The 72,089-nt window shown below is 34.2% G+C and overlaps 1 protein-coding gene across 3 annotated transcripts; it reads right to left on the bottom strand.

Annotated features, from left to right (window-relative positions):
- Positions 1–17,454: 17,454 nt before the first annotated feature.
- LOC133198953 (uncharacterized) lies at positions 17,455–41,619 on the bottom strand. 3 transcript variants are annotated; one of them, XM_061334852.1, is made up of 25 exons: positions 41,569–41,619; positions 40,688–40,800; positions 39,252–39,302; positions 38,650–38,724; positions 38,157–38,253; positions 35,366–35,495; positions 34,457–34,529; positions 34,077–34,271; positions 33,569–33,701; positions 33,184–33,306; positions 32,722–32,816; positions 31,273–31,397; positions 30,461–30,618; positions 27,108–27,224; positions 26,643–26,740; positions 26,131–26,275; positions 25,698–25,894; positions 24,099–24,168; positions 23,831–23,953; positions 22,537–22,653; positions 22,143–22,271; positions 20,619–20,698; positions 19,521–19,650; positions 19,148–19,329; positions 17,455–17,977 (listed from the first exon to the last, which is right to left on the bottom strand). In XM_061334852.1, the coding sequence occupies exons 2-25, from the start codon at positions 40,712–40,714 to the stop codon at positions 17,891–17,893; spliced, it is 2,757 nt and encodes a 918-aa protein (XP_061190836.1). In that variant the 5' UTR covers positions 40,715–40,800; positions 41,569–41,619; the 3' UTR covers positions 17,455–17,890. The 3 variants fall into 3 exon arrangements, 2 of the variants coding, with proteins under 2 accessions (XP_061190836.1, XP_061190837.1); XM_061334853.1 differs by lacking the exons at positions 38,650–38,724; positions 39,252–39,302; XR_009722685.1 differs by lacking the exons at positions 17,455–17,977; positions 20,619–20,698 and having other exon boundaries at positions 19,244–19,329.
- Positions 41,620–72,089: the final 30,470 nt, after the last annotated feature.

Genomic DNA, 72,089 nt, shown 5'->3' with positions numbered 1-72,089 from the left:
TTTTTAGCATTTCACAGTTCTCAGTGTGTAATATCTGGATCACAAGGGTGACTTTTATGTCACGCCAATGGAGAGAAGTTGACCTTTGGCCGGAGAGAGATCCTGTCAAGTTTTTTTCGCCGACAGACTTCAACAGGCAGTTTCCCACCACGAGGGTGACCACTGATAGAACGGAGTGTCCTGTGATGAAGCCTACACCAAGCATAGCACAGCAGAAAACCTTCTCCACCTACAAAAACAGGAACACAGTTTAAATTTTAGCTGGAGCAACACCTGGTGGTCTTATTTCTTACCTGTCCCCTGCATATGGAGGTTCCACATCTGACCGTCAGATAGTGGAAAGATCTAAACTTAAACAACATCATAGGGCAAGGGGGACAGCATCGTGGCTCACAAAGGGTTTAATGTCCAGGACCTTTTTGCACTCTATTATGTCACTGTTAACCCTTTGTGTGAACCCAATATAATGGATCTGACGTCACAAACCCTTGCATGCGGGAACCCAATATATATTTGGTTTTGGTAATTAAAGTTGCACGTTATTACACTGAATTTCAGATTGAGTCCTCGATATTAATAAACGACTTTTTTCAGCAATAGGTCACTGTAATATATTGCTACTTACTGTTTATTAATTATGGTATATATAATATACAAGTGAACAACACATTTTAGGTTTAACTGATAACTTGAATTCTCAAAGGTTTGACACAGTTTACCAACCTCATCAGAATTAACGCATTGACGAAGGCATGGTCCTTTGGTGGGGAAATCTTCATTTCTGCGTTATACAGCCCGGACAAACCAGACAAGTATGGCCTGAAAACTTGCATCCTTTGCGATGCAGAGAAAGGGTATTGTCTAGAAATGAAGCTTTACACGGGTAAACCGACTTCACCATCCAGCGAGAAAGGTGACACCTATTATTTGGTGATGGACTTGCTCTGCAGCCATTTTGCATGTGGACATGTACTATACTGCGATAACTACTATGCCAGTCCAAACGTATTCATGGACCTTTGGTGTCTTGGTGTAGGTGCTACTGGCACAGTTCGCCAAAATCGTCGTGGGATACCAGAAGCTATAAAAGAGGTTTACAATTATTTGCAATATGCTTTTAACTGCACAATATCAAGTCTAAAAATTATATCTTTAAGAATGCAGTATTTAAAAGATTGAGATATAAATCTTGATTAATTCATGCATCAGTGTCATTTTCTTGTCCAAAAAAGGTATATTTATACACAAAATTGCTTAAATATCATTGGTTATTACATGTACATTGTATTTAGGAAGAGCTCTTACACACTCCCTAGATAAAGAATTATACTTGAATCTATCCAAATTATAAGAAGCATTCTTTTAAATCAATTCTCAGACCAGGGAATATGTCCTTATGATGTTGACCTAGGATTGATTGTTGTGTTCGTTACCTTGCATCCCTTGCCTGTTTATTTCACTCGACATATAAGTAACTTTGTGGCAGTGATAAACCTTCAAATTATGACCTTTACGCATCACTCAGCACCACTGAACAGTGATAAATCTTAGTTATGCCAAGTCATGATGTGACACGAGGTCTTCATTTTTTTTAGGTCTCATCTGAAAGACCCACGAGTTTCTTTTTTCAAAGTGAATGATATGAGATTCTCAAGAATAACACCAAATATCAATATCAAAGGCTAGGCCAAACCCTCAGACTCAGTAAAAAAATTGGCATCATGAATTCACACATAGGTACATGTACATTGTACTAACAACAGAAGCTGTAGAGGACTTTCATGCCTTTAGAGTTCAATATAAAACCATGAAAAAAAAAAAAAAAAGCAAGAGGCCCAAGGGCCTTAACGGTCACCTGAGTATAATACAATAATTTAGAGGATCCATAGAGTATAAAATGAACTGAAAGGTGAAGCTTTGTTGCCCAAAAGCACGAAAAATGTGTGATCAGGATCAACAATATTATTAGTCTAGTATTCATTAACAGTTCATGAATTAGGTTCTAATTTTTCCCCATTTATCACTCTCACCAGACAGTATGTAAACAAATATCAGTGCTTCTGTACTCTTTTAATTCCTTGTTGAAATCTCTTACATTGGCCTCTCTTGGTCTTTGATGAACATTTAATAAGACAAGTTATTTTTGTCTCATTTTTATCTATCTATTATTTACAAGTCTACCTGATCATTAAAACTATGAAAGTACTTTTTTATTATACAGTAAAAATTCTTGCATAATTCTCTTATTCTATTAACCTTTCAAGTACATTATTTACAGTGATTAATTATTACAAGTAAATGGCAAAGGGGAATGACTCCTCTCAGTAGAATACAAATTAATAGAGCCCTGGCCTGGACCAGAACACTTGACCAAATGGTCCTGATGTTCAAAAATCTGGTAAAAATACCCTTCCTTATTAAAAATTTTACTCTTTTTGCCTCTGATATACCCAGGTGCAGAGAAGATTTTTAAAGCATTAATGCATTTTCACTCTATAATAAATAGAGCCCCGCCCAAACATCAGAACCTCTGATCCAGGGATCATGAAATTCACAATTTTGGAAGAGGCATCCTTGCTTATCATAACTATGCATTTGTTTAAATAATACCCAGGAGTAGAGAAGAAAATTTTCAAAGAAATAATACACTTTCACTATATGATCTATATAGCCCCGCCTTAGCACCAGAACCCCTGACCCTGGGACTATGAATTTCACAATTTTGGTAGAGTCACTCTTGCTTATCATAACTATGTATTTAATTTGTTTAAATAATACCCAGGAGTAAAGAAGAAGATTTAAAAAAAAAATAATACACTTTTACTATATGATCTATATAGCACCGCCCTAGCACCATAACCTCTGACCCTGGGGCCATGAATTTCACAATTTTGGTAGAGTCACCCTTGCTTGTCATAACTATGTATTCAATTTGTTTCAATAATACTCAGGAGTAGAGATTGATTGATTGATTGTATATTGTTTTACGTCCCATTCGAGAATTTTTCACTCATATAGAGACGTCACCATATACCGGTGAAAGGATTCAAATTTTGACCTTTACTCGGCACTCAGGGCCATTGAGCAGTGAGGGATCTTTATCGTGCCAACGCCTGCCGTGACACGGGGCCTCGGTTTTAAAGGTCTCATCCGAAGGACCCGCAACTTTCACTTCAAAGTGCCGAGCGCATGGCGAAGGAACAGTTGCTACCTATTTTTATCGACTTAGGTCTGTCGCAGCCGAGATTCGAACTCACGACCTCCCGATCACGGAGCGAGCGCTCTACCAACTGAGCTACCGTGAAAGGGTCCAGGAGTAGAGAAGATTTTCAAAGAAATAATGCACTTTCACTATATGATCTATAGAGCCCCGCCCTAGCACCAGAACCCCTGACCCTGGGGCCATGAATTTCACAATTTTGGTGGAGGGCTCAATGCTTATTACAATCATGCCAACAGTTTGACTGCTTTATGTCCAGGAGTAAAGAAGATTGCATTAATTTTGATGTTTAAGGCCCCAACCCTCAGGCCCCAGGGGGGCAGGGGCCACGAATTTCACAACTTTTGTTCCATAGATGCTATATGCAAAAATTGGTTGAAATTGGTTTGTTGATTCCAGAGAAGAAGCTGAAAATGTTCAAAAGTTTACGAACGACGGACGACGACGGACGAAAAGAGATAGCAATAGGTCACCTGAGTGACTCAGGTGACCTAAAAATCACTATAATAAACCAGAAGTGTCTGACGAGTCTGTAGCTCTACTTGTTGAACTTATAAAGGAAGATAAAAGTAGCACTTGGACTTGAAACTGCAACAGCAATAAATAGAATAATGATCCTTGGTTTAGTCTCTTTTTGTGGAAAGATTTATTGCAATCAGACTAAAACTGTAGGATGAGTAGTCTTTAAAAAGAATTTTACAGAAAATTTGATTAAGTAACCATGGCTACATCATACAACAAAATCAACTAACAAAACTGACAATTATGTGTCTCAGTGTAGTCTACTTTTATGCCGTTATACTAAAATCAGACCAAAACTGTAGGAGGAGTAGCATTTTGAAAGTATTTCAAGAAAATTTCTATTTCTATTAACCATGGCAACACTGTTCATTGAAATCAAAAACCGATATATAGAGAATTATGTATCTTAGTATATTCTACCTGTGTGCCAAGTTAAATTGAAATCGGATCAAAACTGTAGGAGGAGTAGCATTTTGAAAGTATTTCAAGAAAATTTCTATTTTTATTAACCATGGTAAAACCGTTCATTGAAATCAAAAACCAATAAATAGAATTATGTATCTTAAAGTACTCTACTTCTGTGCCAAAGTATATTGAAATCCGACCAAAACTGTGGGAGGAGTAGCGTTTTGAAAAATTGTGTAAAGACGGAAGGACGACGGACACCTTACTATCGAATAAGCTCGTCTGGTCTCTGATCAGTAGAGCTAAAAATTAGTGACTTAGGTGTCACATAGAAATTCTTAGATAAATTTCAGGCCCAGTTTGAAAGTAGATGTGAGGTGACAGTTGTGTCGAATGGCCCTCTGATTGTGACAACATACTTGGATGCAAAGCATTGTGCATTATAAGTACTGTAAGCCAATCAACACCAGTGGCGACAGGAAGAATTATTATAGAAAATGTCTTTAAAAATCTTCTTGAGAACAGCAGAGCCATTATTAGTCATATAATCAGAGAACATTCTGCCAAGAAAAGGCTAACTTTTAAAAAAAATTGATTTGTTTTGATAAATTTTAAATCTAGAAAGGTTCCCTATATTATTTAAAGAATTTCTATTTAGACTAAATCATCCCATTGTGGGACTTGGAGACCGGTCCTTCGGATGAGACCGTATATAAACCGAGGTCCCGTGTCGCAGTAGTCGCTGGCACGAAAAAGATCCCTCACTGCTCAATGGCCGTAAGTGCCGAGTATAGGACAAAATTTGCAGCTCTCCACCGGCAAGTGGTGGCGTCTCCATATGAGGGAAAAATTCTCAAGAGGGACGTTAAACAACATACAAACAAACAATTTACACTATATCAATTTAAGAAACATTCCAGAAGAATAAAACGTGTATTGGTACTTCTTACATAATTTGCCCTTTTATTTAAATATTGATCACTAGCATGCTTTAAAGGGAAACTGGTATTCTGATAAAATATGTTTCAGAAATAACAGAGGACATCTTAATTCCATCACTGAACGTAGAAAAAAGGTCCACTATTTATAGCGAGAAGTGGCCTGCCTTCTTCAAATTCAAGAGTGCTGGAGGGGACTACTTCATTGTCCTCCATTAATATTCCTACAATTGTCCTCCATTAATATTCCTACAAGAAATCCCACATTAATACCTAGACACAAGAGAGGGTTAAGATCCACACTAACAGAATTGTAGATTCTGGATAGTTTTCCAGATGTGTGAAGGATCAGAGAGCAAGGATGAAGTGGCCGACAGTAATCTGACGGAATTTACATCAAGCAGGCTAGTTAAAGTCTATATCGAAAAAAGTGTTTGAAGGTTATGCGAAGATTAACAAGTAAATATCATATATCCTACTGATATTACTTTTTATTTTTCAGAAGTAACATCGATCCTCTCAAGAAAAAAATTTACATGTGGAAGGTATTACAATATTGTACATTTAGATTTGCAGTATTTCTGTAAAAGCATTAACATAAATTAAACAACGACTCGCAATCAAACTCATCATTTTTGTTTTCAGATTCTAGTTTTAATAGAGTTATTTCTGTATACATGCATTACATTGTTCCAATTCTATTGTAATGGTTTTTGGAAACTGAAAACGCAAAGAAGACCCAGATGTAAGGTTAGAATGGAATAACCTGTCCTCCCTTAAGCTTAAAGTAGACTAGTCCAAAGGGTATAATTAAGACTGCATTGAGAGATTTAGGGTCTTTTGGGGAATGCAGAGCTGCAGTTAAGTGGAAGAAGGTGAAATTTGGGTAAGAGAAAGGGTAAAATAAAAGAAATAGGTTTGCACCAGTGACAAGAATCTCGGGGAATTGAGGCGAGATACTGGGGGCTGTAGATCTGAGTAAGAACGAAACTCCTAGTATCCGCTATCAATAGGAACGTGGGGCAAGGTACACGGTGCTAAGTCGAACAGTTACCACGTCATAAGAATTCATCCCACATTATATATTCTTTGATTAAATATAATAGAAAAACCCAGATAGGTTTAAAGAAAAATTATTTTACTGTACATAGTCAAATTATTAGATCATAAACTCAGCTAGAGTAAGAGAAAAATTCATCCCCCGAGAACCCTACGCAGGGGTACACGTTACACTATTCTCGGATCCATAACTTATAAAACAGAAAACTTAGGAATGTTTTGAAATGAATGTTTCTTTTATGCTTTTTTAGAAGATTAAAAAAAAAAACTAAGTCACATGCAGAAACCTGATCCCCTTTTGTGGCTCTACGCTACCCCCAGGCTAGTTGAACAGGCTAGAATATACACTACCTAATTAAATAAACCTTAGCTTTTTTTCTGCTCCAGTGAAATAAATGGAACTTATTTATTTCAATGTAAAAATATGATCCCTTTTTGCCCCATCCTAACCTCCTTGTGTAATTTTGTGAACAGTTTGGCTACATTATGCCTAGTGCCTTTCACAGAAGTTTAGGATATTCTTGGAATAATACTGTAGAATAATCGTATTATGTTAATTTCGTTTTATCAGTTTGAAAGTACATATGGTCTGCAGTTTAATGTTTTGTTGCGTAACATGTAAAAAAAATTAATGAATAAAAACTAACAGTAACTAAGTCTTATATCAAAATTGTAGAGATCAGCTATATATAAAATCAAAATAATATCTACACACAGAATGGCCGCCGCGACCTATCGCTTCGTGATAGGGAGGTCGTGAGTTCGAATCTCGACCGCAACTGACCTAACTCGATAAAAAAATGGGTAGCAACTGTTCCTTCGCCATGTGCTCAGCACTTTGAAGTAAAAGTTGCCAGTCCTTCGGATGAGACCTTAAAACCCGATGTCTCGTGTCACGGCGGGAGTTGGCACGATAAAGATCCCTCAGTGCTCTTTATGAGTGAAAAATTTTAGAATGGGACGTAATAGAACATACAATCAATCAAACGGTCTTCTTTTTCTTCTTAATTCTTATCTCTTTATCTTCAAGTGTTCATGTCGCCCGCGTGGCGCAGTGGTTAGAGCGTCTGCACTAGAGTCCCAGAGCAAGTAGTTGATCCTCAAGTCGCGGGTTCGAATCCCACTGCGGGATGTGGAGACCAGTCCTTCGGATGAGACCGTATAAACCGATGTCCCGTGTCGCAGTAGGTGCTGGCACGAAAAAGATCCCTCACTGCTCAATGGCCCTGAGTGCCAAGTATAGGTCAAAAATTTGTAGCGCTCCACCAGCAAGTGGTGGCTCTCTCCAAATGAGGGAAAAATTCTCGAGAGGGATTTAACAACAAACAAACAATAAAACGTTCGTAAGAAATTCAAATATTCCGAAGGACCCGCAACTTTCACTTCAAATTGCCGAGCGCATGGCGAAGGAACAGTTGCTACCAATTTTTTATCGACTTAGGTCAGTCGCGGCCGAGATTCGAATTCACGACCTCCCGGTCACAGAGCGAGCGCTCTACCGACTGAGCTACCGTGAACGGTAAGACTGATTGAACATGGTAAGAATGTAGTAACAATCTTCCTTTACATATGCATGGATTTATTATTTTTTAATGAATTTCGAAATCAGTTTTCGATCATAAAAATAATTATTTACGATGTTATTAATAAAGAAAAGACATGTTAGATGACAACACTTATACAAATTGAAACACAAGTTTAGCTTTGTTTCTTCAGTGAATTGCTCCGTGATCGGAGGGTCGTGTGTTCGAATCACGGCCGCGACTTACTTAAGTCGATAGAAAATAGGTAGCAACTGTTTCTTCGCCAGGAGCTCGGCACTTTGAAGTGAAAATTGCGGGTCTTTTGGATGAAACTTTAAAAACCGAGGCCCCGTGTCACCGTAGGCTTGATAAAGAACCCCCACTGATTAATGGCCCTGAGTGCCGAGTAAAGGTCTAAATTTGAAAACCTTCATCAGTATATGGTGACGTCTCTATATGCGTGAAAAATTCTCGAATGGCAGGTATAACAACGTACAATTAATCTCTCATCAAATGCCCGAAAATTGGGCCAAAAAAACTAAACATCCGATATGGATACAGGCGAATCGTCATTTTAACGCTAAAATCTACGGAGAATAAAATAGTCAAAAATACATATTTTTATGATTTTTTTTTTATAAAATGGAAAAAGTATTAACCCACGACAAAACATAAAAGGTCATAAAAAAGAGGACGACCAAGAAAATGGAGAAATTAGACAAGTTTTCATTAAACACAGCCAGAAAAGGGCTGAAGTTGTGTATCGGAGTAAAAACATGATCGTAAATAAAATGAATATAAATTTAACATACATCAAGATTATTGTGATTCACCATCAATATTCCTCATGTCATGTAAAGTGTCTGAAATATTTACAATTTCTTTTTAATATGTTTGCCCTTGTCCCACATCGTCCATGTTTCTTTCATATTATATCCTTTTCTTCTCATTATAAACCGTCACGGTAGCTCAGTCGGTAGAGCGCTCGCTCCGAGATCGGAGGGTCGTGTGTTCGTATCACGGCCGAGACTGACCTAAATCGATGAAAAATAGGTAGCAACTGTTCCTTCGCCAAGTGCTCGGCACTTTGAAGTGTAAGTTGCGGGTCTTTCGGATGAGAAGTTAAAAACCGAGGCCCGTGTTGAAACTCGTCAACAACAATAAAGTCTAAACTACGTTGCGTATGTCCTTAAGTGACCTTGCACAAAGTCCATGATTATAACTTATCATTGATAATGATGGTTTTAATAATTATAAACACAATGGCATAGTCACTCAACCACTTGGGCTTGGAGTGTACAAGTGATTTGGTACCAGCAAAATCCCTTTGTTTGAAGAGTGAAAAATGTTCTAAATATAAATTTCATATATTAGAGTAGTGATTTTTACTATAAGATTTGCTCATGGAATAATCTTTACGAGAAAATGATTCATGCTGCTGATTATTCATAAATGATTCATTTATTCTTCGTAAATGATTCATTCATTCATTTTATTCTGGGGGAGCATACAGTTTAAATTGGTTTTGTATATACCAAAGTCAGTTGGTGAAAACATCACCCTCGAAGCTTGTATGACATCACTGTTGTTCCACCTGATGCCAGCACGAAACAAGTTCACCATTAAGGTATCACTCAACGACTTCCAACAGAAACCTATATAATTGTGAACTTATTCATGCGTATCAAAAAAAAATATTTTTAATATTTACAATTTGTATAGTTTGATACACAAAGCTTAACTATGTACTTGTGATTCGGATCCCGTGTATCCTGGTACCATTTAAATAATCGGTGGCTGACGGTTTGAAATGTCTTTTGCAGCATTCCCAAACGTATGTATGCAGTAACTCATCCACTATATTTGCCAAATTAGTTAATATGTTAAGTACGGGGAATTTATATAAATTAAATTTTACTATTAAGAATGCATACATTCGCATCATGCCTAAAATCGCCCTGTGCATAATTCATTCTTTTTTAAACTAACCGGTACCAAAACGCAGAATTTCGATGAACTTCATAGCCTTATGATGATCATTAGCATCAGGGCATAATTTTATTGCTTTGGGGGATCGATAGCCAAGAAGTTTGACAAGATTCATATCAATTACTTCTTATATGGTCCCCGTCACAGCTGTTTTACATATATAAAAGAGAGAAACAAATGGTCATATAGAGTAAAAAAAATCATCATTGTTAGAAAAAATTAACTAAAACAAATTAATTTATTTTAAAAATAATAAACACATACATTTTTTGGGTGTTGAAATATAACCATCACCTTTTGACATGTTTATTTCAAAATGACCAAGTCCGGGCTGGATGAGGAGATCTTGTAATTCTGGGTTAATTGTCATTAATGGTCCTGATGGATAGAAGATACGGCCATCTATCGCAGCCTACAACTGAACACTTTCTGCTGTGTGGAATGTTGACTTCATCTTTGATTTTCTCTAGAACAGACTTAATTGCATTCAAAGAACATGGGTTAACAGACATAGGATTACCCTGTTTTTTTTTATTGTGTTTTATCATTAGAATGTTGTAAGAAAGAATACATGTAGTATAACTGTATAATGTTAACATCCCATGCGTCTTTACGTGCAGGGCGCTGTTAATCAAAAATTACCTGTAAACGTTTTTAAATAATATTTTCACTCAATTATCTAAAGAAAAACTTTGACTCATTAATACAACGAAAAATAGATGGAGATAATTCAATAATATAGATGTTCAACAACCAATGTTGTGGAGAGAGCAAGATTAGTCTGTAAACGAGTAAATGAGTAAATGGAGTCGAGAAGAAATGCAGGACTGTTGTAAAGTAGCTTATAATTGCCTTGGCGTCGTATCTTACTCTCCTATTTCTGGCCAATACTTGATTATTATGAAAGCATGTAATTAAATCGTCATTTTTTTCTAATAAAGATGGGAGATGCTCCTAGCTGTCAAAGTCCAGTTTTGTAATGTTGTATAACTTCCAGCTGGATGGGCACTGGAGTAAATATCACACACAACTCTACTTGTGGAAACATAATATGTCAATAAATCTATTCAAAATGAAAATGGCAAAATAATCTTCTTCAGTGCAAACCTCTTAAGTATTATCGCACTCTGTGTTAGGGGGTGAGTGTGCATGTACAGTGCACATTAAGATTAAAGTTAAGATTTAAAAAAAAAAAACGCAGATATGATTACTAGTGGCTGACACTGGACAGCTGACTCTTAAATCTGTCCAGGTTTTGGCCTCCACTGCTCCTCCTGGTAATGAGTTCCACAGCCGGATGGCTTGGGGGAGGGGGGGGGGAGGTCTTGTACATTTCTGTTCTGGTGTGTGGTACCAGGAATCGCAGAGTATGGCCTCTGGTTCTCAACGATGCTGGATGAAGGTAGCTCTCTGCAGGGATGTCCACAAGATGGTAGACTTTCCCCTATAGCGTGATGACTTTGGGCCCTTTCCTGACGGATTTGGAGTGACATCCATTGGAGTGTAACAGTGGTCTGTTAACTTACATATTTCCATGATTATCACGAAATACTAGGTCATGAACGAAACAAATATAACAAAAACAATAAATAGATTTAAATGGAGATTTATTATATGGTAAACATAATCTGTCTAGGGTATCTTTATAACAAACAACTCAATTGAAACTCACAAAAACGGAAGATACATAGTGGATATTTACCTGAAATCTTATAGTCCTCCTGCAACTTCCTGTCTTTGAAAAACTGCAAACTATAATAATCTATTAAGAAATGAGACACACTCCTGAAATATTTATACGTCCGTACTGGAGAAACTAAAAAGAACAAGTGACTATGATTGCGGAACGGGAACACCCACATCCCAGACGGTACCACCGGTTTTCAATGACAACCGCGCACTCCATCCAAGAGAGATAACTCTGTAATAATATATACGTCTCCACTACAGGAGCATGGATGTAAGGCTGTTCGTGCGTTGGTAATCTCCAATGACGAATCTGGCTGTCCTACGCTGTACCGCCTTAATCTTCTTGATGCTCCCCTTGGCTGGGCTCCACACGCTGGAGGCATATTCGATGGCAGGTCGTACCAATAACATTGTACAAATGTTCTATAGTAAAAATAACTTAGTTTTTCTGCAGATGACATGGACCTTTAATTTTTGTTACACAATGAACAAATAAACGAGTTATAACCGAGTTTCTATTGAGCAATATCAGAGTTTTTCAGAAAGTCTACATCTTTGTACTGATTACAAATATTGACTGAACAGTTTTTTTTTCTTTCACATTCGGTCTGGTGCCAATGGCTTCCACAAATTTTTGAACATGTTCATCTGACATATTATTGGTTTTTATAATATCCACAATCTGTTTTACCAGTTGATTTAGAGCTTGGTACACTCTGATCTAGTATGTTTGACACATAGTCAGCACACGCAGTAAACAAAAACACAACTTTTCTCAAGATGGCCTTTTTTCCATAATATAGTTTATAATTGATGTTTTTGTTATCTTATTCGAGATTCTGTGCATGTTAAAGGTACTACCATTGCTGAATTGCACACGGTCTTTGCAGCTGCAACTTGGCATGATTTACATAACAAAAAAAAAATATAAAAAGAGGGATGGTTATGATTGGTTCCTAGTATGAATGTGTTTATTTTTTTTAAAAAGTCTGTAAATATATTTAATAATAAAATGCATTTTTTACTGAAAAAAAAAAATGATCAGCCCCTCACTGCACATAAAATGCGTCAAATTTTACCATGATGACGTCATGTTGACAAGTGCATTGCGATCAGTGACTTATTTATACCCTTCGATGTGGAATTTACGTAGGAGCATTTTTTAAAAATACAGTCACGTGCCAAATTAAAAGTCACAAAATGGCTGAAGTGATGTAGAGCTGAGATAATGGGCTTTATTCATTGCCATATATCTCTAAATCTAAAAACCCTAATTTTTAGTACTTAGTAATGCATCCGTTGACTGCCAGAACAGTTCGGACTCGCTCTGGTAAGGATTGATACAAAGATTTTATTTATGTTGAAGTTAGGTCTAGATTTCTAAAACATTGTCAATTAGGTCCTGTCTAGTTTTTATTTGGGAAATCCGTTTTTGAAGTTTTATTTCACAGTTCTCCAAACATTTTCGATAATGTTAATATCTGGAGATTGTGGGGGCAAATTCATGGTATTGATACCATTTTCAGTTTTCCACCTACAAGTCTCTCTAGATGTATGGACTGGTGCATTATCTTCCTGAAAGATGTATAGCCTGTTCTGTTCATATTTGGCAATAACTGGCCATCACGAATTTCAGTGTACTTCCTAGAGTTAATAATCCCTTCTGCAGTTTTAAATGTGCCAACAGCATCATAGGTGAAGCACCCTCAAAACATAACACTTAGCTGTGGAGTCTGTTTCTCACTGTAAATTCCAAGAGAGCGTGGTTTCCATTTTTTCTCCAAACAAAAAAAAATTCTGCTTTTTTCAAAGCAATGAGTTTCATCAGAGAATATAACTCAAGCCCAATCACGATTTACAGTCCAGTGTAAATGGGATCTGCAAAAGATTCTGCGCTTCAGTCTATTCTGTTTGGAAATGGTGTTGCTCTTCTTCACTACTCTCATGTGATACCCATTTTCAGGTAATCTCCTTTGAACTGTACGTTTGGATAGCTTCTGTGGTGTATTTTCATTATACAGATTAGAAATATCTGATAAAGTCTTTCTCCGCTTAACATTTACAATATTTAAAAGTTTTCTGTCTGATCTTTTACTACCCTGCATTTTTCTGCCACATTTTGACTTTCTTGCACCTCCTTTTGATAAACTGATACTTTCCTGGTTTTCATGACGCACTGTAAATCTATTAATTCCCAATATTTCCCCAATTTTTTTTTTTTAATTTTTGTTACACAATGAACAAATAAACGAGTTATAACCGAGTTTCTATTGAGCAATATCAGAGTTTTTCAGAAAGTCTACATCTTTGTACTGATTACAAATATTGACTGAACAGTTTTTTTTCTTTCACATTCGGTCTGGTGCCAATGGCTTCCACAAATTTTTGAACATGTTCATCTGACATATTATTGGTTTTTATAATATCCACAATCTGTTTTACCAGTTGATTTAGAGCTTGGTACACTCTGATCTAGTATGTTTGACACATAGTCAGCACACGCAGTAAACAAAAACACAACTTTTCTCAAGATGGCATTTTTTCCATAATATAGTTTATAATTGATGTTTTTGTTATCTTATTCGAGATTCTGTGCACATTAAAGGTACTACCATTGCTGAATTGCACACGGTCTTTGCAGCTGCAACTTGGCATGATTTACATAACAAAAAAAAAAATATAAAAAGAGGGATGGTTATGATTGGTTCCTAGTATGAATGTGTTTATTTTTTTTAAAAAGTCTGTAAATATATTTAATAATAAAATGCATTTTTTACTGAAAAAAAAAAATGATCAGCCCCTCACTGCACATAAAATGCGTCAAATTTTACCATGATGACGTCATGTTGACAAGTGCATTGCGATCAGTGACTTATTTATACCCTTCGATGTGGAATTTACGTAGGAGCATTTTTTAAAAATACAGTCACGTGCCAAATTAAAAGTCACAAAATGGCTGAAGTGATGTAGAGCTGAGATAATGGGCTTTATTCATTGCCATATATCTCTAAATCTAAAAACCCTAATTTTTAGTACTTAGTAATGCATCCGTTGACTGCCAGAACAGTTCGGACTCACTCTGGTAAGGATTGATACAAAGATTTTATTTATGTTGAAGTTAGGTCTAGATTTCTAAAACATTGTCAATTAGGTCCTGTCTAGTTTTTATTTGGGAAATCCGTTTTTGAAGTTTTATTTTCACAGTTCTCCAAACATTTTCGATAATGTTAATATCTGGAGATTGTGGGGGCAAATTCATGGTATTGAAACCATTTTCAGTTTTCCACCTACAAGTCTCTCTAGATGTATGGACTGGTGCATTATCTTCCTGAAAGATGTATAGCCTGTTCTGTTCATATTTGGCAATAAATGGCCATCACGAATTTCAGTGTACTTCCTAGAGTTAATAATCCCTTCTTCAGTTTTTAATGTGCCAACAGCATCATAGGTGAAGCACCCTCAAAACATAACACTTAGCTGTGGAGTCTGTTTCTCACTGTAAATTCCAAGAGAGCGTGGTTTCCATTTTTTCTCCAAACAAAAAAAAATCTGCTTTTTTCAAAACAATTTGAGTTTCATCAGAGAATATAACTCGGGCCCAATCACGATTTACAGTCCAGTATAAATGAGATCCGCAAAAGATTCTGCGCTTCAGTCTATTCTGTTTGGAAATGGTGTTGCTCTTCTTCACTACTCTCATGTGATACCTATTTTCAGGTAATCTCCTTTGAACTGTACGTTTGGATAGCTTCTGTGGTGTAATTTCATTATACAGATTAGAAATATCTGATAAAGTCTTTCTCCGCTTAACATTTACAATATTTAAAAGTTTTCTGTCTGATCTTTCACTACCCTGCCTTTTTCTGCCACATTTTGACTTTCTTGCACCTCCTTTTGATAAACTGATACTTTCCTGGTTTTCAATCTTTTTCAAAAATGACACACTGTAAATCTATCAATTCCCAATATTTCCCCAATTTTTCCACCACTGTCACCGTCACTTTTGAGTTTTAGGATCAACTTTTTTTGCTCATCTGTCAAATCCTTTCCCCTGGCACCCATTGCTTGTATTCTTCAGACGACAACTTTATTTGTAAACAAAGACTTACCTCCCTTTGATCAGACAGTAGGCAACAACTGAATTCATGTTTTGTTAAAAAAAGTTCTGGGTCAAAACATCTTACCATTAGTAAAAAATGGTAATGAAAATGTTTGACTGTGATACTTGACATGTGTGTCAGCCATGTTGTGACTTTTAAATTGGCACATGAGTGTAGGCAGGTTATTGCAAACAAGTTGATGAAACAAGAATATCAGCAGTCTCGTTTAAAGTCGTCATTTTGCAACTTTTATGCTCTACATATACAACCTATCATTAAGTCTAATGCTGACTGACGTTTTTATACTAATTATACCGTTCACGGTAGCCCAATCAGTAGAGCGCTCGCTCCGTGATCGGGAGGTCGTGAGTCGAATCTCGGCCGGGACTGTCCTAAGTCCATAAAAAATGGGTAGCAACTGTTCCCTTCGCCATGCGCTCGGCACTTTGAGGTGAAAGTTGTAGGTCCTTCGGATGAGACCTTAAAAACCGAGGCCCCGTGTCAAGACAGGCGTTGGCACGATAAAGATCCCTCACTGCTCAATGGCCCTGAGTGCCGAGTAAAGGTCAAAATTCGAAGTCCTTCCCGGTATATGGTGACGTCTCTACATGAGTGAAAAATTCTCAAATGGGACGTTAAACAACATTCAATCAATCAATTTTCTTCTCAAGAACAGAAAATCATGTTGAGACGTTTTGATATGGAAGCATCATCAGGTAGTGTACAAATGATGACCCCTGGGGGGGTTTAAAGGTGGGGGCTCAATAACCTTTAGAAAAAAAATTCTGATGAAGAACAGAAAAGCTATTTTTAGTCATACTGATATGGAAACATCCTCAAGATAGTGTAGATTCAAGTTTGTTCAAATGATGACCCCTGGGATAGGAAGGAGCCACTATGGGGAATCAAATTTTTACAAAGGAATATATGGGAAATTAAAAAAAAAATGTTCTCAAGTGCAACAAAAGTGATTTTTAATATTGACATGGAAGCATCATCAGGTACTTTAAAATTCAAGTCCCCCCTTCCCCCCCCCCCCGGTAATCTTTTCAATATTGAACTGATTTGTGCTTTTGCCTAGCCAATGTGGTCAGCGATGTAGCCCATGGGCCTCTTGTTTTCAAAACAAATTTATTTTTAAAGTTGATGTTTTGCAACTAATCTAATATTGCATCGGTTGACATTAAACCCGTTTTCGATCAACTAAAGAAATATAAACATGTAGTAGACCAACATACTATGCTATTTGTTTAAAGCAATATGAGCTGCATTTTTAAGAATTTTATTTTGTTGTTAAAATGTGCTGTTATGATAAATCTGTATGTAATTTAAACCTTTATGATCAATTAGACTAAAATAAAGTATTAATTTTTTTTCAGAAGAAAAGGATTCTGTACAATGGAATGTATAGTATTTTATAAGAAATCAATATTGTACAGGATGACAATAATGTTACTTTGCTTCAATCAAAGCTTATAAATAGTTCTTCCATCGCAAATAAGTCGCCCGCGTGGCGCAGTGGTTAGAGCGTCTGCTCTAGAGTCGCGATGTAAGGAGTTGATCCTTTCGTCGCGGGTTCGAATCCCACTGTGGGATGTGGAGACCGGTCCTTCGGATGAGACCGTATAAACCGATGCCCCGTGTCGCAGTAGGTGCTGGCACGAAAAAGACCCCTCGCTGCTCAATGGCCGTAAGTGCCGAGTATATAACAAAATTTGCAGCTCTCCACCGGCAAGTGGTGGCGTCTCCATATGAGTGAAAAATTCTCGAGAGGGATGTTAAACAACATACAATCAATCAATCCATCGCAGATATGAACAACAGAAGTTTATAATTGTTCTTTATTTCTGTCATTGAAATTGTAACTTACAATTTTGTCACAAAAATTTCCAACATCAAAGATGCAGCTCATATTGCTTTAATAAGTGAACTTCGTTTGATTTTTTGTTGTAAGATACCTTGTCCGCAATAATAAAAATAGCTATACAAATTAAACAAAGGTTGTCATTGAAGAAGATTTATTTCATTGTATTATATTTTTACCAGCCTATTGGACGAGCCCATCACTGTACATTTTTTTAAATAGATGTTATGAATGCATATAAATGCTTCAGATAAATGTGATAATTATGAAAACAATGTTTTTTGCAAACATTTTATTGTCTAATACATTTGGTCTAAATGAATTTTGTAAAAGCATGTACATTATTATTTATAAAGAAACTGAAAATAAAGCTTAACGAAGCAAGTTCTACATTAAACTCACAAAGGATTATTTTTTTTGCTAGCTACACATATTTTTAATAAGTTCTCTTTAAGGGACACATCCTTGAATTCTCAATCATAGACTCTGTCCGTCCGTAAAAAAAAAGAAACAACTAAAAATGTGGACACTTTTTCAATTCAGATTCTCTGAAGTTAAGAAATCCAGGTCAGCTGTACAGCCTATGGGCATGGATAGGGCCACAGCCTTACGTTGTCTATGGCGAGGTCTCCGCGGTAACCCGATCCTGTCATCCCTTGAATTATCAACTGTTAAAGGAAATCAATTTAAAATAATAAATAAAAATAATGTTTTAACCTTAAGATAGCATTTCCCCTCTATTTGAAATTATTGCAAATGATTTAAACTTTCCCAACAGGCTGATGATTTAGTAATTAAGGTCTTCCGTCTTTACGGAAGACCTTATAGTGATTCTACTGTTTCTTATTAAGGTCTTCCGTCTTTACGGAAGACCTTATAGTGATTCTACTGTTTCTTATTCTTATTTTTCATTTTTATTTTTTTGACCTTTTCAAATCGCGATATCTCAAAAACTACTCAGTAATTTTCAGCCAAATTTTCAGGAATTATGTGTTATCTCATGCCATTTTGAAAAATTGAAAAAGTTGGGAAAAATTTACTTCCGGTCAGGAATTATTGCGATTTTTCATTTTTTCCACTAAAAATCTAGTCCGTGAATGTTCTCGGAAACTGTTAAAGGTAGGAGCCTGAAACTTTCAGGTATGGTAGAATGGTAAAGTGCCGAGCGCATGGTAAAGGAACTTTTTTTTGTATGAAGGTGTTACAGGGAATACACAACATAAACATGTTGTTTAGTGAGGAATGAACTTCAACGAAGACAGAGAAGAGACGGAAGACCTTCTTGTTGCCATGGCAACAAGGTTTCTAGTTATATATTCTTTTTATGAGTTTATTTTTGTCCCAGTATAGTTTTTCTTTATTATCAATGAGAACTAGGTGAGATATACACAACAAATTTGCTTATAGATAATATTGATATAGTGACAATCTCAAAGGGCCATGCTTTGCATAGGGGTGTCACTGGGTAAGATAGAACTTGCAAATGAATGTGTTTTAAATTTTATACAGATGTTTTTTCACCATTACCTTTGATCTATATATTTGGTTCCTCAAGCTAATGGTTTTGAATACAAAAAGAAATAGAGCAAAATTAATCCGAATAGTGAAGGATAAATTTTCGCTTACGTAGGTACGAGCATTGAGGTTTACATTCGTTTTACATAGGGGTATCAATGGGTAAGAGAGAACTTGCAAATGAATGTGTTTTAAATTTTATACAGATGTTTTTTCACCATTACTTTAGATCTATATATTTGGTTCCTCAAGCTAATGGTTTTGAATACAAAAACAATGAGAGCAAACTTAATCCGAATGGTGAAGGATGAATTTCCCCTTACGTAGGTACGAGCGTTGAGGTTTACATTCGTTTCCAGGTACAGCCATTCTCCCGCTAGCTGCTGCCCGATTTTTCTGGCCTTAACATTGTACTTCCAGTTCAAGGTGTCATACTCATATACAGCTAGTTCTCCTATGTCCTTACCAATCAAGGAATAGTGCATTTGTAGGCAATATATTTCATCTACAATAAATTTGTATTTCGTGGTGAACACAAGAATATGCTGTAACTTTTTTAATAATGGACCACATAAATTACATGTATTGTTTTTTAAACAATTGTAATTTTTTTTTCTAGAAACAGAACTTGATATATCTGATACAAGTGTAACTGCATTATAAAGAAAATATTGGTTAGTGTGTCTAATAGCAAACCTTTTTTATGGTTTGGGATGAAAAACAATCTTGAATCGACCTTTGGTTTTGCATCAGTTGCTTCCAAATAAAGATAAAACCGACCCTCTGCTGCCTTCATCGGACCCGTACTTGGGCTTGGAGTGGGACCCTGGAAATGTACATAAAAATCGTAAATTTAATACTGTGAAATATTTAATCAGGTTAAAGAAGTTTCTACGCTTGCTTTTCGTAGGCCGATGGAGTAACTTAGGATCAGGGCATTCTATATACAATATACTTGTAAAAAAAATTTTAGCTCACCTGGGCTGAAAGCTCAAGTGAGCTTTTCTGATCAAATTTTGTCCGTTGTCCGTCTGTCTGTCTGTCCGTCAGTCTGTAAACTTTTCACATTTTCGATTTCTTCTCCAGAACTACTGGGTCAATTTCAACCAATCTTGCTACAAAGCATCCTTGGGTAAAAGGGATTCAAGTTTTTTTTTTTCAAATGAAGGGTGACGTCCCCTTTCAAGGGGAGATAAGTAAGAATTAGTGAAAATTTGGTGGTATCTTTTAAAAATCTTCTTCTCAAGAACCACTAGGCTGAAAAAAAGTTGAAACTTATAATTATGTGAAACCTTTATTACATAGTGTAGATTCAAGTTTGTTCAAATCAATGACCCCCCGAGGAAGGGTGGGCCACAATGGGGGATCAAAATTTTACAAAAGAACATATATAGGAAATATCTTTAAAAATCTTGTTCTCAAGAACAGCAAAGCCATGATTAGTCATATTGATATAGAAGCACTCTCTCCTATGAATATGTAGGAGAAGAAATCTGCTAACAAAGAACAGCAGGGCCATATTGACTCAGGTGAGCGTTGTGGCCCATTGGCCTCTTGTTTAACTATTACTCTTCGATATGAAAAAATCAAAAAATTACCTTACTGTTTTTTACTAAAATATTACAGCCATATTATCAAAACTTCAGCTGAAATATTTCCAATGCTCCGACAATAAAGGATCTTGCTTTGAACTAACGCAATCTATAAAAAGCTCACAGTACTAATGGATACAAGAGAACTACAAACGGTAACAAAAGAAGATATAGAAGATTATCATAACTGTACGTAAAATACCTCGTGTCGTTCCCACTGCAGGGGCCCGTACTCCTGTGTCAGGAAACAATGTTTTTCAGTCTCGAAAGTACAGGAATACCCTTCAAGTTGCAGAAAGAACGAGGTTATAGAAGACTAATAAATTTCAATTAAAGTTTTATCCTATTATATAGGGATGTAGGTATGTCTGCCTCCATTCCTTTCATATAAAGAGAATATGAATAAATGTTTATGTATTGACTAATTTGTTTGAACGAGTCCTTGATTTATATCGTAGAAAGCTAACACTCTAAAAATCAGCCCGATTGTTTGCTTTTGGCAAGAGCCCGGAAGGCGCGAGCCAATACTAAACGGGGGCTGGTCCCATTACGAGATTTTGTTCACATTATATTTCTAAAACCAAAAGAAATTTAAACTGATTAAAACAAAATGTGCGACGAGAAATTTTATTTTTCAATATAACAACTGAAATATATATTTCTCAGTTACACAGAAGTAGAAAATCTGTCATGTTTGAGGTTGCCCCTTGACATACCAAATTGCTTTGTAAAACGTTAACAAATTTTCACAAAATACTAATTATGATTTATAATTTATTGTTTAGTTAGAAAAGATTGTGCTAATTAAATTTGTAAAATTGTTTGATGTACCTCGAGCGGTTTTAGTTACAAATTCATGATAGTGGTACATGATAACATGATAATTTTTCGTTTTTATCCAGTATATAATGTTCACAATTCCATTGCTCAAAAACGTCAATAATTGTAAAAAAAAATTATTATATTTTAGAAAAGAGAACTGTCGATCAAGGTTTTCCTTTCAAATTTACTAGATAATACTTGCATTAATTATCGATAAAAACAAACTTACTGAATAAAAGGCCTATTGGTTAACCTTAACCAAGTTCATCAGAGATTTTCTTCAAGATAAATAACTGCCCAATTCACTTAAAAAATCCAAGGTTGCTCAATGGTAGCTTCGCAGTGTCACGACGTTACCAAACTTACTTCTTGTAATAGGTTTACTTTATCTTTAATGATTAAAGTGTTCTATGGTTCTTTTGTAAATTTTACTTGTTACCCCATACTTACCATAGGATCCTTAATTTAAACAGAAAATTGAATTCAAGCAAATATACATACATGTACATGTAGCTGTTTGCATAAAATTTAATTTTAAGATCGTCTCCCAGCGTTTCATATATCTTTTAATTAGCCCCAAACGAGGTCCACAAACCATGATTTGAAATTATTCAAAGAAAGTTGCACCTGCACGAACTGCATACAATTTTCTTTTTTAAAAATCCATGCAGAGAGCATGAATTTTAAAACAATGAAATAAAATATTGGTTAAAATTAATGACATTCTCTTAAAGTAACGTAAAAAATATGAACAGTTTTAAATCCGTTGGTAGGAAGGCTTTGTTGGACTCAGTCAAATCTCTATTTAATCAACTGCTATAACTTCCACAAAAAGTTCAGATAAAACTGACGTTATATAAATTTGTGTACTGTATTATTGTGTTAATATATTTATCATACTTACCTTCACACGTGTCTCCGATATAACCGGTTTGACAGGAACATGTAAATGTAACACCGTCCCACGCTTGCGCAGCTTTACAAATGCCATTATTTTTACACGGGTCAGACAAGCAAGGATCTACCTTTTTATCTTTAAAAATAAAAGCAAAAACTTATAACTATATCACATTTGTTTCGTAGCTTTATCTTACCTGTAACTATTTTGAAAGCTAGGAATATAATCTTTGAGCTTGGTATCCGCCTTCATATGAAATACATTAATAGAGAATAAGCTGTCATCATTTATAACATGTTCTATAAATATCTTAAAATGAACTCCTCTTACTTGTTTTCGATCTTCATATCTTAATTATGTAAGTTCATTTCTCTTTTTACTTTCACTTTTGTTTATTTACTTTCACATTTGTCTCCAGAGAACCCAGAAGGACAGTGACACAGGAAGCCGGAGCCACTTCCTGTTGCTGTGCACGTCCCACCATATCTACATGGATTTAGATGACAGGCTGTATGTTCTAGAGAAAAAAAATCAAACATTTTCATTGCACAAGTCATTTTTAGCAAAATAATATTGTTTAACGAACAGCAAACATATATTTACTTTCTTCGCTACTGCATATACGTTTTAAATAAACATATACATCTAACTAAAAATGACCAATAGCGGCAGCCATGTAGTAGCCTCGTTTCCAGATCGGGGGGAGTGGGGTCCGATTCTTATTCCCGAACCCGCGACAAACCTAAGAGGTTAACAAAGTGACTGTTTCAACGCCACACGTCCGGCACTGGAAGTGAAGATAACTTTCTTTTTCAGCAATCCCATGAGTGATAAGTAAAGGTCTAACACTGAAGCCTTATACCAGTATATGGTGACGTTCTTATTCGTAAAAAAAAGTCTTCTTATGGACGTAAAATCAATGAAGTTGCACAATTTTGATCCCCTATTCTTGCCCTGCCCCACCCCACAGGTCATGATTTGAATAAATTTGAATCTACACTACATAATAAAGGTTTCAAACAAGTTTAATCTTTTCTGGCTTCTTGAGAAGAAGATTTTTAAATGATGCCATCAAATTTTCACTTATTCTTAATAATCTCCCCTTGAAATAGGACGTGACCCTTCATTTGAACAAATTTGAGTCCCCTTTATCTAAGGATGCTTTGAAGCAAGTTTGGCTGAAATTGGCTCAGTGGCTCTGAAGAAGTCGAAAATTTTAAAAGTTTACAGACAGACAGACAGGCGGACGGCAAACAAAATGTGATCAGAAAAGTTCACTTGGGCTTTCAGCTCCGGTGAGCTAATAAAGCTAGATAAATGTAGTGATCGCAGAGAACAGTCGTGTACCCGTTAAAAAATGAACACTCAATAATGCACCGTGATGACTTCATTGAAACATAATATTTCAATATCGAACTTTTCTCTTTAATTCGAAAACATGCAAGCCAGAAATAAATGAATTCATAGTTTGCTATAATTTTAAAACCATGACATAAGTTCTTTAACAAACTTATATATGTACGATGTAGATAATTTACAATTACTTATTATTTTTATTTTTTGGCCCTTCAGACAAAGAAATTAATATTTTTCATGAAAACTGTAATTAGAAGCAGTATTTAAGCCTTGTATCAACATTTCGCTGTTTTACAACAACAAAACTTCAAAGACTGGTAAAGTCAATTTTCTCTTACTTTCGCAATTTATTCCTGTGTATCCGGTTGGGCATGTGCAGGAGTAATGCGTGGCTGGACTTCCTTTTGATTGACAGGTGCCGCCATTGATACAAGGATTTGGGTTACAGACAGTTTCAGAACCTACAAAGTTATTGAACTCTCAATTCAAAATATGGCTGAAATACTACCGAATCGGCGTTAAACAAAAATCAATAAATTTCGATGCGTTTTCAGTACATGTATAATACCAATGCATGTTCCATTACCAACCGTTTCGGAGACTTACACAAGCCTGGGCGAAGAAGCATATTGTCAATTCCAAGTTCCTGGGAACCCATAAAAGCCTCTAATACAATCTAAAAAGAAGACACTCAATTATTGATGTAAGACTGCATGATTTCCGTCATAAACGGATACATTCTATAGTTGTCTGAACAAACATTAATGCCTTCCTACCTTTCTGAACTAAAAAAAGCCTTTTCATAAAAAAAAATATGACTCATCATTCTTTGAACACCGGCAGTTTATTGGCTTCTCTGTTTTTCTTACTTCAAAAAATAATAATAATAAAGTATGATATGAAAAGTTATTAGCACTAAGTATGAAACAGTTTAAGTCTGTTACACATTGATTTAAAATTATACTTGTAATCTCAGCTTTTATTATCGATGTATACATGTGTTAATAATTATTCATATTGTCTTCTCCGTGGAGAATGGTTAAAGTTTATAAACTGTAACCACGTTTTAAATGTTTCAGCCATAACACAACTGCGATATATTTTTCCTGGTACTATCTTGAAACCAACTAGTCTGTTGTCCAAAATAGACAAATACAACGGCTGTGTTTTTCCAGAAAATGGCTCTAAGAGGTTTTAATGTTTAAAAAGAGTGAAATTTTCATGAACAAAATTCGTGAAATTTTTAATGAATGATGAAATAGGGTGCAGCCAAGTTAAACATCAATTAAAATAATTATTGTTACATTGTTTTTTAATTGTCTTTATCAATTCATTAATTATATTTATAAAATGGCTAACACAGATTTTGATAAAGTTCAGTCGACACGGTTATGATCCCTTTAATATCAAGCGGGTCGGCTAGTATATTGTTATAGAAATTCTGTAGTTTTATCCTAAACCATTAACTAAAGAAGAAAACATTATTAAAATCATGATAAGTTCGCCAGATCATACTCTAAATCTAAGGGAAAAAACGATACTTTTCTCTCAAAGGAAGCCATATTGAAGCCACCTATCAAGATTTCCAACGTCTCTACATGAATGAAAAATTCTCAAATGGGACGTAAACAACAAATCAAGATTTTCAGCTCACCTGGTGTTTCGCATGATTTTATCCGGCTTACAAGAAAGTATATCGCCAGTAATCTCCGATTATTTACCAAGGCGCACCGATTCATCAGAAACAATTTAAGTAGTATCGACAACAGTTAATTTGAATCACTTTATCAAGGTATGGTGATGAAATGAACATGATAATGTATAAGATGAACCATGTTGTTTTACTGGATCATTTAATTTCGGCATTATTCGTAGGACCCAGTACTTAAGCACTCTGTATGGTTTGAGTTGTATAGATACAAAAATCAAGCTCTCTGGACGGTTTTTGCAATGTCAACATTAAATCATTAAGCTCTTTCGACAAATGTTACCTTTAATTTCTTCATTTTATGAATACTAATTGTGACCTTCATCCATTTGTCTGGACGGTTTTTGCAATGTCAACATTAAATCATTAAGCTCTTTCGACAAATGTTACCTTTAATTTCTTCATTTTATGAATACTAATTGTGGCCTTCATCCATTTGTCTGGACGGTTTTTGCATTGTCAACATTAAATCATTAAGCTCTTTCGACAAATGTTACCTTTAATTTCTTCATTTTATGAATACTAATTGTGGCCTTCATCCATTTGTAGTTGGTGTGCGAAGTAATTTCCCAGAGTAATTCCCTGAGTTCCCCCTCCCTGTTAATCCCCTGCCTGTAAACTCTGACCATGGTCTGGGAGCTGTCTCTTGAATAGGTTCCCATGTTGTAATCGAAAGTCAAACAGCGATCTTTTTCTGAATAACAATATAACTATCTTATGAAAATACACAAATTACTACAAATAAATATGAAATTCATATTTCAGTACAATTCTGGTAAAATATATTATAAAATGTCTTTTTATTGAGGTTCATGACTAAGATTTTGATTTCACAGTATGTCAGAAATAATTTGTAAAAACTTGTACAATAATTCGCTCTAACAGTTTTGACCTTTGTGTATAAGAGTACAAATATTGTGAAATGTAAACCTGTAAAATTGGCGGTTGTTATGAGGACTGACGATTTCCGGTACAGTGCACTGTTTTTGTAATTTGGGTCGATTGTCAAAAACTGGTTCCCACTACTTTGAGGTGTATAAATCCCTGTATTACAACCACTGTCACGACAGATGTACTGAAACAATAAAACAACCACTTAAGGCCAACTTTAAAATAATTTAATGTAAATTAAGTTTACCATCGCCCGATTCAGAATAGAAGAATAGAATCGGTAGGAAGGTGAAGAATTTTTTCCCCAGAAATTTCAACATCAATGCTGAATTTTCAATATCTATTTTTCGGAATGCATAAAAAATAATTGCTTTCAGGAGGTTAAAACATTTTTGAGTCCGGCCATTTTAAGCCAGTCAGTAGGGAGAGGGCAAACAAACACGTTTATAAGGATTGCCTTATCTACTTAAATATCACTGAAGGTACGTGTTAATTTTCGAATTCAATCTGATAAAGAAATGACTGGAACACAAAATCAATTAGAATCTTACTGTTGCAAATGTCCATATAAAGTCCGATTCTTGTATATCCTGACTTAGAATGCAGGTTTTTAAGTCCTTGGAAAAATCACAGAAGTTATGTCCATTGTCTGGAAACAATACAACAGGAATAGCAGAGGATTATTAAAATAAATAAATACCACAATTCAGCTTTAAAAGGTTGAAAATACCATTATAAAATAATAAGTTATATAGCTAACAAAAGGTGAATACCCAAATGTTATTTATATGTTATTTCTTTTCTAGTATCTTTGTTGCATAATCAACATGCTTTATACCTTGTTTACAATAATAATGCTTTATATATGATTTGGAATCTGCATACTTTGTGCAAAATTATGCTTGAAAACAAATTCTGTTGTTATGCGGACGACGCATTACAGCGGACAAAAAGTAATAGAATATCTGAGTTACTTGGATGACGTAATGGAGGGGGGTGTTGTTACAGAAATTTACCTGCAAATTCTTCGCAATTTCTTCCCGAGAAACCATTTTCACAGTAGCATTCGTATGACATTTCAACGGGATCTTCCTGGCACTCGGCGCCATTTTTACATGGGGAAGAAACACAATCTGATCAAAGTAAAAGAAATTTTATTCCTTCGTTAAGTTTAAACCCATAATCCTTTATATTTGATTTATCATGGGTCGTGTTATATATGTTTTTCATCCTGAAGGATAAAAAAATTGCGTTTAACTGAACTGAATTTTAAAACTAAATTAGACATCCAAGGAAATCAATAGTTTTGTGCTGATATGACTTGCTTGTTTCATATTTGTCTATTCTACCTAGGCTGATGTTAACTCCAGCTGGAGTTCTTCAAAAAACTTGCTGTAAAGGGATGGTTTTCTGCTTACAAACCGATTTCGGTGTCCATTTAAGAACTACATATATATATGCTAAAATGTGCAAATTTTCAATCTTTTTTAATTGATCTAAATATTTCCAATGCTTCCAATATAAATGTTTAACACATTTATTGACAGGGTTCTCAAAAAATAAATTTTGTCGACCCTTCGATCCAAACTGTTATCTTATGCCTTACGATCTCGTGCAAAAACTTTGCTTCTTAGGTTCAACAAAACACATTTTGCTCTCGGCTCCCGTCAATAAATGTATAAAGTTTAAATTATATAAAAAGAACATTTTTTCGACCGATTGCAAGTGCACTTTATATTGAAGGTGACAACCTCAGTTTTTCTATTGGACATCAGCTTTATTAATGATCTATAGACATACTGAAACGCGAAAGAAACGCAACATCCTATTTTAGGGGAAAATATTATATATAGGATATAATTTTGTATCTTAAAAGTAAAAATCGGTAATTTAACGGTTGAAAGATTTTCATACTATTACCGGAAGTTAAGTTTGAGTCCGCTTCACAGAAATCAAAAATTGCATGTTTAACAAAACATTTGGCAATAATATGGGGTTTTAATTAGGGATGGCAACGAATATTCGAACATTCGAATATTCATTCGATGAATTGATATTCGAATATGAATTTAAGATTCGAATATTCGGTGTTTTTCAGATTTCATAAAAAAGAAGTACTGTGATTAATAAAATTTGATTAGAACAGTGCTGGAATTATCCCTATTTAATTTACTAGCGATCAATTTCGATCGACTGATTTCTTTCACTACTTTCTTATCTTATAGATCTACTAAACTATATGTATTTTGTTTTGAGTAAGGTGTTAAAGAATTGTGCAATAATGCTGTATGTATAATACAAAACGTACTTTCATATATAGTTTTTATTAGATACGATCGGATCTAGAATCGAGGACAACAAAATGAAATCTTAGAATGTTTTAAAGGCGTGAAAAGTATATATACTTATCAAAATAAAATTAATTGATCATTGAATGAATGTCCGATAGAATTAATCTGTAATTAAATTGTAAAGGGCTTAATTTCAGATAAATGTGTAAATTACTTGATTATCTCGGGTTGTACATAATCCTGAATTTTATATTCATTATCGGGAAATTAATTAATTACCTAGAAAAATTGTCTATGGAAATATTTGTTTACATTGTATCAAAGATTATAATCATATCTCTTATTAGCCAGATAATTGTAATTTATTACACGTATTGAAATCTGAACAGTATACCGTTACGACTATCTTGTCTTTTGTAAGACAACTGGTTCCTCAGTTGGAGCTACTATAAATACACATGTTTCATTTGTTAAAATTATACTTTTCTACATTTAAATCAATTATTTAATTTATTTCAAACATTGGCAAATATCAAATGGAATTTCTTATTGTACACCTACAAAAGTCCTCGTACCGTTTTTCTTCCAATATAAGTATACCTACGCTAAACCTTTCATGTGAATAGGATGATGCATATTTAAAATAAAACAGATTTTATTTATTTTATCGAATATTCGAATATATTCGAATACTTTCATTGAATATTCGAATATGAATTATTGACAAAATTGACATCCCTAGTTTTAATGATTTGTATCTGTTCATCATAAGTAATTCAGCAATATTCCGAAAAATAAATTATCCTTTCTTTTCCATAACCTATGCCAAGATTTCCTGGAAATGACAAGTACGCAATTTCCATTGCTCTAGCTGAAAATCTCAAAATATAGGTGAAGGAGAGTTAGAGATGCAAATATGTTATACATCACGCCTCAAGAGGCTTTTACGTATCATTAGCACGAATAACAGTCCTTGGACCAGAAGTCCAAGGGTTACTACACTGCGCAAGGCTAGAGGAAATTCGACCTCGTCCTCTTAAAAACAGACATTTAAAAAATGGCAAAGAATATTTCTTTCGCTCAGAGCTCGAGATTGATGAACCTATTGCATCGTAGAAATCAAGCTGCAATTGTTGTGTATGGCAGTCTTGCAAGCTGTTATTGAATAGCCGGGGTGGGGGTGGGGGGTTAACAGTCATGAGTTCCTTTCTAAAGTTAAAAGATAATTATTTAACATTTTTATCAAATCTCTGATGTTTTTAAATCGAGTTAAACCTTACTGTATTCATTTTTGAAAATCATTAGATAAAAAATTCAAATATTTGTAGATTACTGCTTGTAGCGTTTCTTTTGCGTTTCAGTATAAATAGCATTATCACCAGTATATGGTGTTTATGTCTCTAAGTTGATTCCATACGAAAGAGAATGTAATGATTACAAAAAAGTTTAAACCGAGAGAGGCTACTGACAATTAAGTCGACGTTACAAGTGTATCAACAGTTTTGCATTAACATTGTGCATACCCTGCGGTCGATTAAATGACCTTGATTGCAAATACAAACTTTTGGAATAGACTAAGGTTTTTTCAATAAGAATTGTAATTCGCATCCGACAAAGGGTTCCTGGCGGCTATAACCGGGGATGTATATTACTCAATGGCTCCTCATTTCATCTCTAAAGTTGTCAGGTTATTTGTATTGATTATTTCGACTTCTGGTATAATTGATATTCGTTGTGATACATGTATTAAGGGGAAAGTATGTACATTGCATTTCAATATTTGTTATTTTTACCTGTTGTAGTGGAATTCTACTTAATTAGGAATTTTTGGTTTAAAGAGAACAGTTCATTGAAACAACAGTACTGAGCCAAATTGTCTTGGAAAAAAAAGTTTGAAATGCTAGCTGCTAATTCATTCATAATAATTTAAATTATTTTTCAAAATTAAACATTACTCTCTTTTCAATTTTTTTTTCCAAATTCATATTTTGAAATAATAAATTTGTTAACATCATTTCAAGTGATACAAACACAGGTTATCAAATGTGAACCTGCTTGACGCCAAATGTAAAACCTACCTGACGCCAAAGCCTTCACGTTTACTGTGACGTATCTGCCTGCGGTAGAAGAAATCTGGTTCTTTGTATTGAATCTCATCATCATCATCGCTGGATTCCCAACCAAATATTTTTTGTATGACTTCATGTCACTCGCTTCCTGAATGCTGCCACACAACCTTAGAAAAACGGTAGAAAACAATTTTTCACCGAAGAAGTATTTACTATTGTATAAACCATTAAGCTAATTTTTGGCTTCCTTGGTTTAGTTCTGTACTTAAATGTAGAAGATATTTTAAGATTTAAATAATTTTTATTGTTCAGGTAGGCTTATTGTACACGCGCGTAGCTGCCTATACGCAATTGCGTACACATCATTTTCAACAAAAAAAAAGTTTTTGAGAGAGAGAATTATTTGGAGGAAAACATCTCAGTACCATCTCCAACAAATATTTGTGTTTCAAATTATTTTTTGTCATACTGTTTCTGTTCAAATTTTATATTATGTTGTCTGTATAATTAAATTTGAAATTTTCATTAAATAATAATTGTCAAGTCCAAATAAATCGTTCATAAATTTGTAATTGTTCTATAATACATTAATGATTTTGCTTTAAGGATCTTTGAGAAATTTAATTTCAAACACATCGTTGAATGCTATGATTAACTAGTACAAGTTTATGATAAAAAAAATTACAATATTCATTTTTTGTTAATAATTAAAATTTATCATATACTTGTTGTTGGACGTTGAAAGAGAGTATATGACACCAATATATCGGTAAAATATTTAGCCTCAACTACACGAACAGTAACTTTCAAATGTTTCTTACTTTTTTCCTGGAGTTCCAATGTGGTAGTCCCGGAACTCTAACCAATGTTCACACGTTTTTTTATCTTGTTTGTACGGCAGCGACATAAACGTTACGATGGCACGTATTCTTGAGCCAGGATTTCCCTGTTTAACAAAGTCTTACGTCTTCATTTTGTATTTATTTCAATATACCCAAGGAAGAGTGATTCTCCCCTTATTTACTGTAAAGGATATTCTTCATATCGAGTATCCTTTGTCAATAACAGAAATGATAAAGAACAGTAATCAAGCTCAAACGTCCAATTAAACATTACAAATTTTGAGTAGAGAAAACAGTGACCTTGGTGTAAGATAGGGTGCCACAGAGGAGTAAGCATCCTCTGTCGACCGGTCATGCCCGCCGTGTGCTCCTTGTCATAATGGGAAAAAAAATCCATAGAAAATTCAGTATGATACTGACAGTCGGCATTCGAGTAAACGACAGATTGTATTCGCAAACAAAGTCATTGTATTGATAACAGAATTAGCAAATGTTGACTTTTAACAAGATACTTGATATCTTTGTATCATCAACTAATTTATCAGTAGCTAGCCTCGTTTGTGACATTGTTTTTATTTATAACATGCTCTTGAGCAGGTGATAAAGTTATACATATATAAAAGAAGTTATCCAATATCGAAAAATTTCTTATTTTTATATCATGTTTTTTTCAATTACAGTACTAAAGTACATATCTCTATGATTTGAATTTTTAAAATCTGGTGCACCAAATCTAATGCATTTTTAGCATTTATGTTTTCGGTGGATTAACATGAAAAATCAAATGAAAATTGTATGTTGTAACTTGGAGTTATGTCTGACTTTTGAAGTATAAAGAAATTATAGTTGGAATTTACATTGTTATAAAAGTTTTTACTTTTACTATAATAGTGCTGTCTTGACCCCTTTCCCCCTTCATGTGTAAAAGACATTTGTTGTTTATATCTGTACATATGTGTATGTTCTTATGACATAAAACAACATACAATCAATCAATCAATCTTATGTTGTGCCTTTTTCGAACTTTTATGTGTTTATAAGTGTTTTGCTTGTTTTTACGTGTCCAATGCGTGTGTTCTGTATGGGTTTCTGTCTATAGGTATATGCGCGTGTAAGTTAAAAGGTGTTTTTGTCTTATATGTATATGTATATTTTACGTAAGCTTAAATTGTTTTATGATACCAGTAGGTTAAAGAGCATAAAGCTTTTTTTGTTTTGTTTTTTGTTGTTTTTTTGTTTTGTTTTTTTTTTGCACAATACATGTATACACAATCCGACAATAAATTTATAACTATAATTACTACTACTAAACAAAATAAATGCGTTTCTACAATTTTCTGTATCAAGTTGCACTATATTCGTCACCTCGATTCAGTATTTTCAGTACTTTGATTAAATCAAATTGCGCTACATTTTAAAAAGCCTTACCATTATTATCCACGTACACTCTCTTCCCTGTTGATAATTACTTATCTTTATTGTCCGATCACTTCCGGTGTGTAAGTGAATAACTTCACCACAATCTATTTAAAAAAATCAAACCACGCTAAATTTCCTTTATTGCTTGATTTCTCCTTATTCTTTAAAATAAAAGTTGGATTTCCTACATGAACATTACAGACGCGAAATAGTAGTGTCATTCTACTTTTCGAAGGAGATTTGGTATTAAGTCAACATACACTGTATGCCATCCCTCTATTCACAGAAAATGTTCCTTTTATGCATGTAAATATTATAAACAAGTGAAATCTATTATTCACTTGCCTACAATTTAAGCATATCATACGAGGCAACATTTGACATGAGGTAGTTCAGAAAGTAGTAATAGACATATATGCGAGCGAGAATTATCTCTCTTTTATAAAGTCAAACAACCTTGTTCTCACTTACTTTGGCTGTTCTCCACCCCTGTACAGTCCGCTCCTGTAAGTCCTGACGGACAATGACATTTACAACCGGCCCCCACGGGCTTGGTAGGAAACCCGCCATTATGGCATTTAATTGTACAACTCTCTGTATACATGAAAGATCATAAAATTGTAAAATTTGAAAGGGTTGGAGTGAGGAAAGATATATGAATGCATGATCCAATAAATGTTAATGAATAATAGGAAAGAAATAATAAATGCATATATTTCATTCATTAAATATTTTTTGCAAGATAAAGATGCTTGTAAATAGTCATAATTATAGCAAAACGCTAAATAGGAGATATAATTTCAAGTTTTTTCCTCCTCAAAATCACTGGAAATAAACTGGGATTTTGAATTCAAACCTGTGCATTGGTAGGCGTCATTTATTTCCGCTATGTCCAGAAAAGAGAAACCTTTCTTGGGTACCAGTGCCAAATAATTCAAATCGGGATCGGGCAGTGCAATGGTGTTTTCATTCGGATACTGAGGAAATGTCTGAGAAAAGGAGAAAAATGTAAATCGTACTAAATTGGTGTAGTTGACGTGAATGTAAATGAAGTTTACCTTCTTCCTAGCTTATCATGTCCATTTAATAAACATTTCACTCATTTGATGATAAATGAACTTTTATTCATTTTCTTATAAATAATACAATTTTCTTGCATACACAACTCTTTTCTACAGAGACTCATTTATGTTCTTAGCAATCAGTGACATAATATAACTTTGACAAAAGGTTAAAATGCTTTTCAGAACATTTCTGATAGTGCTTTAACGACTTTTCTTTTCAAGTAAATGACAGACTGCTGCTGGTAAGAAAATTATGTCTTAAAATTAAATTCAGTTTAAAAAAAAAATTTGTTTTCTCACACTCAATCTATACTGCATGACAGAATGATAGTCGTACGGGAATCTGTCTCTGGTAGCTTTATCGACAATGAATTGATCCATCAGAAAACCTTTGATTTTTTTCCATAGGATGTTTACGTGATCCGACCTGTCCAATCGCTGCACTTCATGAGTCCCGCCGACAACATGATACATTTCATGGATTACTGACTCTATCTGTCATATCACAGGTTGAAAAATTATTTTGAATTAGCAAATTTTCATTCTTTTTATGTGCCTTGAAGCATTTACATCAATTTTGTCTTTGGAAAATTTAAATGTCCAAAAATGTTCGTTATCTCCTTATTTTATTTCACACATAATACATTACGACCATATACTTTAACTTATATAAATATTACCTCTAAACATCCAGGGGCGAAATTGACCTTTTTTCTGTATGAAAACATATTGTAACCAACTGTGGTGTAGCATCTGTAAAACAATGCAGTATGCAAACGCGATTTTATCTAAACATAAATTTCATGAAATTCTACATTCCTAAAAATAACTACGTGAACGTATGCGTTTGATATATAGGACATGAGGAATAAATAGTGAAAAGAGCGTCAAAGCCTGGTTATGTATATGTAATTATATAACTCGTGATGGGAAAAGACCTCCATATTATTTGATAACGAAGTTTTTTTTCTACAAAAAAACTTTAAAAGCAAAATATCTATGGTCAGAGCAAATTTGATAAATAAAACGGATACGGAAAAAGAAAGAAAATAATTAAAGCTGAACACGATTCGTAAAAGGAATTTGTCCGCCATATTTGATTATTCACTGGCTATATCTGAGAGCCCCTATATAAGCAACTCACTTAGTCACTGTTCATTGTAATCAGTTGTCACCGGTGCAGACGGACATATGCTACACAGCACTCGGTAGCGACAATAGGTAACTGTGTACTTATGCGCCAGGAGAGTAAGATACCAAAGAAACTTACAACAGTAGCACAGGTCAATGCAGTATACAAACAAACACAAATACACATAGCTGCAATAAAATAAATAGACAAAGGCAATGTAAAATAACCAGCATGAACATGTGTCGCCATTCCACGCTGATACCCGTAACAATAAAGCAGTCAGGTGTAACGAATGCGAAGGGTATATACCGTTGCTGATATCGTAGATAGTATAATCGAATATGGCGTATGCCTTTTTACGAGTCGTGTTCAGCTTTAAGTCATAATGGAGACAGAAAAGTCATCATGCAGTATGTTATTTGATAGAAGGAATCTGGGATATAGAGACAATTTATACCCGGCTTCATTTCCGACGAATCTGACGTAATGATCCTCTGATGTTCTAGTTACCCAGTTCACACAGGTGTAGTCATTAAACTGCTTCGCCGCCTCCTCGATTAACGTCTTGGCTTTTGCGTAGTTGTCTCCTGGTTAAAAAACATACCTACTGGCTAGTATAGAACTTCTTATACTAAACGTGCAAAAGGCCTTTATAATTAGTTAAAATCGGAACACTATTCTACAATGTATACATTCTACAATTCTACATTTTATCTAAACATAAATTTTGTGAAAATTCTACATTCCTAAAAACAACTACGTGAACGTATGCGTTTGATATTTTCAAACAGACTAACAATTACATGTAATGCATGGGAATTTTGCAACTGCGTAATATTTGCTCATTCTGTTCTTAATATGATTTCTCAGTAAATTCGATTATTTAGCCACCTCAGAAGTACAATATTCACCACGCCCGGGGGGGGGGGGGATGTTGTCATTCGACGGTGGCTAAATCATGGTATTGACTCAAAAAAATAACCCCCAGCAATAAATGTTTTATTGTATAATGATACAATCTCACTCAACTATACATACCATCTTAATTGTTTATATTTGCTGAAGTCTAGCCAAAGGCAATGAAACGAGGAGTGAAATTAAACATAATCAGTTTTTTTAGTTTGAAAATTTAAAATCTTTTTAAGGTGCGATGTAGGGAAGAAAATAATTTTCAGGCACGTTTATAGGATTAATTTTGAAAGAGGGCATTATAAGAAAAAAAAATGACAACTTGTATGGAAAAAGCCAAACTCAAATATTTTATTGGGAGGGGGAGGGAGGGGTTGAGGTCTATTACCCGCGGCAAAAGTAACAAGCTAATTCAGAGAATTTGTAACCCCCGCTTAGGGAAAAAAGAAAAGCATGCGCAGTTCGGGGGTGGGGGTGGGGGGTCACACTGCCCCCTGTTTTTGTAGAATTATTAAATGTATACATGTATATTGACGCAAATTTAAAAAAAAATGCCAATACGGATATAAAGATTTCATTGCTTATTCTTTAATATGTGTATAGAAGATTATTATTAATTTACAGAATATTTATCACACTGTAATAATGATGAGTTTGTACACGCCAGACATCATAACTTTTTCATTTCACATGTTTCATTTAGTAAATCAAAAAAAAAAAAAAAAAAAAAAGAATCGTCCGGGGATTGAACCCGGGCCTCTCGCTTGCTAAGCGAGCAACATACCACTAGACCACGGAGGCACTTGAGTATAGAGCAAATTAAATGCAAACAGTAAGTCACATATATTGTTTATATTCACGTTCGATATTGTCAAAATTTTAATCAATACATGGTGTCTAATTTAGACTTTACTAAACAGTTCTAATAGATGTAATAATAATATAATGTCCGCAGAAAACCTGTATTATACGTAATAACTCTCCACATGCCCCTGTGCTAAATATAGTGCCATGCGACTTTTAATACAATACATGTAAATAATAATTAAAAAACTTGGCGGGACACTTTAAGAGGGGTGAGAAAGGCCCTAGGGAGTTATGAAATAAAATTTCATCGCAAAACTCAAAAGCTTCTTGAGATATCGTCCGGAAAAGAAAGTGTTACACACACGGAATGTATGAATTTACGACCTTGAACTCTGACTTTTTGACCTCAAAATCAATAGAGGTCTTCCTTAGGCCACAGGGAGTTGTTATGTAAAATTTCATTGCAAAAGCTCAAAGGATTCTCTAGATATCGTGTGGAAACGAAAGTGTAAAAACAGACAATTTATGACTTTGACCTTTGACCTTTTGGCCTCAAAATCAATAGGGTTCTTCTTTAGGCCATAGGGAGTTGCTATGCAAAATTTCATTGCAAAAGCTCAAAGGGTTCTCCAGATATCTCGCGGAAACGAAAGCATAAAAGACAGACAGAAATACAGACGGACGGACAGACAGACCCAAATTAATACCCCCCACTTTCAGTGAAAGCGGGGGACAAACATTTTACAATTCACAAAAAAGTATGGGGCAGGCCCTCTGCATCTTCACACCCATACCCCGATTCTGTGTATGGCTGAATATTATGTTCGCCTGAGTTAAAGCTGACTGCAAGTAATTTAACCTTTCCGAAAAAAGTGAGTACCTTCACAGTTCGGTATCTAATCCGGATAAGTCAGAAAAAGACTTTGTTTGATCACAGTATCTACAGTGTTGAACACAAATACCAGATAAGACACATGACACTAGTAACACTTTATCGTAGAAAAGAATTCTTGGTTGCAGTTAGGGCTGGGACGATACAACTTTTTCTATATCGATACGTATCCCGATATTTGAGCCACGATACGATATGTATCACGATATGTTTAATTGGTTATAAATTCTTTTTTTATATTGAAATGAACAAAACATTTCTTCACAAATAAGAATAATTTATGCAAAGAAGTTGTATATCTTTTGTAAAACTTAATTATTTTACACCAGTGGTGTTAATTATTATGCATTTCATATTTATATTTATATTAAGCATATTTATTTTATATATTAAACCCAAAATCTTAAGTAAACAAAGAAAAACATATGTCAGAATTTTTTAGGCGATATTTCGATATTTCTTCATACGTATCGATATGCGTATCATCCTCACATTGAATCGATATTATCGATATCTCGATATATCGTCCCAGCCCTAGTTGCAGTGTCCTCTTTTTTAATATCAGTATTTATATATATATATATATATATATATATAAAACTTATATATGATCCTGCAAAATAAATCAAAGTAAACTTACCAAAAGTTCCTTGCTCGATGATATATGGGACTTTGTTATTCGGCCACAACTTCGAAATGAAATCGACCTCAAAGTTTCTTTTTCCAATATGTCTCCCCTATGTTTGCAAATGGACGATTTTAGAGGAGAATATGCAACTATAAAGGATAACTTAATTCATGGGCGTTGAAAAAAAAAGCAGGAGATGTCCTAGAGACCAGACGGTTAAATGAATATTACGAGTCTTAGGACTATATCTTGAATTTGTCTGGAAACTCAACGTCTCTTTAATCGATATCAATTTTATTCAGCTTATTTTTCAGTTTATCTTAAGTAAGAAGAAAGTTTATTTTTTTACACTATAAACTGTAAAATATTAACCAAATTTAGCTTTATCCTGAATCCTGTACCCCAGGTAACAAGAATTTTATAAGAAGACTAGGAGCTCATTATTATCACGCAAAAGATATTTTATCATCACAAAAATTAAGTATGACTGATAAAAAAACGTAACCTGCATATCAAACATTTTTCCTTTAGTTTGCCTCAGTTCCAGTTCCATAGGGTTTTGGCTAAGAGTAATATTGGGCTGAAATAATACACATATATTACATATGTTCTTAATGTAAGTCCACAAATGTTTAGGTTTGACGAGAGGTTCTTCAATGATATATAACTCATCCCGATATATTGCCGTTTTAATAAACTTCTGAAAACAAGGTATATAGGAGAAATTTGAGCAATATTCCAAAAGGTTGCAATTCTATCAAAAACAATTGCCGGTATCCACATTTTTGGTGTATGTAATTTTTTGGCCTCAAAACATGTTTAACTTCTTCTTAAAAAACAAGAAAACAATATATATTAAACGAGAAAACATTTTGTTCTTTATCAAAGATAAGTTAAATGAATAGACGATCTTTTGTGTACCCCCCCCCCCCCTCAAAAAAATTGGACTGTGTCTGCGTTTTCTTTTGGCAAAAAAGCGAAACAATAGTTACCTAAGACCATCATCCTGAATTTGTTTATAATTATTTTGGAAAAATAAAATAGAAGAAAATTAAAATTATATATATAGAGAGAGAGAGAGAGAAAGAGAGAGAGAGAGTTGCCCACCATGTATTCTTTTCCGTTTATAACAACAGTTTGTCCGTAAAGATCTTCATCCTTAAACAAAATAGTCTGTTCTTGAAATACCAGTACGTGCCATAAAATTATTTTTCTTACTAGCAATTAATGCAAACTCCCCAAAGGAAAGCTTATTATTACATGCTTAACTATAGTTAAGTTGACCAGTACTGTAGATTCCTTATCTTCGCGAGTACTTATTATTGGGAAATGGCTGCTTGACGTCAAATCGTGAGAACAATATGGACGGTTGATTATATTTATTTATTTATTTTATTATTTATTTATTTTTTTTTTTTGGATTTCAGCAACTTGAAATTAAATGCGTTTCTCGCGAAGTAAAGCGATAATTAATTCCTTGCGTGTATTTAGGAATCTACAATAAACCGTCAGTAATGATATGTCAAAGTATAAAACATTAAGTGTCTATGCTTTTTTTTATCGCTTTCTTAAGATTCAGATAAAATTTTGTTTAAAATAAAATAAATGCTAGAGCTTCCATCTATCACCTTTCATTACTTCAAATTTCATCTTATGAAGAGTAATGTAAGTTTATTATTTAACTACTTATAAATTTTTAAGGATTTTTATAGTTATGCTCATCATACTATTATGTATTTCTTCTTAAAATTGTATTATTACAGCAATTGTAAGTAGTCAAATTTAGTAAAGCTTTAACTTATATTGTTTCTCATTTCCCTTAAACTTTTTGAAAATTTAAAACGCAAAAACACGCGTTAATTTTTTGTGAAAGTTAAATCGCATAAACAGGTTAAATTCTACCTACCTTAAGAATACATACTTAGATTTCTTGGAGGGGGTGTCTAAGTGCTAAAATGTGTACATAAATATCCAGCGCTGCAAATTACTTAACATTTTATGCATCAACTCAAGTTTTAAATGGTTCTTTAATGTGTTTGATCAAGCTTGAAACGGAACAAAGGAGATACTTACGTTCTGAATACATTTTGAAGAGAAATTTTATTTGAAGCTTTTCATTTTTAAAGTAAATAATAGTCAATATTAATCTAATAAAGGTCTTAATCTACTAAAGATCTTATAACACTTCCTATTTACTTGAAGCAAGATAAAGTAACAATTTACATAAAATCGAGTTTGGTTCTAATTCAGACTTTAATAAAATATGCAAAAAGGTTGCAGAGGTGAAGTTTTTTTAGGGTTTACTACTGATGCAAAGGTAGATAATATAATATTTATGTATTTATTGACCTGCTTCATATAAATTAATTCAAGACAAGTATAAATTATTAAGCAATTGGAAGGGGATAAAAATGATGAATCCTGCTTACGGGTCATGTATTTCTATTTCCATCATTCCAAATTCAACAAAGAGAGTATTTTATTGTTGATCTAAGTCAGGGAGAGTTATCTCTCTTACTTAAGAGCCAATGAACCTTAATTACCTTTGGTGCTTCACTGCGTCGTTCCATCACATCGAATGGTTGAACAGCATCTCCTTGTTTCTCTAAACCCAACAGATCGAGATAAAAGCTCTGACGAGCATCATGGGAAAAACCTGAAAATATTTTTTTTTTCATTAATAAAGCATCAAGATGTATTAACCGACCATTTCATCAAAATATTACTAATCGCCCTAAATTAAATAACCATGATACAGTCTTCTATCAAGCATAAATTTAACATAGTCTTAAATAGGTAAAGGCCATTCACATTTCTTTTGGCTGGTGAAATGGAAGTTTAGTTTTCAACTTATTTTTAATAATTAAAAAATCTGTTCTGCTTATAGTGAACAGAACAGCAAAGTAAAGTCAGAGAACTATGACTTGCAATATTGATGTTGCACTGCATTTACTGTGTGGCATAATTCACTTAAAATACAAGGTGATATTAGATCAGTATGATTGTAAAAGTAGAATAAAAGAGTGAAAATATGTATCTTTACCGTCAACGACTCAGAATTTTTGATGTTTGGGACGATTCGAACTTTTTTTTTCTTTTAAAAATTGAAATTAAGTCTCCATTAACCTTAACGACTCAGTACGATTGGATTTTTTTAAGTGAAGTTAATCTCCGTTACCTTAGAGGTCTCGGTATTATTTGAAAAATAAAAAAGAAGTCTGAATTTCAGTTACCATTACCTTCAGCGACTAAGTATGATTAAATAAAAATAGAATTGAGTGTGAAATTAAGTTCCAATTAATTTCAACGACTCAATATGCTTGGCTAAAATAGAAAAGAAGTGTGAATATAAGTTAAAATTGCCTTCAACGACTCAATATCATTAGGAAAATGAACAAGAAGTGCTAATTTAAGTTACATTTACCTGCAACGACTTCTCGGGCTGAAAGCCAGCAGGTCACCGCTGCAAGAGCCAACGCAAACTGCATCTTTGCATTATCTGAACAGGAGACGATCTACGGTTCTTTTATATAACCCTCAAAACACAAGCAATAAAGCTTCATAAAAAGATGTTCTTTAATCAAATTAACCGTGATGGAGCAGTCATTCGTTACAATTCTAATTTTTTGCTGATATCATAATTTTAATGCCAGTTTGTAAGCTTGTATATTAAATTGAATGAATTAAAGACTCGGTCAACCATCAAGATAAATGTAACATATGAACTTCTAGCTCATAATCAAACATATCTAACAAAATGCAATTTATAATAATTTTTAGTGGCCCCGCTTCCAGTGTCCTTTGTTATTTCGTCTTTTGCATGCTGAGATGACTCCTTTTCTATGTTTCTTGATAATAAAGAGGTGTTTTTGAATGTAATCAGTATACGAGGGTGCAGAACCTCTTTTTTTTAAATGAAAATCAGCTTAAGGTATGACAGCAAAAGTCATAAAGGGGAGATTTTTTTAAGGCAGTCTTAGACCAGCTCAGAAAGGCCGAAGTTGAGACACTATATCTAAGGAACCTATAATTATAAAACCTTTGGAAAATTTTTATAAATTCTACGAGTCCTCAAGGACCCGAGAACAAGATAATATACGAGTATTTGTAGTATTTCCTTAACCTTCCGGTAGTTCCTTATTTGGACATGTCAATTTCTGTAGATTCTTCGAAAAAAAAAACAACGTAAAAAAATAATAAAACAAGAAATGGATCGAGAAACAAGAAAATGTTGATATTCATAACAAAGAACAAACGCAAGACCGGATATATTGCAAACCAGGGGCCCGTTTTACAAAAGACTAAGACCGAAATTTAATTCTGCTAATTAGTTTCTAATTTACATTGATTTGAAAATGGTTTAAATCTTTTTTAAAAGAATTTAACAAGAAATTTAATGGTAGCAATTTCAAACAGAATAATTAATTGTGAAAAATTTTACAATCAACTAAAGTTTTTGGTTCTTTTGTAAAAAGGGCCCCAGGTAATTATTTCTCTCTCTCTCTCTCTAACCGTCACGGTAGCTTAGTCGGAAGAGCACTCGCCCCGTGATCGGAAAGTCATGTGTTCAAATCACATCCACGACTGACCTAAGTCGATAATAAATAGCAAGCAACTGTTCCTTCGCCAAGCGTTGGACACTTTGAAGTGAAAGTTGCGGGTCTTTCGGATGACACCTTAATAAACCGAGGCCTCGTGTCTCGGTAGGCGTTGGCATGATGAAGATCCCTCACTGCTCAATGGCCCTGAGTACCGAGTAAAGGTCAAAATTTGAAGCCCTTCACCGGTACATTGTGACGTCTCTATATGAGTGGAAAATTCTCCAACGGGACATCAAGTGTGCGGAGACAATGAAGACCAGACACTGCACAGCGTGAATACGATATGGGACTCAGTTAAGCCGTCAACAATTGTCAATACTGCAGACATGTGGGGTATCTCTCTTTTGCTGATGATAACCAGTTTGGTAAAGAAATCGCTTGACAGATGATGATGATGACGACATTCCCCTTGCCCAATGCCTCTGATAATACCTGGTAAAACACACGGGGGCGGTAACACACTGTCTGATTTTACGTTATCACTACATATATATATATATATATATATATATATATATATATATATATATATATATATATATATATACAATAAGGAAGAGAAGAGGAAACTTGAGGATGACGAAATAATGATGTTTGTTTCCTGGGAGAAATTTCTAAGACTGCAAATAAAGAATGACAAGTGAAAGAAATCAGTGCATATCAGAAAAACAGGGTGGTTTAAAGGACATTTTGGCCGGGAACCAGTATCCATCTTCATCGAGTACTTTTTTGTTAAAAGCGAAGAAATGTCCCCCCCCCCCTTCTTAAGCGTGATTAGATTCCTCTTCGTAGTTTCATGTTTGATACAGTAACCTGTTTCTTTAAAAGTCTACCCAATTCTATAACAGGTACAATGTATATTACTCAGAATTTAATGGAGTTAACCCTTTTCATTTTGAGAGAAAATATAATTTTCTTCTGTAATGGGGTATATACCTTTGAATCATTTTTATTATTTAAGTGTTTTACTCCGTAATCGTGATTTAAAAAAAAATACAAATAACGCCAGTTTCAAAAATGAAAAAAAAAAGATTTGTCAGGGAGGAGACATTTGTCAAATATTTTGTACAAAAAAAAAAACATCTCAAATATTGAATGATAGATGAATGTAGCGAGAATAGTTTTACAACTACAGTTTCTCCCAAGACATGTTAACATAAAAAAGAATGTCGGGTTATTCATCACTAATGCTTCTTAAATTCCTCAAATCATTGACGTTTCCTTTATTTCTATTGATGATGCAGTTTGTGTGTCTCAGATCCTGATACGCATTCGACACTTATACCTAAGTATCTTAATCTTAAAGAATTATCCAAGTGAAAACGCGAAATCAACGTGTGGGATGATGTTATGATTACCATAAAAATGAACCTTTGAAAAATTGGTGCAGAAGCACCTTTCCTTTTCTTTATTACTCAATAGGACACCGCCATTAGTGCGTTGTTTTCCTAGGCGAATCTAATACTTGCAAAAAAAATTTGCAAAAAAAAGTGTCGATGACACATTTGTTTGCTTAGTGCTTTCTTTCAATTGAAAGGCAACTCACTCATGAAATGAGCTCATTGAACCAGATACATATTATTTGTGTTTTCGTCTGTAGTCGGAACTTGTATTATCATGCAGTAATGTCTGCACTATTCAATTATTTGGAATAACAAAACATTAAAAATTAAAAATTTCTACTTTCATTAGACGGCTGTCAATAAATGTAGTTTATAAGTTTATCACATTTTGTACACAAATATATTTAGTAGTTGAATGTGAAGTACATGTTGTTTACAAGATGATGTAAATAGAATTTGTTTTTGATATTTTTGAGTTTACTTCTTACTCGCTCAGTCGATTATCTATTTCATGGACCCTACAATTGGTTTATAACAACTTAGGTCAAAAATTTAGGATGTGATCATACTGCTTTCCTCCAAAACTATTGTCTGTAACCTTGCTTTCATATTAAGCGGCAGTTATGAGCATCTGTCTTACGAAAATTACAGAATCTTCACAGGACATTTAATTCTGAATTAATATCAAGTTTCAAGAAACAGATAAATAAAATACTATTAAACAAATTTGTATATTAAAAAAAAATTTGAATGTGTAAGTTTGTTTTTTTTTCCCACAATATATTTTTTTCCAATTTAAACAGCTACAAGCAAATTTAAAGAATTTGGCCCCCTGCTTTCGGTGTCTTAGTACTAGTAGTTGGGAAACAGCTATATATATTGTGCCTTATAAATGCCTTGTTTGTGTGTCCTGTATTGTCTCATATCTATTTTATGTTTATTAAAGCTATATGAGCTGCATTTTTGAGAATTTTATTTTGCTGTTAAAATGTGTTATTATGATAAATTTGTATATAATTTAAACCTTTTTGATCAATTAGACAGAAATAAAGTATCAAATTGTTTCAGAATAAAGGATTTTGTACAAGCAAATATGTAGTATTAAATATAAGAAATCAATATTGTACAGGACGACAATAATGGAATTTTGCTTCTATCAAAGCTTATAAATAGTTCTTCTATCGCCAATATGAACAACAGAAGTTTATATACGTTTTTTTTTTTTGCGTCATTGAAACAGTTAATTACAATTTTGCAACAAAAATTTCTAAGACTTCTATTCAACACTTACTGCCTTTGAGCAGTGAGGAATCTTTCTTGTGCCAGCACAAAACACGCGACCTCAATTTAAATGGTCTCATTTGAAAGACCGGTCCATGTCCTGCAGCCGGACTCGAATCTAACCCCGCGACTCTATAGCATTCACTATACCCTCCTCGACATGCGGGCGACTCTTTCGTTTGAAATAATAAGAAAAGTGAAAACATGACAAGCTAATTCAAAGAATTTGTGTCCCCCACTTAGGGAAAAAAAGAAGTGCATGCGGATTTGTAGAATTATTAAATGTATACATGTATATTGAAGCAAATAAAAAAATGCCAATATGGATATAAAGATTTGATTGCTTATTCTTTAATATGTGTATAGCAGATTCTTTTTAATATATAGAATATTTATCACACAGTAATACTGATTTTATGAGTTTGTACACGCCAGACGTCATAACATTTTCATTTCACATGTTGAATAGTATCATTTAGTAAATAAAAATAAAAAAAACAAAAAACATAAACAAAAAAAAAAATAATAATAAAAAATAGGATCGTCCAGGATTTGAACCCGGGCCTCTCGCTTGCTAAGCAAGCATCATACCCCTAGACCACTTGATTTTACTGCAAATTAAATGCAAACATTAGGTCACATATAATGTTTATATTCACGTTCGATATTGTCAAAATTTTACACAATACATGTTGTCTAATTCAGCCTTTACTAAACAGTTCTTAAAGATGTAATTAGAATATAAAGTCCGCCGACAACCTGTATGATACGTAATAACTCTTCAAACGCCTCTCTGCTAAAAATAGTCCCAAGCGACTTTTAATACAATAAATTAAAAAAACAGAACGGGGTGGGACACTTTGAGAGGGGCGAGAGAGGCCATAGGGACTTATGGTATTAAATTTCATTGCAAAAAGCTTCTTGAGATATCGCCCGGAAACGAAAGTGTTACACAGAGACGGAATTTATGAATTTACGACCTTGAACTTTGACCTTTTGATCTCAAAATCAATAGGGGTCTTCCTTGGGCCACAGGGAGTTGTTATGTAAAATTTCATTGCAAAAGCTCAAAGAAGCGAGATATCGCGCGGAAACAAAAGTGTTAAAACAGACAGAATTTATTACCTTTACCTTTGACCTCAAAATCAATAGGGTTCTTTTTTATGCCATAGAGAGTTGCTATGCAAAATTTCATTGCGAAAGCTCAAAGAGTTCTCGAGATATCGCGCGGAAACGAAAGTGTTGCAGACAGACAGAAATACAGACAGACGGACGGACAGACAGACCAAAATTAATATTCCCCAATTTCAGTAAAAGTGGGGGACAAAAAGGTATGAAAGATACATATAATAGTTATACAATATTTATTTTCATTCATATGCCGACTCGATATATCCCAGTGAATCTGAAATAAAAGATACCACAAAGTCTGCCACATCTTTCTCATATTTGAATGTTTTACTGATTAAAGACGATAAGGACCAACTAACAGCTAAATCGTTTGACAAATGCGGAGACTTCAGTTCTTCTATTACCTGCTTTACTTTTTTTTTTGTAGTAAAATACCACTATTACCTGCTTATGTTTTTATGACTTCCATCTTATTCGCTACTCAAGAGCATGCTCTGAGTGCGATCAATTTTTAAACCTATGGAAGCTATTCACACAACAGTTGATATTACTGGTATTTCAACAACCTCGTTTATAGTCAGCAATTCGTAAATTCTATGGTCGTTGCATGTATAATGACCATATTAACAAATATAACCTATCATTTCGTAGAATTTTGGCTGACTTGTTTCATACCAATTGTCGGAATGTTCCGTCTACTTGATCAATTAACATAGGGCTCACGGCGGGTGCGACCGGTCAACAAAGGATGCTTACTCCTCCTAGGCACCTGATTCCATCTCTGGAAATTCCGTCTTTATGTCCTGTTCATAGATTTGTAATTTTTTCTAGATCGATCGCTGTTCGTCATCTTAACATTTTTCACAGCAAGAATTGTTAAATATTCCTCTACAGTTTCATTAAAAACATAATTATTAAGCATCAAATAAGTAAAATGTAATCTGTACATAATTTAATTGCTGTAAATTTTATTACTGTTACTGGCAGATGAATGGCGACAACGATGAGGTATTACCTTAATCGCGGATCCTGTTACGTGTTCGACAATAAAATGAAACTTAAAAGAGATGGTTTAACTAAATTGAAGCATTAAATATATATGCTGGATTATGTTTTGTCGTGATTTAATATCAATGTATCTTTGAGAAAATAATGTTAAGCACTTTATCCATTCTTTACTATTCAGTTTAAATCGGTTAATGTCTTATTGCACGATTTCCAAGGCTAAAATAATAAATAGTAATTGCAAAAATATGTGTTGAATAAACAGATATGTAATAACTTGCTTCGTTTTGAATTTTATAACCAATCTCAGCGATGCATTGAATTACATGATAATTACCCAGTCAGACGTAATGTTAACAATTTTCCTTTTGTTGAAGTTTAAGTTAACCAGAAAAGTCTGCAGTAGTTCAAAATCTTGGCAACAAAACTAATGAAAAGTGCATACAAAAACTATTAATTCCTTTCAAATCATTTTAAAATGAAAATTACGAAAAACTTCCTATACAATAATTGAAAATGGTAAAGATAACGAACAGTGATCAATCTTATAAAAACTTAAAACAATACAAATCTGTGAACAGAGCATACACAGGGACTCCTGGGAATTCCACACATGGGTTAAGGTGCCTAGGAGGAGAAAGCCTACCCTTTGGACCGGTCACTGCCGCCGTAATCCCTTTGTCAAAACAAGTTAACTAGAATTTAATTTAATTAAACTGATGCGAGAAGGAAATTCGATGTTCAAAACAGTGTGAAATGAAATCACCTATTTTCTTTAAAGTTTCAACACACCAACTTGATTTTTTTTTTATAGATTTGTTGCACATTGAATTACTAAAAATTCTAGTGTATGAAAAATTGGAATTGGTTACATTCTTAAAAGGAAAGGCAAATAACGGATACATACATATGCCATTTAGAATAATTATTAGTTTTTAGCTCTTCCGAGCCAAAGGCTCAAAGAGCTAATGCTATGGCCATTTGTGCGGTGTGCGTAAACTTTTTAGAATATGGGCCATAACTCAAGAACCCCTTGGCCAATTATTGTCAAATTTGTCACAGGGTATCCTTGGCCCAAGGGCTCCCTTTTATACTAAAACTAGGGTTGTGACCCTTTAACAAGGGGAGATAATTAGGAAAATAGAAACAAAAGTACTAGTTGCTAAAAAATTTTCTTCTCAATAACCACTGGACAGATTATCACAAAACTTACACAAAAGGATGAAGATATGTTGTAGAATAAAATTTGCACGGGGATTTACCCTTGGGCAAAGGGCGTGGTCTCAGGGTCACTTTAAAGTTGACCCAAAATTACATTTTATTAAAATGTTGATATTTTGCTTACAATAAGGACAAGGGTTTATCTAAATATACAAAATACTTAGAGGCTTCAGATAGAAGTGATAGGTTGTACAGTTTATCAGAAGAGCGATTCAAGGCCCTTGGGCCTCTTGTTTATTTGATGCTATAGTTTAAAGTCGTTTAACTTTGCAAAAACAGAGAAGTAATAGTATATGAATGTGCTTACGGTAAAGTTTCGTTGACACTTACTTTTGAAAAATTATGGCTTTAATTAAATATTTTGGGTACTAATTGGCTTAGAATCATCAACTTTTGTCAGTTGATGCATCTTGGGTCCTTGGAGTACAACAACTGAAAAGAAGGTCACTTTGACCTACTTATAAAATTTTATGCTTATAATTTTAAAAAAATATTTTAGGGCTTAAAATCATCAAACTTAGTTGATGGGTCCTCAGAGAATGACAAGTGTTAAGTAGGTCACCTGACCAACTCTCAGGTACTAGCTGGCTTAGAATCATCTTGGGTTCTCAGAATGTGAATTGGAATTTCAAGGGTTTATCTAAATATACAAAATACTTAGAGGCTTCAGATAGAAGTGATAGGTTGTACAGTTTATCAGAAGAGCGATTCAAGGCCCTTGGGCCTCTTGTTTATTTGATGCTATAGTTTAAAGTCGTTTAACTTTGCAAAAACAGAGAAGTAATAGTATATGAATGTGCTTACGGTAAAGTTTCGTTGACACTTTAAACATAGTTTATAATTGGTTTCAATCAACTGCTTTTGGAGCTGATAATTTGTTATTGTGGCAAATGTATTATATATTTCGAATGTTATCAAATTCATTGCAGCAACCTTGTGACAAAAAAAGATTTTGAAGCATGTGTTAATTCAAACGTAATAATTTTTCACATTAGCATTTGGCTAAAGGAAGATATACTGTTTATGAATTTGATTTTTCTTCATACACTGTATAAGATATTGTGTTTCTTTAAAATACAAAAGGTATATTTGTAAAATTGTAACATTTGCAAAAATAAACTTTTTAGTCACCTTTAAAATAAAACTGATGACACGTTAAAAAGAGAAATCTGTGTTAGCTTAATTTTCAATGTACTTGAATTTGATTTATTTTATTTCATTGAAAAACATTGACCCCTTGCCACTGTTCAAATTGTAGTTCATTAAAACGCCACTGTTCAAATTGTAGTTCAGTAAAACGATGATGCAGCTAATTCAAACTGTTCAATAAGGATCCCGTCACGATAAAGGTTTTAATATTTATTTCAAAGTGAAGTCAGGCGTAAATTAATTCAAAACCACTATGAGGTCAAATGGAAAATATCTTTTTTATTCATCTAAATGAACTTTTCTTAAGTGCATCTCATTTTGTGATGTGTTCCGTGACACCCAGTAATTCAACTAACCTTGTCGATTTCATTTAATAAAATTAAGATGAACTTAACACTTTGTCCTGAACCATTTAAATTCAACTTGTTGTTTTCTTCATTTTTTGTCAAGTACGGCAAGTCTAACAGATATATGCTTCATAATAATCTTCGATAAGCATACCTACTCCATAAAAATATTTTAACTCCAATGTGTTCATGACATGTGTATGATGACATCTTTTGATAGACAAAAATAAACATATAAATATACACACCGAATATTTTTTTTTTTTTTGCACTGAAAAGTGAAAATTTCGTTGATTTATAGCATTCCAATGAAGAATCGAGATTCTGCGATATAAAAAAGGGAAACATTTTCCGATACTGTGATTTGATTTGCTAAACTTGGACTCCTTGTATGACTAGATGAGTCTTTTAGTGCAGAATGTAGGTTTTTAAATAAATATACTTGGTTTTTGAAAACTGTATATATAAGAGCAAGCAAATGAAAATAATTTCTCAATATTCTGGATAAAGTAGCAAGGGAAACTAAAATAATGCAAATAAACACAATGATCAATTTCAAAAAGTATACAGACATTGATTTAATCTTCGTTTAAAAAAATAAATTTTACATTGCTATACCTATTCATTTAACGTATGTACGAGGGTTGTTAGAAATTCCATTTTAGGCGCGCTATTTGCATAAAACCAGTAAAACTCTGCAGATAAAAACATTTTAAAGAATATACAGCTAATTAATTTTAATTAAACATACTTCACGGGGCATGTTACTTTTTGCACGCTAAGATTACACGGGAAATTTCTTGAAATTAAAAAATGCACTGTTCGTAGAGGTAAACGATTAATAATATTTTACCTGTCGCTTCAATATTTATGAAGCATAGCTGGACCAAATTTTTAATTAAATTGGAGGGGCTAGGAATGTTATATCGCTAATTATTGATGACCAACGCGTGAAAAACAAAGTCGAGAATGGCAAAGTCATTGATCGTCTTGGAGCCCAGAGCTTTAAAAAAAATTATTTCTGCAAACAGGAAAACACCCGAAAGAGACTAAAATGTTTAGATGCTTCGAGGATTGCCTAAACGTACAGTACCAACCAGACACCTAAGCAGTCTCAGAAAGCAGTCCCCGGGACTGCTTTGGGACTGCTGTGGGACCGCTCTGGGACTGCTCTAGAAAGCAGACCCAGCAGTCAGTGGGACTGCTTTCTGAGACTGCTTTGCTCACTCATGCGTGGAAAAGGTTCTGAGTGACAAGATAGCTCCGCCCCTTGTGTATTCTGAATTTGCAGGCTCCCTGTTGTAGTTTTGTTTACTTTCTGCAGAGAGATGCTTAAGATAAAAAATAATAAAAAAAAAAAAACTTAAGTATTTCTTACAAAATTTACATAAGTATAGATAGATATGCATGTAATTACTAAATGCCTTAAGGGGCTGTAAATTTAGACAATTGTAGTGTAGAATTAATTTTAAAAAAGGAAAGTAATTTAAAAGGGAGGTCAGGGGATGACTTTTATCCCTTGAATTAAACTTCAATACAGGTATTTAAAAAAAAAATATCTAGGCCTAAATAAATTAATACTATTAGATTATGTACTCAACGTTTGCATTAGCACTATTAAAAAAACAAAAACAAACAAAAAACAAACTTGTCATTTCAGTAAGATATTCAGAGGGATGTACTGTACTGGATTTATTTCTGAATTGAAAAAGCTACTATGCTTAAAAAAAGAGCACTTCATGCTATTTTTTTTACCGCCATTAAATAAAACCTAATGATTTATTAAATGACCATGAAATAAAATTATTCTACCATTCTTCTGTCACATAAACAATGTGAACAATTATTGGGGGATTTATTTATGAATTAATTTTTAATTTATAAACAAGTTAATAAAAGAGTACATTTATTTATTTTAAAAAATAAACATTTGAAAATATCGGGAATTGGGACTTATTTCTTATATGTTTTGTCTGTGTTTACCTGGCCGATTAACAAAAAGCAATACAGTATGGTACATGTATAAAATGGTGTCAACACCTGAGGTTTCAATCGCCTTTGGGCATAATTATCAGAAGTCAATGCATGTTACTTGGATATCAGTGTTACACATCACTGAACACGCTGGTCAACAATGACACTAATTTCAATCTGTGTATTGCAAAACAATCTTTGTTTCAATAATTGTGTTTAAATTTATCTCGGGATTTATTAATTTTGAATATAATCTGAGGATCTGAAGGTTCCATTCGCGTGCTTTACAGATGTACACTTGAACATTTATATAATAAAACACTTAAAACTGAGAATCTAACTAGAACTGTCCAAAAGGGACAAATACCCCCCGCTGGGTTTTTCAGAGAAGGTACCAAATCACTAATGATTTCTAGATGTGAGAGGTGTTCACAATTTGCTAAAACATTTAGAGTGAAAATTTAATAACTCATTATATTTTTTTTTAACGAATGAAACTATAATGTTCAGCCTAATAAAACACCAATACTAATAATTACAGTGTTTTTATTACATTGAAAAAATAGTTCACAGCTATCTGTCATCTTTGTGAGACATGACACTCTGCAAATTGATTGTTGAAAAAAAAAATATCATAATTAATTATACAAAGTCAAATTGATCTTAATACCTTTATATCAAACTCATTTTAAAAATAAAAGGCTGGTTTCAGTAACTATTTATTTTGACAGACATAAATTACAATATTAAGAGGCTTAGACAACAGAGATCTTTATTTCTTTCTGCCCAGTTCCCAGGAGATATAGATAAGACCTGCTTGATCAGAGATGCCCTAACAGCTTCCCACACTGAACTCATTAATCTTTAACTGGATGCATGTCCACTCATTACTCCAAAGGGACAAATAGATTTACACTATCTGCTGTGTAATGTAAAAACGGTTTTAATATTTTGTGACTTTTTTTTTTAGTTCTTATGAGTAGTTTTAAGCTGTAGTTCACATTTTTGTACAGATGTTCTAGATTCTATGTCTCAAACTTAAACATGAACCCAAAATGACTAAGTCAATAAAAATGAAAAAAAAACTGTAAAATGCAGAAAAATTATCAAATAATGTTGAAAATACCAGGTGCACATCTTCATATGATAAATAATAAGTGTACAAATTTTCATACAAATCTATGCAATAGTCTCTGGGAACAGATCCGGACAAAACCACATAATAAAAATGAAAACAACACCTGTAAAATGCAAAAAAAAAATATCCAATCATGATGAAAATACTAGGTGCACACCTTCATATGGCGAATAATAAGTGTACAAATTTTCAGACAAATCCTTGCAATAGTTTCCAAGAAATGGCCCGGACAAAATCTCGTTTACAGACAGACGGACATGCGGATTCCAATATACCCCCCCCCCCCCAAACTTCGTTTGCGGGGGGTATAATAATTAAATTGGAAAGTCATTGAAAATAATCAAGACTGAAATATAATACTCGGCAAAATTTATCAGAATATTTCAAAAGCTCCAATACTTAGGAAAATGCATTCAGAGTATAGTATGGGAACTGGCCTTGCTCTATAATTATAAGATCTATTTAAAGCTAATTCTGGTAGAAAATAAACAATTCAAATTTAAATTTCTATAAAAAAAAAATACAAAAACCAATATCAATCACAGAAAATAAAGACATTGATTGATTTTGGTGAAAAATTAATATACCAAATAATTGTATTCAAATATTCATGTTATTAATGGGTGTGAATGTCTTCTTCGTTCAATAATTATTATTTAATTCTATACACGTACTGTAAGTTTCTTAACAGTTCAGAAATGACTGTCGTGTAAGAATTGTAAATATTTTTTGATACTACTCAGAAAGAAATGATCATCAATTTCAACTGCCTTTTATAGTTACATTGTTTACTGGTAATCTCATTTCTGAGTAAACTCCGCCCATCAAATTAATTAACCCCGCCCACTGGGACTGCTTTCTGGGACCGCTGGGACTGCTATGGGACTGCTTTAGCAGTCCCAGAAAGCAGTTCCCGGGACTGCTCTGGGACTGCTTTGTGTGAGGTTGGGTCTGGTTGGTACTGTATGCTTTGGGGATTGCCTAAACGTAACTAGGACTAACGTGTACAAATGGACTTTTGCGAGAAGTGCTGACTTTTACAATCGACGGGCTACTTTTACACTATGACAATATACGGAAGCTCTTCTGCAATATAAATATTGCGCTTAACAGTTAACGATAATAATGGGCCATATCAAAGCACATGTTACGTTGTCTAGGAAGGGAGAGGCAACCACCCTACCCTCACCCCTCTCTTCCCACATTGACCAACTCCTACTTAGTTTTCCTTCCGGGATGTTTTTCTTCCTTATTTGATTCCTACAGATTGGAAGGAGATACTACCCTTCATGAATAAGGTAATTTAAGTTATGTAATTCTGCCTCCCAACATCTCTTGCGTTGATTGCATACCGGTAAGTCATGTTAGTGTCCCTAAAACCATATCTATAACCACTGTTGGGGTTTTCATGTATATTATCAATTCCGTACATTAGGCAGGTTTAAATGTCCAAGTAAGCCGTCGACTGTTTCTCGCAAAAGTCCAATGATAGTAGCTTTGTTAGAATGGAAAGATTGGTATTTTTTATGACCCAGTCCATTCGATATCCAAAAATCCCGCTTATCGCATGGACGTTGCGCCAATGAGATTTATATTGTTTCCATAAGTGATCGTTTAGCTGCGTTGACATCGATTTTAAAGTCTAACTTATATCCGATACGCCACAAAAGACACTTTAGAAAAAAAAATACCGTCTTGCTCTAGCTCTTCAATATTTAAGTATATATGGAAAGACATGAAAGTCTATATAGTTGGTTTTTTTTTTTTTTGGAAATCATAACCCCCTGGGATAGAGGGGTCCCCAAAACAGGCAATCAAAGTTTTCCATATGAATAAGAACAAAAACTGCTAAAGACGGTAGCTTGATCACTATCCATATTATCTTCATATATTTTACACATTAATTATGAATCTTCGACCCTTGGTTTAATGTTCTGGCAAGAAGACATAAACTCAATTATTTATGCCCCTGTAATCGAAGATTGACCTTGGGAGTTTGACCCACTTTTCCAAAACTTTACCAAATTGTAACCTTTGCAATAACTTTTGAATAATTAGTTCCAGGGCTTTTATACTTCACGTAAGTATTCATTGTAACAAGTCTTATCCCTTGATATAAATATTGTTTGACATTCTGACCTTGAATTGAGAGTTTGACCCACTTTAAAAACAACTTCAAGCTTGGCCAAAACTTTTGAAAAGATTGTACATGTACTTGGACTTTCAAATTACATTTCTGCATTCCTCGTGACAGGAACTTCCTTTAAATGCCAACAATATCAACTTTCTGATCTTGGAGTTTGACCAACTTTTGAAATAAGAGGCCCAAGGGTCTTAACGGTCACCTGAGTACAATACAACAATTTAACGGATCCATAAACTGATAAATGAAGCTCTGTTGCCCAAAAAACAAGAAATAGAGTATGAATAGCATCAACAAAATAATTGTTCTAGTATATAATCTGTCCCCATTTATCACTATTACCATGCAGACTATTAACAAAATGCCTATTTTAAACCCCATATTATTACTTCTCACACTGGCCTCTCTTGGCCTTTGAAGAACATTTAAAAAGATGAGTTATTTTTGTCTCGTTTTTATTCATCTATTATTTCCAAGTCTACCTGATCATTAAAACTATGAAAGTACTTTTTGTATTATACAATAAATATTCTTGCATAATTCTCTTAACCTTTCAAATACATTATTTACAGTGATTAGTTATCAAAGGTGAATGGCAAAGGGGAATAACTTTGCTCAGCAAAATACAAGTTAATAAAGCCCTGGCCAGGACCAGAACACTTGACTAAATGGTCCAGGTGTTCAAAATTCTGGTAAAAATACCCTTGCATATTAAAACTTTTACTCTGTTTGCCTCGAATATGCCCAGAAATATCATTAAATAAATAAAGAACCACCCTTACACCAGACATCTGACCCATTGGCCATGAGCTCACAATTCTGGAAGAAGCACCCTTGCTCATCATAACTATACACTTGTTTCTTTGCTTTATAACCAGTAGTAGAAAAAATATTTTGAAAGAAATTATACATATTCACTATATAATCAATAGAGCCTCCCCTCCCCCTTCACCAGAACCCCTGACCCAGGGGCCATGTATTTCACGATTTTGGAAGAGGCATTCCTCCTTATCATAAACATGCACTTCCTTTGTTTGAAAAATACCCAGGAGCAGAGAAAAAGATTTTGAAAGAATTTATGCATTTTTCCTATATAATCAATAGATCCTCGCCCTAACACCAGAATCCCTGACCCTGGGGCCAGGAAATTCATAATTTGTGAGGAGGCAGTCATGCTCATCATAATTATGGACTTAGTTTATTTAATATCCAGGAGCAGAGAAGAAGATTTTCAAAGAATTAATGCAATTTTACTATACAGTACCAACCAGACACCTAAGCAGTCCCAGAAAGCAGTCCCCGGGACTGCTTTGGGACTGCTCTGGGACTGCTCTAGAAAGCAGACCCAGCAGTCCCTGGGACTGCTTTCTGGGACTGCTTTGTTCACTCATGCATGAAAAAGGTTCTGAGTGACATGATAGCTCCGCCCCTTGTGTATTCTGAATTTGCAGGCTCCCTGTTGTTGTTTTGTTTACTTTCAGCAGAGAGGTGTTTAAGATAAAGATTTAAAAAAAAAAAAACAAGGATTTCTTAGAAATTTTTTAATAAGTAGAGATAGATTTACATGTAATTACTAAATGTCTTCAGGGGCTGTAAATTTACACAATTGTAGTCTAGAATTAATTTTAAAAAATGAAAGTAGTTAAAAACGGAAGAAAGTAGTTAAAAAGGGAAGCCAGGAGATGACTTTTATTCTTTAAATTAAACTTTAATACAGGTGTCTGAAAAAAAATATCTAGGCCTATTTAATTAATTAATGCTAATTAAAACTTCAATACGGGTGTTTTAAAAAGAAAAAAAAATTAGGCCTATTTAATTAATTAATGCTGTCAAATTTTTGCATTAGCACTATTTAGAAAACAAACAAACCTGTCATTACAGTAAGATATTCAGAGGGACATACTGTACTGGATTTTTTTTTAAATTGAAAAGGCTAAAACCATGCTAAAAAAGAGCAGGCTATTTTTTTACCGCCCTCAAATAAAACCTAATAATTTTTTAAATGACAATGAAGTAAAATTATTCTACCATTCTTTAGTCATTTAAACAATGTGAACAATTATTGGGGGATTTATTTATGAATTTGTTTTTGATTTATAAACAAGTTATTAAAAGAGTAAATTTATTAAAAATAAACACTTGAAAATATTGGGAATTGTGACTTATTTCTTATTTGTTTTGTTTGTGTTTTCCTGGCCAAATAATAAAAAGCAATACAGATGTATAAAATGGTGTCAACACCTGAGGTTTCAATCGCCTTTGGGCATGATTAGCAGAAAGTCAATGCATGTTATTTTGGGTATCAGTGTTACACATCACTGAACACGCTGGTCAACAATGACACTAATTTTAATCTATGCACTGCAAAAAATCTTTGTTTCAATAAATGTGTATAAATTTATTTCGGGATTAATTTATTTTGAACATAATCTGAGGGTTCCATTCGCTTGATTTACAGATGTACACTCGAACGTTTATATAATAAGAGTGTTATTGTTTTCTGTTACATAGAGAATCTAACAATCATAATAAAATTGGCAAGTCAGTGAAAATAATCATAACTGAAATATAATACTCGGTAAAATTTAACAAAGAATTTTTCAAAAGCTCCAGTACTTAAGAAAAATGCATTCAGAGTATAGTACGGGAATCGGCCTTATTCTATAATTATAAGATTTATTTAAAGCTAGTTCTGATAGAAAATAAATAACTCAAGTTTAATTTTCTATAAAAAAAAAATAAATATGGAAACCAATATCAATCACAGTAAATTAAGAAATTGATTTATTTGGGTGAAAAATTAATATACCACATAACTGATTTTAAATATTCAGGTTATTAGTAGGTGTGAATGTCTTCTTTGTTCAATATTATTTGTTCCTATACGCCTAGTGTTATTTTTTAACAGTTCAGAAATAACTGTCGCATGAGAATTGTAAACATTTGTTGACACTGCTCAGAAAGAAATGCATCATCAATTTCAACTGCCTTTTATAGTTACATTGTTTATTGGTAATCTCATTTCTGAGTAAGCTCTGCCCATTAAATTAATTAAGCCCGCCCACTGGGACTGCTTTCTGGGACCGCTGGGACTGCTCTGGGACTGCTTTAGCAGTCCCAGAAAGCAGTCCACGGGACTGCTCTGGGACTGCTTCGTGTCAGGTTGGGTCTGGTTGGTACTGTATAATCAAAAAAACTCGCCCTTACACCTGAAACCCCTGACCTAAGGTCCATGAAATTCACAATTTTGGAAGAGGCACTCTTGCTCGCCATAACTATGTACTTAGTTTATTTAATACCCAGGAGCAGAGAAGATTTTCAGAGAATTAATGCATTTTCACTATATAATCAATAGAGCCCCGCCCTAACACCAGAACCTCTGACCCTGGGGCCATGAAATTCACAATTTTAGAAGAGGCACTCTTGCTCATCATAACTATGTACTTAGTTTATTTAATACCTAGGAGCAGAGAAGAAGATTTTCGAAGAATTAATGCATCATCACTATATTTATTTAATACCCAGGAACAGAGAAGAAGATTTTCAAAGAATTAATGCATTTTCACTATATAATTAATAGAGCCCCGCCCTTACACCAGAACCCTAGACCCTGGGGCCATGAAATTCACAATTTTGGAAGAAGCACTCTTGCTCTTCATAACTATGTACTTACTTAGTTTATTTGATACCCAGGAGCAGAGAAGACTTTCAAAGAAATAATGCTTTCACTATATGACCTATATAGTCCCACCCTAGCACCAGAACCCCTGACCCTGGGGCCATGAATTTCACAATTTTGGTAGAGGGCTCAATGCTTATCACAATCATGCCAACAGTTTGATTGCTTGATGTCCAGGAGTAAAGAAGATTTTTAAAGATTGCATTAATTTTGGCCGCCAGGGGTTAGGGACCATGAAATTCACAATTTTTGTTCCCCTTTACCCATAGATGCTTTATGCCAAATTTGCTTGAATTGATTTAGCGGTTTCGGAGAAGAAGCTACAAATGTTCAAATGTTAACGCACATCGCACGACGAAAACGGATAGCATTAGGTCACCCGAGTGACTCAGGTGACCTAAAACTAAAAAAAACTTAACCTTGGCCATAACTTTGGAACAGTTGTTCAAAAGGATTTAATATTTCACGTTAATTTTCGCTTAAAGCTGTCATACGGGTTTCAAAATATATGGGTTTTTTTTTCAGAAACTGAAAGCCGTAGGATAAGGGAACCGATTCCTTTCTCTAAATGCCTGGCAGTTATATGCTGCGCATTGGCCTGTCTTACACATAGGCTCTGAGGTTATGGTGGCTCATCGGGAGGACCACCAGTCCTTAATGTCCAAAGAGAAACGACAATGGCTTTTGAATTACTTTTGGAGTCATTCAAGGCCAGTCTTGACACTTTTGTAAAGAAATATTTACATTCACTTAAAATTATCTTCATTTCTTATGAAAACCACAGTATTTATTAATATTTTAACACCGCTAAGCAAGCACCCTGTATATTTTTCTTGAGCAGTGGCTCCAATCAATGCATGCAACAGCTGTAACATTAGTTCCTTACATTTCGAAAGTTTTATGGTCGATACAATGACTTTGTCAGCACATACAACCTATCTGAGTCGAATGCTGACTGAGGTTTTTCATACTAATTGTTAGGCCATTATTTATACACTGAACTGTCTACGGATTTTTCCCGATCATGACAAGGAACACACGGTGGTTGTGACCGGTCGGCAGGGGATGCTCACTCCTCCATGGCACCTGATCCCGCCTCTGATGTCTTTAGCTCCTATTTTGTAATGTTTAATGGACTTTTGAGCTCGAATACTGTTCATAATCTACACATATTTCGACCAAAAAAAAAACAACAACAATATTTCAGCTATTATCATATTACATGTGGTATGTCGAAGTATTCCTTTTCTTTTTAAGATTCAATGAAGAAACAAAATCATGGATTAACTATTCGACATCGGTACTACAGGTGTGTGCTGTGTTGCATTTAGGATCATTCTTGGCATTCCAAGATCAACCGTCTAGTCTATGCAGTTCGGAAAATGTTCTTCAATATTTAGTGTTTAAATTTTATCTTGTTGCCTCCGTAATCAGAGGTTGAGGAACATGTAGTTTTGGCCGTCTGTCTGTCTGTTTACTTGTCCGCAAATACTTAAACATTGACCATAACTCATTAACTTTTGAGCTGATTGTTTAAGGGCTTTGATATTTTACATGTGTGTTCCTTATAAAAAGTCTCGGGGGAAAACTAACGCGTTTGACCTCAAGACTTTGTGTATGTGTACTCTTTTGACAAAAAGTTTTGAGTACTAACATTTTTAGCCCACCTCTACAAAAGATGAGAGTATGCTATACCCCAGTGGATCTTTTCACAAAAAATCTTACGACATATTTTTATATTAAATGAAAATCGTTTTCACCAAAATTCTTAAGAAAGTCGTAAGTGCAGAATCTGTCGTAACTTTACGAGAGCCCAAACCCTCTCTTAAGTATTTTAGAACCGATTTTGTTGTAAAAATATAACTGCAAATACCAAAATACACGTCAAATTAAACTTATTATTTGCCATGCATTGTTTCATGGATGGCTGTGCTGACAAATTGAATAACACACCTAAGATTGTTATGAAAATTTGTCAGCACAGCCATCTATGTTTTGTTATGATACAATGCATGTCAAAAAGTATTAATTCATTGCTTTTATATATTTATCTTCTCAGATGAAAATGGACCATGTATATCTTTACATGTTTTAAAATTAAATATGACATGTAGCCAATCTGCCTTTGTATGCACTGTATAGAATAGATGAATGGTGTTAATCTCCACCATAATGGAATATGACATCATGGCACAGCAAACTTGAGCTAGTGCAGGGAAATATAGTTCTCTTTCGAGAAAAGAGAAATTATTTTATATCTTTTGTCATTTAGAATTATACTTTAACAACAGTAATAAGAAAATGAAGAAAAAAAGATGACTATATGAAAAACAATGAAAAAAAATAACATAAATGTATTCATATATCATCTTTTATAAATTGTAATTTGGTTCTCAACCATGTTATTAAAAATTGAATATTATTAAATTTCGAATGTTAAGAGTTATCTATATAGATTAGAAGAAAAATACATGTGAAATGAAAAAAATAACAGTTTAGATGTTTTTATTTGAAGAATTTATGTAAAATCCCTTTCCTTCATGACTGTCAATTTTTTTGCTTTTTTTTTTTTTTTTGGTTTTTGTTTAAACCTTTTTTCACTTTTCAGGGTTACTTTTTCTTCAGAGGGGAATATCTTGAATCCACTTTCTATCTGTCTAATATGTACCGGTATATTTTAAAATCAAGTCAAAATCTCTCCCTCCCAATCTTACAACCATTTTGGAATATATGTAGTTACAGTGTGCATTATCTAAGCATTTTAAACATTACTTATATATTTGATATTTCTAACGATTATAGGATTGACACGAATGTACCAGATAGACCACGGCCGTCGGAAGATTCTGGATATTTGCCACTTAAGTCATCAGCATTGGATTTAAAGTCTTTGGAGAAGAATATTGTTCAAGTTCTCAAAAAGAGCAATACACCAGCAGTGGCCTTGTATACATTGTCAGATTCTGATGATGACAATGATGTGTCTATGGGTATTGAGGACACACCTAAAAATATTATTGATTTAATGTCGATGCATGGTCAAGAAAATTTGAAAGTAGATGATTCTTATGTTAAAAAAGTAAATGAATTCACTAAAGGGCAATCCATCAACCTTTTGTGGCAGTACCAGAGAAAAGGTAGACTGACTGCTTCAAACTTCTTCAATGCCTATCACTACACAGGTGATAAAGCAGACAACAACATTGTAAGAAGTATTATGGGTCAGTATCATTTCACCTCAAAATCAGTCGAATACGGAAAACGAAATGAATCTGTCGCTCGAGAGAGATATGTTGATCACATGACAAGTTGTCACCCTTCATTCAAGCGTGCAGAGACTGGAATGTATGTTTACAAAGATTTCCCTTTCTTCGCTGCATCCCCTGATGGCATTTCTGAATGCAAGTGTTGTGGAAAAGGACTTGTTGAAATTAAGTGTCCTTACAGTTCAAGAAATGAAACATCTCAGGTTGCTATGTCAAAAAATTCATCATGTGCAACTGTCAATGGAAATTATGAATTGAAAAAGAGTCTGTCCTCCCCATTTTATGTCCAAATGCTTGGTCAAATGGCAGTATGCAAGTTTTCACATTGTGATTTTGTTTTATTTACTCAAAAAGATATCTATGTAGAGAGGATTCATTTCTCAAAAGCAGATTGGGAATTGTTATCTGAAAAGCTTAAAGTTTTTATATGCAGTACGTTTTGCCAAATTAGTTTGAGTATATCATGTACATAGAATGTATCTACATCACATATACCTTAGTCAGGTACCTTGACTATTGTAGATGTAATACTTTGCAGAATTGAAGGTGATGTATGTCACTTCAACTCATTTTTCAATATTTTTTGTTCTGTCATAAGAAACTTTATCAAGTTCTTTGAATTTATTTATACACTCCATTTTACTTCATTACTTTTTTAACATGTTCCAAACAATATTTCAATTTTGAAAACCACTCTACAGACTTTGACTGACTTCATTTTTGTACTCAATGACAGTATAAGTACAAAGGTGGATTGATTCAGATGTAAGAAACTAGCAAGTTATCTACTAGCATAAATTTTATGCTGCATAAAAACGAATACTACTTTTATAATAAAAATGAACATAATTTGCCATGATACTAGTAAACAATATCCCTCATTTAAATTTCTTTGACAAAGGTGGCATAAAGTTGCTAAATGCTGCTGCTACTCTAAGCATTGCAGATGACAAATTTTTCATTTTTAGAGGGAGAATGCCTCCTAACATTTTGAAAGATTTCTCTGCGGATGGCTTGTTCCACATGGATACGTAGTGATGCAATTTTACGACTCTCAATAATCTGTTTTGATGTTAGCACTCTCCCTCTGCCATTTCTTCTCTCATTGGTGAAAGGCGGCATATTCAAATATGCTCCTTTCAGGGTAAGAAGATCTCTAATTTGGAATTCTCTGTCTGCCATGACCTCGTCCCCTGGGGAAATGAGGTCAATATATTTGCTGTCAACTGTAATTTTTCGGTCACTGACATTGCACTCTAGAATTTGGAAACGAAAGTAAAAGCTCCATTTGGTTGAATAGCGACCAGTGCCTTAAGGGTGTTGTGGGACCTGTAATTACTCCAAGTACTTGCTTGTGCAGAACAATTTTTTGGTTTTTGAATGAACACTTCTGTGCAGTCAATTATTGATGTTGTATTGGGGTACTTGAGCTTAAATGATAATGGCATGTGTTTTCGAATCTTTTCACTATCTGGCCACTTAATAACAGAGTCTAGAATTTGAGCTAGGAAATTTATCCATGTGCTAAATAGGCTAGAGATATATCCAATTGACACATTAAACAAAACGGAAAGAGTTGTATTGTCTACACCAAGTCTAAGTTTCAACATGGTCATGACAAACTCCTCCTTCTTAGTGAGTTTTCTCTGTTTCCCTGGTTTTGTTTGAATCTTTTCTTGCCACTTTTTGGATCCTGACCTCCCAGCTTGTTTCCAAAATGAAACTTTGTCATAAAAAGGGGCCAAAAACTGAAGAAAAAATGTGAGAAAACTAAGTGAAGGCAGTCCCAGAAAATGCTTGACGTTGTTATCATCACGTAGTATTTTCCCCATAAGGTTCTCCCGGAAATCAACTTTACGTGATTTTAGGGCTTGATTCTCCTCTTTTAGTTTCCTGTTTTCTTTCTCTAGCTTCTCACGTCTAGCCTAGTATAAATTCAAACCTTCAGTATAAGTATCAATGGTTATTTGGTAGCTTACATGGGCGGATACAGGATTTGTGATTAGGGGGGGGGGGGGCGTGGATAACTTTGTTTAGGCAGGGAGTCTGGGGGCCGCCTTAAGGCCCCAAGTGGGTCCAGGGCGAAGCCCTGGTGGGGGCCCAGCCCCCATAAGCTCCTGGGTTTTCGTGTATTTTAAGAGTAAAACCAGGCACAATAATAGGGGTATTGGTTAGTTTATATGTACCAAAGTTTGGCATTATTAATACTAGTCATATCATACTTTGAATAGAGGGGACCCAGGGGGCGAAGCCCCCGGAAGCTCCTGGGTTTTCGTGTATTTTAAGAGTAAAACCAGGCACAAAAATAGCGGTATTGGTTTGTTATATACCAAAGTATGGCATTATTGATATTAGTCATATCATACTTTGAAAATTTTAGGGGGGGCGTGCGCCCCCCACGCCCCCCCCCCCCTTAAATCCGCCAGTGGCTTAGAAATTGAAAATATATTTTAAAGATAGGTTTGTGTTGTAGTGTGAATGAACCATTCATGGTAGTAGGGTTGAGAAAGGACAGCATTATAGACAAGTAATACATTTGTCAGTGCCAACTCACCTCTAAAAGTGTAATTTTCTCCAACAGATCATGTTCCCCACTATACTTCTTTTTTGGACTACAGCAGATATAAGGATGATCATGATGTACTTGTGTTTTGGCACTGAATGTCACATTCAAACTCTAAAGTAAACAAGGAAGTAGTTTTACAACATGAACACCCTGGTGAAGTATATGTGAAGTATATGTTGAATATAGATAAATGTACGGTAGAGGTAATCATAAATGTATTTATTTAAAATATCTTATATATTAAGTTTTTCTTCAACATACCTGGTTGACTTTTGTTGTTATTGTTGATATCCAGATAATCCGTGAATGGGATGTCCAATTCAACCACAACATAGGGATAGCATATCTGTGTTTTATCAGTATTTGGATCACATTTCACAAGTCTAACTTTTTTGGTTGTTGGACAATCTTGACTTGTGGTGCTTGTTGAAGTTCTACCTACCGTATATACTCGCCTATAAGTCGGTTTTTTGGGAGTTAAATTTTGGTCCAAAACTCTATGTCCGACTTATAGGCGAGTCATAAAAGGATTGGTATATTTCTGAAGGGCGAAATGTAGTATTTTATAAACATTTTCTGGATATTTTGTATCATTTATGTATTCTAAGATTATGCATTTACACATGTAAAGGTACAAGTATTCACATATTTTCATAACTTTATTTTTATCTTTAGTGTGCATTACTTATTTTTTTTAATGACTTAAGATTACATATCTCCGTCATTTCTTAAAATGTACATTGAAACCAGGTTACATTTGATGTAAAAGATCAGAGCATTGATTTGAAATTTTCAATCAATTCTGGCAAAAATATATACCGACTTATAAGCGGGTCAATGGCAAATCCCTCCAAACTAACCTCAAAAAATACAACCGACTTATAGGCGGACCGACTTCTAGGCGAGTATATACGGTAAGTTCGAGTTCTTCGTTTTTCTTGGGGTTGACTTTTTGTAATTATTGTACGCAAACAGTGTTGGATAAGGGTTTTGTGGAGTTGGTAGGGTGTCTACAAAATGTTTTGAGCATATCACTCGTTTTATCTACTCTCAACCCCTCCCTCCTTATTAAACTAAGCCACTTCCTCAGCTCACTCTCAACTTTTGGGAGCTGGAGAAAACTTAAATCCGTACTTGTCCTGCTATCAGCAGTGCAGCCAACAGCGATACAATGTCGCACAGGGATTTCAGCGTCATTGACTACGTCTATAATGTTTGTCCCGGAAATCTCGCGAGATTTGTACCGTTTTCACTCTCCGATTTTAAAGAGCAATCAAAGGGCAATAACTCTTTTTGAGTGGAAATAAAAAGTATTAAGATTGGATAGGATTATAATTATTAAATATTCAATATGTATGTCGGACTTTGCTCCACCCTCGAGAATGCATTAACAACTTAGATTAACCAATAATATGAATTATCTTTTTTTGGCTTATAAATCCAAAATATTATATCGCCACAAAGGTTAAATTGACAATTATTTATAAATACTTATCAACAAGTACTTTATAATAATGCTGGTCCCAAGGGACATGACATTTTTAATGTCGATATTTGGGTTATACACTCACTATAATTTTGATTTTTTTTTTTTTCATTAGAAAAGATAATGATCAAAGTTGTTATGACTATATAATATATTTTTGTTTCCAGTACATTCCATATAAAACTCTGATCTTTTCTGATCCTTTATCGGGCCCCTCACGGTACCTTAATTTGGACAAACGCAAATATATGGTATCAAGAATGCTCGCATACCTGAATTAACACGACTTATTATGACCCTATTGTTCTTGATCAGAAAATTTCAAAAGATTTTTTCTCAATATATTTCTGTGTAAAACTTTGACCCTCAGATACATGTATAGTCCAACCCCATCCGTGGGGGATACAATCTGAACAAACTTGAATCTGCACTTGAAAGATTATGATATGAATATCTATTCAATGCTTATTATTTTTTTTTTAAATTTGCTTAATGCTAAGCCTCTCTTGCTGATATGGGCCGTGACGATAGCTCAGTCGGTAGAGCACTCGCTCCGTGATCGGAAGGTCGTGTGTTGGAATCATGGCCGCGACTGACCGAAGACGATAAAAAATAGGTAGCAACTGTTCCTTCCACGCCCTAGGCACTTTGAAGTGAAAGTTGCGGGTCCTTCGGATGAGGCCTTAAAAACCGACGCCCCGTGTCACGGTAGGCGTTGGCACGATAAAGAACTCACTGCTAAATGGCCTTGAGTGCCGAGTAAAGGTCTAAATTAAAAGCCCTTCTTCGGTATATGGTGCCGTCTCTATAGGAGTGAAAAAATCTCGAGCGGGACGTACATCAACATACAATCAATCAATACTAAATGTAACATTTTCCCATGTGCATAACTTTGTAAAGTATGTGTTACGGTATTAAACATGACTTTTTTTAACTAAATACAAAATCATGTATAAATGAACTTTTCGGACTTTGTGTAAATTGTTTTAAAAACTTTTCGGATATTTCGTCAAATGTGATGAACTCTGTAAAATTCCGCACAGCCTTAATCCCACCCGAGGCACAGTCAGAGATGGGACACTTAATCTCGTAACTGTCTTCTGTTTATATTTATTGACACTAAAGCTTTCATCTACTTTTAAATTAATTCTATTATATACGTACGGCTAAAATGTCACCATTCGCTCAATAATTGTTTGATACTTGATTTCTTAATACGTTCTTGTTAATCCTTTTATTTTGTTTCTATCTTATGTATGTTTTGTTGTTAAAAATTATAGTAAGTTGGAATCAGACCTTCGGTGCTGACAGTTCCCAAACTCATGTAAATGTATATTCCAAGCTGATTCCATATAAAAGTACAAAATTATAACGCGTGTTAGGTTGTTTGAGGTTTTATGAATCTGCCTTATCTAGGTTCAAGAATAAGAGGAAACTCTGGGTTGGCCCAAAACTAGTTGTAGACGCAGAAATTCATATCGTAATATATGTCCACGTGTGCTTAGCAGACCAAATCGAAGGCATTTAAACTATAGATATTTACATTTGCTATTTTTTACTACTTAGCCAACTGTGAAATTGATTTGAAAGCCATTTTCGTGTATACTCACGCCTAGAAATATGCACGGAGAAACTCGCGCTAAAATGACGTCACAATGAGCTACAGAGACGTTAATAAAATGTAACGATATGGGGCAGCGAATAATTCAAACATTGAGTTTTTGAGCATGTAAAATTTCAATGTAAGGAATGTTCTTAAGTTTAGTGTGAATTATTGGTCGGTAAATCACACAGACTTGCACGTAGGCATATCTTTCATGAAGCGCTAACACACTTCATCAAATATTCTTACGTGACAAGTCTGTGTGATTTACACACCAGTAACTCACACAAAACTTAAAAACATTCCTTAAATGTTCCATATGCATTATTCCTGCAGATCACACGCTAAATACGCCCATCGTCTTTTAATTATGTCTCCCCTTCCAGGGGAGACATATTGTTTTTGTTAATTTTCTTATTTTTCTTCATCCAAATTTTGTCCGGGCCGTAACTTAAATACCCTTTGAAATGAAGACTTCAAACTTGGAACATAGATAGATGACATTGAGAAGGAGTACATGCCACCAACAATTTTGACCTTAACCTTCTTATAAGGTCAAGATCAATCTTTTACATCAAAATAGAGTTCAGCCCATAACTTGAGATCCCTTTGATATTAGCACTTCAGACTTGTAACATAGGAAAAAGACATTGAGACAAGATGCACTGCATTAGAATTTTGACCCTGACTCCTTTCTGCCTTCAAGGTCAAATAGAGACAAACTTGGAACACGCAGAGGTGGTATAAAGGAGGGATGCATGCCATCAAAATTTTTAACTTTGATTCAATTATTATAAGGTCAAGGCCAATCTTTTACATCAAAATAGAGTCCAAGCCATAGCTTGAGTACCCTTTGATATTAGCTAGGACTTCAAACTTGTAACATAGAAAGAAGACATTGATACAAGATGCAACACACCAAAATTTTTGACCTTTACCTCTTCTTCCTCAAGGGAAAAATTGTTTAGACCTTAACTTAAGAATCATTCGTTATAAAGACTTCAAACATGGAACATGCAGAAGTGGTATGAAGGAGGGATGCATGCCATCACATTTTTGACCTTGATCCAATTATTATAAGGTCAAGGCCAATCTTTTACATCAAAATAGAGTCCAGGCCTTAGCTTGAGTACCCTTTGATATTAGGACTTCAAACTTGTAACATAGAAAGAGAACATTGTTACAAGATGCAAGCATCAACATTTTGACCTTGACCCCTTTCTTCAAGGTCAAATAGAGAAGGCACTACTAGACCATAACTTGAGAACCCTGACATTAAGACTTCAAACATGGTACATTGAGAGGTGGTATAGAGGAAGGGTAAATGCCAACATTTTCCCCAACTTGACCTATTAATAAAGTCAAGGTCAATCTTTTACATGAATAAATAGACTAGGTCATAACTTGAAAACTTTTTGACATTAGGATTTCAAACTTAGAACAAGGGAAGACAACATTGAGACTAATTGCACTGCATCAAAATTGTTGACCTTGACCACTTTCTTCAAAGTCAAATTAAGAAAAACACGACCATACCATTACTTGAGATCCGTTTGACATGAAGACTTGAAATTTTGTACACAGTATATGAGTTGAGATGCACAGTATTATTTTTGACCCTGATCATATATTTGAACTCGTTAATGTTGGTAAAGAAGGGGAGACGTGTTTTTTGTTAAAAAAAATAAAATAAAAAAAATTAAAAAAAATTAAAAAAAATAAAAAAAAAAATACCCACTAGTTTATATAAAATGTCTAAAATGATGCATTGGATTGAAAGAGTATTAACCCAAGACAAAACACAAAAGGTCAGAAAAAAAGAGAACGACCAAGAAGGGCTGATGTTGTACATCGGAGAAAAAACACGATCCTAAAGAAAATATAAATTTTACACAAAGATTATTTTGATTCACCTTCAGTATTTCCCATTCCCTGTACAGTGTCTGAAATCTTTACAATTTCTTTATAAAATTGTATGTGTTACATTTAAAGTTTATACTTTATCACCGTTCACGGTAGCTCAGTCGGTAGAGCGCTCGCTTCGTGATCGGTAGGTCGTGAGTTCGAATCTCGGCCGCGACAGACCTAAGTCGATAAAAAATAGGTAGCAACTGTTCCTTCGCCATGCGCTCGGCACTTTGAAGTGAAAGTTGCGGGTCTTTCGGATGAGACCTTAAAAACCGAGGCCCCGTGTCACGGCAGGCGTTGGCACGATAAAGATCCCTCACTGCTCAATGGCCCTGAGTGCCGAGTAAAGGTCAAAATTTGAAGCCCTTCACCGGTATATGGTGACGTCTCTATATGAGTGAAAAATTCTCGAATGGGACGTAAAACAATATACAATCAATCAATATACTTTATCAACTTAAACTTATCTATTACAGGTATCATCGCATGAATTTTCACTTACGAAATTTAATGAAATTTTTACTTTTGTTTTTAATCATATTTCACTTCATTTTTAAATAATGCAAATATTACTTTAATTGTTCAAATTTATTTTATAATCAATTAAATGTTTTGATTGAGCATTCTCTTAGACTTGAGTATAAATTTCTAATGAAAAAAATGTGTTCTTTAGCAAAGTTAATCTTCATTTTCTAATTATTATTATTTTTTTTTTAATTGGCAGTTCTTTGGGATGTTTTGTAATCCATTGTCCTATCACCGGACATTTAACACTTGTTTCCAATTCTTTCCAATTTCGGCCTCTTTTGAAATAAATTCTTTCGAAGATTGAGTTGACACATCGGAACTTTTTATACATAAAATTATTTACTTTCACCATCGGTCAGCATAATCCTTTCTTTGTTAAAAACTCTTTTCTCAGAAACTAGGTAATTGACTTTCACACTTTTCGCTGTTTTGTTAACATAAGGACATCGAAATCAAGCTTCAACCAAGTTTTGGATGAAGAAATAAGCAACAATTTAATAAACTTCACCGAGCCTGAAACAGTACTAGTGTCAAAAACAAACACAACTCTAGGACTAAGTAGTGATAGTGAAGCTGTAATTAATACAACTGTGTCTATAACAGAAACTGCAAGCACACGTTCAGGTAACAGTTCTTGTTCAACATTTCCTATTCCTAGTGCCACCAACCTGACAACTGTGTCAACTAGTGTGAGCAGCAGTAACATATACAAACATCAATACCAGTGATTACAAACAGTTGTACCAGTACAGTGTCAAGTCAAAACTTAAACATGTCTGTGAACAGTACCCCTAATCCTGTGCATCAGTGTGCTACCATCTCTGCTCCAAGAACTGACAATACGGCACAATCACCAAAATTTACAGGGAAAGTGTCCAAAGTAAGTTCTAGCCAATAGGGGACCTTATTTATACAGTGGTGCACTCTGCACTCTTTCACAGGGGCCGCTTTGTGTTTCATTTAAGTGATTTGGCACAACAGTAGTACTTGGCACTCCCCTCCGCAGCAAAAACCAACCTTGCAAACCTTAAAAAATCATTCTTTATTCGCTTCGGAAAAACCAAAAACGTTTTGACACTGATGTCCTAAACATATGCCAGCATTAAGACGAATCCGCAGAGGAATATATTACCTAAATCCAACAAATGGTTTGTGATGAGGACATACCCTGCAGAATGCTAATCAATTCAATCGCTACACAGGGAAAAGTGGCTCGCATGAACTTCATATAAAATTCGCACGAATATCATGCGAATTCTTCGCATGAGAAGGAGACGAAAAGGACCACGCATGATATTCGCATGAAAATATCATGCAATTTTCACATGAAATTCGCAGAATATCATGCGAAAAGAAATTCGCACGAAATTCATGTGAAAAAAAGAACTCAGGTTTCATATGAATATTATGCGAAAACAAGCATATTTTTTGTTCCCCAGATATTAATATCAAGCTATTATCTATGAGTGCCCCAAACCTACTCCATTAATTCTATCCTTCTTCCTTGGAAACAGAATTTTTGCTTCTTTTAAATGAAGTTTTCTTGAAAAATTCTCTTTTTCTTACTTAGTTAATC

The sequence above is a fragment of the Saccostrea echinata genome, unplaced genomic scaffold, assembly GCF_033153115.1.
Source record: "Saccostrea echinata isolate AGI-Se365-2 ecotype Australia unplaced genomic scaffold, CSIRO_AGI_Sech_v1 ptg000033l, whole genome shotgun sequence".
Lineage (NCBI taxonomy): Eukaryota > Metazoa > Mollusca > Bivalvia > Ostreida > Ostreidae > Saccostrea > Saccostrea echinata.
The sequence above is the reverse complement of the archived record's forward strand: the minus strand, read 5'-3'. Positions and strand labels throughout refer to the sequence as shown.

Excerpts from the sequence above, each read along its gene's own strand:
- LOC133198953 (XM_061334852.1), bottom strand. The coding sequence starts at position 40,714 with ATGGAACGACGCAGTGAAGCACCAAAG. Across the intron at positions 27,225-30,460 it reads CGTGAAGGCTTTGGCGTCAG|ATTGTGTTTCTTCCCCATGT; the intron begins GTAGGTTTTACA and ends TACTTTGATCAG. Across the intron at positions 25,895-26,130 it reads AACAACCGCCAATTTTACAG|AAAAAGATCGCTGTTTGACT; the intron begins GTTTACATTTCA and ends ATTGTTATTCAG.